The sequence below is a fragment of the Emys orbicularis genome, chromosome 8, assembly GCF_028017835.1.
Source record: "Emys orbicularis isolate rEmyOrb1 chromosome 8, rEmyOrb1.hap1, whole genome shotgun sequence".
Lineage (NCBI taxonomy): Eukaryota > Metazoa > Chordata > Testudines > Emydidae > Emys > Emys orbicularis.
The window spans coordinates 90,611,833-90,672,062 of record NC_088690.1 but is presented as its reverse complement, the minus strand read 5'-3'; the positions used below and the strand labels follow the sequence as shown (position 1 = coordinate 90,672,062).

General features: G+C 43.2%; 1 protein-coding gene across 4 annotated transcripts; it reads right to left on the bottom strand.

The window, feature by feature from the left end:
- Positions 1–15,410: 15,410 nt before the first annotated feature.
- Positions 15,411–37,984, bottom strand: PWWP2A (PWWP domain containing 2A). 4 transcript variants are annotated; one of them, XM_065409033.1, is made up of 3 exons: positions 37,565–37,969; positions 37,293–37,465; positions 15,411–18,237 (listed from the first exon to the last, which is right to left on the bottom strand). In XM_065409033.1, the coding sequence occupies exons 1-3, from the start codon at positions 37,967–37,969 to the stop codon at positions 16,557–16,559; spliced, it is 2,259 nt and encodes a 752-aa protein (XP_065265105.1). In that variant the 3' UTR covers positions 15,411–16,556. The 4 variants fall into 4 exon arrangements, with proteins under 4 accessions (XP_065265105.1, XP_065265104.1, XP_065265107.1 ...); XM_065409032.1 differs by having other exon boundaries at positions 37,293–37,984; XM_065409035.1 differs by lacking the exons at positions 37,293–37,465; positions 37,565–37,969 and adding an exon at positions 36,799–37,125.
- Positions 37,985–60,230: the final 22,246 nt, after the last annotated feature.

Below are 60,230 nucleotides of genomic sequence, written 5' to 3'. Positions count from 1 at the left end.
ATGTTCTGTCTGCAAGAAAATCAAGTGCACATGCCCTTCAGAGATGAATGAACTGAGCAAGCAGAGCTTCTACAAAGAAAAGGATGCTAATCTTATACTTCCGCATAGGGAGCAAGTGCTGATTTTTGCAAAGTATATTTTGCAACTGAAATCAAATGACATTTACCGTTGGTGCAGGTCACTGTGCATGGAGTATGAAGAAAAATTTACATTTGCTTTCCACAAATGTTAAAATAGACTTTCTAATCTCAAAAATATGACAGGTTGCCTAACACACAGTATGGTCTTGCTCTTCCATGCCGGCAGGCCCAGGGCAGCACAAAAGCCTATAGCAGCAGCCTAAGATTAGATAAGCATTGTATTAACTAGCATCACTGCACCCAGGAAATCTCTCTGATGGAAACCTCCATAACGTCAGTATTACAGAAACAAATTCTTGTCAGAAATTCAACAATACTACAAAAATGTAAGATTACAGTTTTTCCCAACATGTTTAAATGCCTTTGCTCAAAAACCCAGCAGCACAAACACATATAGAAGAGGGACCTTGTGTCTTCAAATCAGTCAGTAGATGAACAGCCAATAATCCATATTCCAAATTCAGCCCTGATTTACTCTTCAGTAATACTAGGGTTACCATATTTCAGCAAGCAAAAAAGAGGATGGGAGGAGCCCCGCCCTAGCCCCGCCCCTGCCCTGCCCTAGCCCCGCCCCTCCCACTTCCCGCCCCCCTCAGAACCCCCAACCCTCCCCCCCGCTCCTTGTCCCCTGACTGCCCCCTCCTGGGACCCCTGACCCTAACTGCCCCCCAGGACTCCACCCCCTACCTAAGCCTCCCTGCCTCTTGTCCCCTGACTGCCCCCTCCTGAGACCCTCCCCCCACCCTAACTGGCCCCCTAGGACCCTACCCCCTACCTGTACCCTGACTGCTCCAACCCTTATCTACACCCCCACCCCCAGACAGACCCCTGGGACTCCCACGCCCCATCCAACCACTCCCCACCCCCTGACAGCCCCCCCCCAGAACTCCCGACCCATCTAAACCCCTCTGCTCCCTGTCCCATTGACTGCTCCAATCCCTCTCCCCACTCCTGCCCCGACAGCCCCCCCCCCAGAACTCCCACCCCCCCCCTCTCGCTCCTTGTCCCCTGACTGCCCCCTCCTGGGACCCCTGCTCCTAACTGCCCTCCAGAACCCCACCCCCTACCTAAGCCTCCCTGTTCCTTATCCCCTAACTGCTCCCTCCTAAGACCCCCCCCAACTGCCCCCCAGGACCCTACCCCCTACCTGTACCCTGACTGCCCAAAACCTTATCCACACCCTCCCCCAGAAAGCCCCCCCCGAACTCCCGACCCCCCCCATCTCTTGACTGCCCCATCCAAAACCTCCCTGCCCCTTCTCCGACCCCCTGGGCCCCTTGTTGTTGGCCTTCGCCTAATGTCTCTGTGAACTTGCTCAGGAATGGCCTGAGCCGTTCGTCCCGGCACGCTGGGCAGCAGTGGAGGAGGAGCGGGGGAGGAGCTCCAGACTGCCGGAGGCGATCTGCGAATGCAGGGAGGGAGGGAGGGAGTGATCTCTGCTGCAGGGGGGAGGAGGGGCTCTCTCTGGCTGTCGGAACCCCATGTAAGTGGCACCAGCCGGCCGGCTGCCCTGTTAGCCGCGCGCGCTCTGCATGGGGGGGAGAAGTCCGGACATTTACAAATTCCCCCCGGACGCTATTTTTAGCTCAAAAATCCAGTCATGTCCGAGGGAATCCGGACGAATAGTAACCGTAGTAATACTGCCACCATCAGTCAACTAACTTCAGGGCTTTCCACAGGAGTAAATGAGGGAAGAATTTGGCCCAATGATTCTAAGCTGTACACTAACCTTACTGTTTGTTTAAAGTAAGCAATGGGCAGATGGCATTTACAAACCATGTGGTTTTCTACTGGCCTTTAATAGTGTTTGTAGCAGTTCCAATTTAAGTTTAAGGCCATATGTTTCCTTTAAATGATGCTTAACACAGCATTTTGGACCCTAAAGGAGCACACAGTTTTGCCTTTTATCTTTTTACACCTGACCTCATAATAGCTAGTCTAGCCTCATGTCCTTTAAGATAGTTCACAAGCTGCTGTAGTACCAGCAGACCACAAAAATTCCTTAGATTATTTTTAGAACAACCCAAAACATGTCTGGATTAATAGACCTAACAAAATGGGATAGTAGTGGATCAAACTCCTCCAAGTCCATAAACCATAACCTTTTTCTTGTGAAGTAAAAGCAACATACAAAATAAGCTCTATTTATTATAAGTCAGAAACACTCAACACTGTCCTATAAAAAACCTTGCAGAAAAATGCATACAAATATGCATATGTCCATATCAAACATAAATACTGTACCAAGTAGCAAATACTAATTTAGACCTCAATTCAGGAAAGCACTTAAGCATCTGCTTAATTTTCAGCATGTGCTTTAAATTCCATTGACTTCAATGGGATTAAGGAACATGCTTAAAGTTAAGTGCTATCCTGAATATGGATGGTCTCCTAGATTGGGGAATTGGGAAGAAAAAAAAATGTCAATCTTTAAAATGACAATCAAACATGTTCTTTGAGCAGTGGATCCTAAACTGTGGTCCATGGACCACTTTCTAGTGACCTGCAGAGATCTAGCTGGTCACATGGTTTTAATTCTCCTCCTTGTTTCCAGCTTCTAAATCACATTAAATGCAACTTAAACAACATTAAATACTTTCCTAATTTTACTTGTCCAGGTAAGCCATTGCTGTAGTAGCCACCAGTATGTTATGTAACTGCCAGTGGCAGGAAGAGGTGGTCCACATGATCACAAATGGAAGGGCAGGTGTCCAAAAGACTGTCTCTATTAAGATGTTGTCGACACTATGAAAAAGTGACCTTAAGATCCTCATTTTAAAAGATACAGTACTCATTTTGTTATAAAACATTTTTATCTTTACCCAGAGCTCTGTTATTTCAATATGATCATATAATGCAAATCTCGGACGCCAATGTGAAAAGGAAATTTTCTTGAATAAATTGGAGCTAATACACATCAACCTTATCACCAAGTATGTGTCAGTGGAAACAGCTGAAATGTACCGTCTGTACATGAGGTACAGGTGCGCCAAGTTCAAATGGAAGTAGGAAATTGAGTGAGTGATGAATTCATCAGCTCTAACCTAACTTGTTTTGGGGGATGATTAATTGATGACATAATGCCCCCTTCACTTTAGGCAGGGCTTAAAACAGACAGACCTGCCAATTCACTGTTAACTTCAATGCCCCCAATCTGAATCCACAGTGGTCTGTCAGATACTGTAAGGGAGCAGCAGGACTCGTCACTGTCTGATGTAATATGCTGCCATTTGTTGAGACCTATGGTAGAAAAGACCAAGTTAACAAAAATAGAGCATTCATTCACGACTTTAAAAAAAAAAAAAAAAAATCACAATTTAGTTGCCTGTCTTCCTGAATTCCTTCCGGGTAGATTTCTTTAGCTTTACAGAAACGACATGAAAAAGTACTGACAACCAAATGGAAAATAAGGAGGCATCAACTACCTTTTAAGAACTTAAACTAGACTGGACTTGCAGGGCTCAAGTCTCTCTCAGAAATAACATTTAGCAAACAGAACTAGATTCTAGTAAACATCGTTTATATATTATACACATAGAAGGACTTTGCATTAGATCCAATGTGACAAAATAATTATCTAGAATAACTGAAAGTCACAGGGCTTGATTCACTGTGGACCTGCACCTTGTGCTGTCATTTACGCCTGTCAAGGGAGCCTAAAGCACTACCTTTTCATCGGGTAGTGTTTTACACCCACTTTGCACTGGTGTAAATCTCAACATAAGGAGCAGGGAAGAAGTTAATCAGGCCCATGTATTTTGTTTTTTCACTATATTCAAAAGCAGAGTGTGGCAATTAAACAGCTGACTTGCCACTGTGGCAGAGTGACTGTTAACCTACATCCATGGTTAACCATCACTATGCTCACTGTCCTAGATTTCTCTTGCTTCCTAAGAAAGGACATCACAAAAATACCTGCTCCTCTCCCTTGCAAGAAGGTCCACAGAAAGGACATCAATCTGTTTTTCAGATCTTGAAAATCCTATCTTAAAGAGGTAGGAAGCTGAGATTGTGTCTTACCTAGGGCTCTACATACGTGTAAAAACACTTCACAGTGCTGCACGTTGTAGTTGTACAAACCACTAAAACTTGTATTCTTAATTGTGGTAATTTGCTTAAAAACAACAACAGATGGTAAATAAACTATCAGTTTCTGTATTTTGCTTCTCATTCTTTATGAAGAGCAATCACATTAAAAAAACCCTCCATGATCTTTATTTTTTAAGAGAGCATGTGGTCCTTCAAACAATTCTTCAGTTGAAGTAAAAAATGTTCTGCCTAGGATATCCATGTCTGTTGACGTGAGTACGGTATGACAGAATATTATGATCACACATGGTGAAAAAGCAAATGGGGCAGTTGCTCTCTTAGGAAACAAGGGTCCTGATTTCAGGCAAAGATACTTAGTAAAAAGACAAGTAAAGGAAAATCCAGAAAAACATATTTACAAGAAATAATGCTTCTGAATACAGTAAAACCTTACTAATCCACCCACCCAAAAACTGATGGTCTTACCTCACTCCCACTAATGATTTAATAGTAGGTGTTTTAGTGAGCTCCCATATTACTAATACTACAGTAATATGAAGTACTATAATAAATAATTAAAACTAAACTACAACTGGCAAAATGAATGAATAAGATACATTTTGTTTTCTTGAGTTTGTTCATTTGCTAATATGTAGAGTTCAAGAATTTGCAATGGGTCTCCCAGTGGTTAATGAAAATATTTTTAAGTTTTCTATAAAGTGATTACTGGTCCAGCCAACACTGGTCCAGTGTTTTATTAATCTTGATGAGAAATTTCACTTAGGATGCCTTATCACCAGCCAACTCCCTGCACAATAAAGCTATTATTAATTATTATTAAACATGTAAATTGCCGTAATGCCTAAAGGCCACAACCAGGTTGGGTGCTAGTGTGTCAGATGCTGTACAAACAAAAAGATTCACCGAGTCCATCCTAACAAACCAGTTATATCAAAATAAGTTCTTATCATTGCAGAGTTTCTCTTCTTGCTGCCTCAAACTCTTATTCAAAAACATCAGATGAGCACAACAGCTATATTAGCTCTACTGCCACCAGCATTACTGAAAAAATAGTGTAGAACAAGCATCTAGGAAATCATTTGTGATTCATTTCCTAAATCTGTTAGTAAAAGGTTCCTTATGCTCCAGCAAACAGGTTCAATGAGAGCTACTGGTAATGAGAAAACAATGGCATTAAAAAAAAAAAAAAAAAAAAAAACAACTTTCACTTCTTGAGGCCTTGTCTACACATAAAAGTTATACTGATTTAACTAAACTGATTTAGAAACCAGTGTAGTTAAGTCAGGGCAACCACCCTGTAAGGTACCCTTAAATTGGTTTGAGAGTGCCTTACACTGATTTATTATAGGTCAATACGGAATCAATGTGTTAAATTGATATAAGGACTTAAACCAACTGCAGAGCATCCAGACACAGGGGCTGCCCCAATTTAACTTGGCTGGTTTCTAAATCAATTTACTTACATCAGTACAACTTTTGTTTGTAGACAAGGCCTGACATAGCAAGAGTAGAGAATCACAGTCTCTTTAAAATGTACTAACTACAAAATGAAACCACATATGTGCTGTCACACATTTCCTACTCTCCTTCCAGGCCCCGCAAAACAGATACCATGGAGGAACATTTCTTATGCTGAGGAATCCCTTGTCGTGAGTTACGCAAAATGCTGACTACTGATGTAAAGGACAAAAGGTACAAAGAATGGTTGAAAACTGGAGTTGCTGAAAAGAATGAAGTGTGATTGGATCTTCAGAGGCCAATGCTTCTACATTTCTAAGCTGCCTATGTCGGTACAATGTCTGTGTCCTTAAATGCCATCACCCCTGTGAATGCAGCTGTTTCTGTTATTTCATTCAGTGGTTTCACTGCATTGTATAATCAGTGATTTGAAAATCTCTGATAGCAAAGACATTTTGACAGCAGCACTTGACTGCTATTAGCAGACCTACAGTGGTCTAGGCAGTACGGTGGGACTATTTATGTGTAGGGCGCTACCAAATTCATGGTCCATTTTGGTCAATTTCAGTCATAGAAATTTACAATTTTTAAAATCCATGATTTCAGATATTTACATCTGAAATTTCAGGGTGTTGGAACTGTAGGGGTCCTGACCCAACTCTGAAGGCAGCAGTGCAGAAGTAAGGGTGGCATGGTATGGTATTGCCACCCTTACTTCTGTGCTGCTGCTGGAGGGGTGCTGCATTCAGAGCTGGGCGCCTGGCCAGCAGCTGCCGCTCTCCGGCCTCCCAGTTCTGAAGGCAGTGCAGAAGTAAGGGTAGCAATACTGCAACCCCACTACCATAACCTTGTGACACCCCCTCATGACCCTCTTTTGGGTCAGGACCCCCAATTTGAGAAATACTGGTCTCCCCTGTGAAATCTGTATAGTAGAAAGTAAAAGTACACAAAAGACCAAAGACCAGATTTCACGGCCGTGAATTTGGGAGGGCCCTATTTATGTGGACTGCTGGAAACTATGGATAAAAGTAGTGTAATAATCTTTGACCTTGTCCACATTAGAAAAATTAGTATAATTATCAAAGCAACTGCAAGCTATTGTTGCAGGACTAGTATAGACAGGGCTTAGGCACTTTTACCACTGTATCATGTAAACGTGCTCTACCTGACCCATGCCGATACCTGTAGCTTAGCACTAGTGTAGCTGCATCACTGCTGACTATCACTGTAATACAGGTTCTAATTTTTTTTAAATGTATGCTCTCTAGAGGTGTCCTTGAATCCAAGAGGTGGCACACTACTTATTCTGAAGCAGACAATGGCAGTCAGCAAGGGGAAGAGACAGAAAGAGAAAAAGCAGCTCAGAATGATAAGGCAAGTTAAAACCTAAATATCCCTCCTAGTGTGCCTGAAAAAGGGAGGGAGGATCTGAAAAGAGGAAGGAGCCCTGGTTCTCAACTGGAAGCCCAAAAATTTAAAACAGCACTTACAATTACCCAATTGTCTGTTTCTGCATAGAGAACTAACAGTAAAGTTTTGCTACACATAAAGCCACACCCCAGGAGAAGCACTACACTCTGTATTACTGCTACTAGTTTATAAACACCCATCTTTTAACCAGTTTTTGGAATGAGGTTAACTTTATTCTCCAATTAATGAACTACAAAAAAGTAAGTCTGGCTGTTGCGTCCCTTTCCCCAAGCCTATTTTAGAAAATGTAGTACTTTTAACTAAATTACAGCCGACCCACCAACAGATTCATATTTTCCTTACTTTACATCAGTTGTCACTCACTCAAGCATACACACTGAGAAGAATTTCCAAAAAATAGCAAAACCAGCTCTGTGATATATTCTGAAACCTCAACTGACAGCTAAAAATAAAAGCCTGGATTTTCCATGGAGTCTAAGGGTATGTCTACACCCAGCCGCTAGTTCGGCGGCTGGGAATCGAAGTTCTGGGTTCGACTTATCGCGTCTTGTCTGGACGTGATAAGTCGAACCAGGAAGTGATCGCCGTCGACTGCGGTACTCCAGCTAGACGAGAGGAGTACCGCGGCGTCGACGGGGGAACCGCGGCGTCGACGGGGGAGCCTGCCTGCCGCGTGTGGACCGAGGTAAGTTCGAACTAAGGTACTTCGAACTTCAGCTACGTTATTCACGTAGCTGAAGTTGCGTACCTTAGTTCGAATTGGGGGGTAAGTGTAGACCAAGCCTCAGAGAGTTAGATGCCCAACTCCCATTGAATTTTAATGGGATTAGGCACCTAATTCCTTTAAACTTCTTGGAAAATCCCAGCAAAATATCATGTTAACATGATATTCCAGCCTAAAAGCAAGCATTGGCCCAAAGCCATTTTTATTTTCATTCTTAAAGGCAGCCTGCAAAGGAAGTAAATGTGTTTGCGCCCTTTCTTCTCCTTTTTTGGTGTATAAAGAGGACATGAAAACTTATTTGTTTTTGAGAAGAGGCATTTTTCACATTAAGTTTTGTCTCCCTTGTTTTCTAGAGACTCCCTGGAAAACTACAGGATTGAAGTGGCAGCTCCCTCAGCCCTTGGTTGCAAGCTTTCCTCCCCACTGTCTTCCAGGCAATGGAGTTAAATGAGTGTTATCAGCACCACCACCAATCTGAGGAAAAATCTCTTCCCCTTAACATCTCTTTTGATTTTAGAATTCCACAGTCTACTAAGAAATCCTCAATATGCCTTATCATTTCTAATGAAAAAATAAGAGAAAATAACTTTTCCCATGGGAGAGAAACAAGGTAGGAATCTCCTTAATTCATAAAAAGGGTGCAATTAATATTTTCTTCTCTTTGCCAATCACCTTTAAATTAAGATTTCATGGATGTCCCTGATAGATCACATGGTTTCAACCCGTCAGTAAAAGGCAACTGGTCCATTTCTAATTCCAGCAGCTATAATGAAACTTGCTGTACACATTTACCTTCCTGTGAAAAGTAATTCTCTGAGAAGGTATAAGGCTCTTCCATTATATTCCAACCAATCAAATCTAAATCTCTAAAAAGGTATTAAACCCAGGATCCTGTCCAGAAAGACCACTAAGACAGAGCATTTTAACTATGTTACTAGTTTTTTTAATCATTCATTGATTAAAATAAATGAGTACATAAGGTTAGTTTTAGTGCTGGATGTTTTAGAAAAACAGGTCCTAACATACACCTTGTTAATATCAATACTGAAATGATGGGTTTTGGTCTCAAAAAGACCAAAGAGCATTAAATAACATGCAATTCTTTATGAAGTGCTTATTCACATAGATGCCAGTATAATCTGAAAATATATTTTTTATTGATCCTTAAAAAGTATTTCTTCGGTTCTTGATAGAACCACAAAGCAGCAAAAGTAGGGGTGGCCAAACTTCCCGACCCTCTGAGCCGCATACGATAATCTTCAGAAGTTCAAGAGCCTGGCATGCCTGCTGGGGCTTCTGTCCTGTGCGGAGGGAGGTCTCAGGGTTTCAGCCCCATGGGAGGCGCCTGCTGGGGCTTCGGGCTTCATCCCCACTCCTGCTGAAGCCCCGAGCCCAGTCAGATGCGTCCTGAGCCCCAGCAGGCTTGTCCAACATGCCGCAGGGCAGAAGCCCTTAGCTTCGCCCCCCCGTCCCCAGTCTGGTAGACAGGGAATGGAGGGGAGGGGGATGTGTGGGGCTCCACAAGCTGCACTTTAACTGTAAAAGAGCCACATGTGGCTCGGGAACTGCAGTTTGGCCAAACCTGAGCAAAGACATCATTACACCTTAGACTCAAGCTAGCACTTCTTAGACACCTACAATTTGCCTCATCTTCAGAGGAACTATCAGAACTTGTTTCACAGTATCTACAATTTTGAAATGCTGGCAGGGCATAATCAAATACCAACAATAAATATTAATATCTTCTCCAAAGCCCAGCAAAAAGTCTAGGCATAGTTAGGGTCAGAAAAGCAATAACTTCTAATTCAATAGAGATTTGTGCTGTATCACAGTAAGTCAGTCAGTCTTCCCTATTTTATACACCTGTTATCACTGCAAAGCAAATACTGGTGGGAGAGTAAGCTGGATTTAGTTCATGTATCACCATCATTAAACTGAGTTCCAGTTGCAGAATCTATTACTGATGATAATGCAGGAGCAGGACCTGAATCTGCTCCCTAAGGACTAGATCATGGAGTTACCTACAAGCTCTAGGCTACCCCAGGAGCACATTAGGCACCATATTTTGATTCAGAGTCACCATTTGATCCCTGCTTCCCCTTTGGTCCAAACTATACCTTGTACCGCTTACTTACCCTCTGCACCAGCTTCTTTGGATTGGGGGTTGAAGGAGAAAAATAAGACAGCATCCAGACTCCCCATCCTGTGAAGGTGGAGAAACAACCCTGAAGCACCAGCTCTCCCCCACCACACACAGACCAATGATGTGGGGAGCCTACACAGATGGATAAGGAGGTGTCTTAGGCCATGTCTACATGTACAGCGCTGCAGCTGTACCGATACTGCTGCGCTGCTGCAGTGCATCTGGTGAAGACACTCTACGCCGACAGGAGCTCTCCTGTTGGCATAAAAAAAATAATAAAAAAAAAAAAGCACTGCCGCGAGCAGCATGTTGGTGGGAGAAGCAGCTCTCCTGCTGACAGCGATGTGCACAATAGCACTTATGTCGGTGTAACAAACTATTCCCCCACAAGCAACTCATGCCACTCCTTACACCATTATTTTTGACCCTGTGTGCCATTCAGCTTTGCTCTCCTTCTAGTCCCACAACACCCAGTTCTTATGGCTACCTTTACAACACCTAGGTGAAGATAAAGTAAAGAGGGACAAGATATCTCATCTCAACCTTTCATCATTGTAAGTGTTGTGTGTAACTTTACTCACCTCCATGTTTACTAACTGATTTATTGCACAAAATAGCTAACTCCTACCCCTGTAACAATAGACTGCTAATACGCCTGTTACTTCGTGTTTAGTCATTTATATGACAATGTGTATCTGCTGTTCCTATTTATATAGTTGCCTGTGTAACCTCAGGTATATTTTATGCCCCTTCTTGTAATTATCCATTTGAATAAATTATAAATTGTAAATGAAAGGAGACAGGAGCTGAATTAACTTATTGTGCTTCATTGCTTGTTCTTGTTTATTAGCTTGTTTCCTAATCTCCTCAGGAAATAGACCAATTTTATTTCCTAACACTGCTTCACAAAACACCCATCAGGATGATGAGTAATGATTCAAGAGGACATGAGGATACACCTTCCTACTGCTACTCTGGTCCAATTAAGTGCTCCTATTGTACATCCAAAAGCAAAAGTTGAAGCACAGCATGCAAGTCATGTGGCATTTCAAAATTTAAGAAAGTGCGGTAGCTTGCCTTGCACCTTAAGCTGGCACTGAACGTTACAAGTCTCATGTCAATTTTCCATTGGTATGATCCATTAAGGCGAGAGTCTGGCTACCCTGAGAACAAGACACTTTTTTTTTTTTTTTAAATGTGGTTTTATCATACCCTGAAAAATCTTGACGTTCTTAGACCTAATACAGTTTAGCCAAATAAAAATCCTTTCAATGCTGAAATTGAATGAAGAAACTGTTTTACTAGTCAAATATTAGAAGCTAAGTAGCATGAATGTTGTCTTTTAAATAATATCTGTATTAAAAGTTATAGCTCATAGAGATTTAATGAAATAGAGTTCTTAAACATGTTTTTAATTTCCTGTAGAACTTTGCTCAATAGAAGATGCAAACAACATTCACATTCAATTTCATATGTGGATGAATGACTGTATTTATACTCCAAACCTCTGAGACAATGATACTTACAGGGATTTATTGGGATTATATTCTCTCCCCTTCACATCAGATGCTTCTAATTTAGCTTTAGAGGCCTTCAAAGCAAAGTTATGTTTTGTATCCACATTCATGGCTGACAGCCACCTATTTTCTCACTTGAAATAATTTGGGTAGATAACAGATGTACTGAAAAAGAACTGCAGAACTGCAAACCCCATAATCCACTGGCTGTGATGTATTTTCTTAGGCTGGCAGCAAGTTAGGCAAATCACCACTACCCTTTACTGCAGCGTAACACTTTCCTTCATAATACATAGGCTGCTGACAGATGATCAAATAGTACATTTTCACTTCGGCACTGGTTAGGCCTCAGCTGGAGTACTGTGTCCAGTTTTGGTCACCAAAGTATAGAAAGGATGTGGAGATACTGAAAAGGATCCAGAGGCAAGCAACAAAGATGATCAAAGGGATGGAATGCAAGCAAAGGCTGAAGGAACCGGGTATGTTTAGTTTGGAAAAGAGGAGATTGAGGGGGGCATGATAGCAGTCTTCAAATACTTGAAAGGCTGCCTAAAAAAAAAGGATGGAGAAAAGTTGTTCTCGCTTACCACAGACAGCAGGACAAGAGGCAATGGGTTCAAACTACAACACAGACTTAGATTAAATCTCAGGAAAAACTTCCTAACTGTAAGAACAGTAGGACAAAGAAAAAGACTGCCTAGGGAGGTTGTGGAAGCTCCTTCACTGGAGATTTTGAAAATGAAGCTAGATAGTCGTTTGTCTTGGATGGTTTAAACACAATAAATCCTGCATGTTGGCAGGGGGTTAGACTAGACGACCCTTGCGGTCCCTTTTAACTATTATTCTATGATTCCAGCAGTACCATGTGCACTAACAATTACATAGCTTAGTTACACAAGATGCATCATCCAAGCACTGTAAAAACAAATGCACCTACTATCAGGTATTTATGAGTCATTAAAATGATCTAAAATTGATTTAAGAGCTATCAGATTGTGAATATACTGAAAACCACAGGTAAAAGCACAGCCTGTGCTCACAGTGGAAACATCCATTGGGATCCGGTGAGCACATTAAACAATTTCTGGCAAGTACAGAGCAGGTTGCATTGGATTAACTTCAAATTTTCCATCACTTAATAGTCCCCAAGGACAGGGTAATAAGGTATGAGGTACAGTTGCAGCTGTTTACAGTTAAAAAGTTTTAACAATCCTTAACATTTGCTCCACCACTAACTCAACTAATTCTTTGGACGGAGAGTACACCACAGATACTTTTCCATGATTTAAAAGGAAGACAGTGGTGAAAGTAAGTTCACCTAAGCAAGCATTTTAGGCAATTCATATGAAGTGTTGTGGTGCAAAGAACTGACGGGTTTTAGGTTACAAGACTAAGTATTAGACTAGAGAACTGTTTTTGTTCTTAATAGTACAAATCTTGCACATGTAATATCTGTATTACAAAAAGTCATTCACTACAAAGACAGAACGTGTGTGTGTATATGTCATGATGACCACTCATTACATAAGACATGCACACAGAGTTTCTTGTGAACTTATATTTGAAATAGATTTGTTTCTTTCCCAACTCACTGAACAGTCTCTGAACACTATATACACTAGTACTATGCTACTCTTATATGGTACAGTAACTCCTCACTTGAAGTCATCCTGGTTAAAGTTGTTTAGTTATTAAGTTGCTGTTCTATTAGAGAACATGCTCGTTTAAAGTTGCGCAATGTTCTAACACCCTCCACCACCACCCCCAGCGCCTACCAGCAGGCCCTCTCCCTCTCCGCGCCTCCCGCAATCAGCTGTTTCGTGGCATGCAGGGAGCGAGGGGGGAGGAGCGAGGATGTGGCATGCTCGGGGGCAGAACTGGGTGGGACGAGGCAGGGCAGGGCCTTGGGGGAAGGAGTGGGGTGAGGACAGGCCTGGGGTAGAGCCAGGGGGTCAAGCACCCCCCAGCAGTTTGAAAAGTCAGCGCCTGTGGCCCCAGAAGCCTATGGCTGTCTCCAGCTGTGCAGGGATCTAGAGGCCAAGTGCCTCTGCGTTGTGTGTCCCGAGTGTACCATGTAACCTGGCAGATTGGTTCCCTTAGGAGACGACTGGTCTCCCCAGCACCCCGGGGCGGGGGGGAATGCATTCAATGACTAACTTGAGCAGGCATTTGTGTGATCTGCTGCTCAGAGGCTAGCAGACACATCCCCATTGGGTGCTGGGGAAGGATTCAGCAGTGTCACTTCCGATGTGCTGCCGCTTGCCTGCTCTGCCTGGCTCCCATGTTGAGCCCAAACCCACAGAGTTTGCACAGGGAGGACTCAGCAGGCCTGGGGGGTGGGGCGGGGGGGTGTTGTTGGCCCACACCCTCACCAGAGCTCTGAGGCCAGAGGATATTCACTTATCTAGTCACAGCTGTGAGTCAAACCGCATATAATGTCTTTTGTCTCGCAAAATTTTTCCTGGAACCTAATCTCTCCCCCCGCCCCCCCTTTACATTAATTCTTATGGGGAAATTGGATTCGTTTAACATCGATGTGCTTAAAGTCGCATTTTTCAGGAAAAACTACAACGTTAAGTGAGGAGTTACTGTATTACAGAAGATACTATCCAAAAGTTCTAAATATTTTAAAAAGTTGCAGCAAGTTAAATATCCAAGTATTTTACCTCAGATTTTTGGCTCAGAACATCAGATGGCTTTTATGATGTGGGATCAGCTCATTTTGAGCTGCCTGACAAACTAGATATCTGCTCTATACATATAGAGATGTCTAAAAAAAACCACAGAGTGAATTTGTCTTCTGAAAACAGCCTGCTTTAAATCACAAAGTAAGGCTTATTTACTGAAATACTGTAATTGTTTCTGTTTGCAGGAAAGAATATATAAATACAAGAGTGAAACAGGATTTCACATTATGAAAATTTTCATTGTGTGTTTATTACATTCAAAAAGCATTGACTGACCTTGGAATTTGTTTGTTAGGGAAAAAAACTAGTATAGTTGGAAAGTTAATTAGCATCTACCACACAGATTGCAGAGAGATCCTCAGGAAATCTGAGCAAAATCAATTTGGACCAACATGTATTTGTGTAGGTTTTTTTTTTTTTTTTTTTTAAACACACTAGATATTCAGTAGTTACATGAACTTGATATCAGAGTAACTGAACAAGGTTGGAAGACACTCAGTGTTTTGGAAACCAACTGACTTGTCAGTTGCAAGGCGGCATATTAATCTTCTAAAACTGCATCACAATAAAGATTCTTTAATGGGTTCAATCACTAAATCCTGACACTGTGTATTTTAGTTTTACAACTACATTCAATTTAAGTTTAAATTTGTATTCCTCATCTGTGCTTTGCCAATATGAACAAAATGGAAAAACTTGGGATGGGAATTGTTCTGGAATGAAGGCAGCCAAATTCTTCACAAGATCGTACAAAGCTGGAACAGGAAAAAAGATAGTAACTCAAATGGTCAGGTATAGACCAAAACTAGGAAGGAAAAATGTAAATCAACTGCATGAAAATGCCAACACTGAGCAACAGACATGCAAGAGTAGCTAACAATAGTGGAGATTGGGCTTAATTAGCTTTTGACAGATGGAAAAAATGGTGATTGAAAACATTTCCCTACTGTATAAGTCATATTTTCTGTCTTTATTCAAATCTATGGAACAGAACTGAATTTATGGAGAAATAATTTGACAAACTTTACCTAAGACAAGAGCTCTCTACAAGAGCCAGTTTTTGGGGAAATAGATGAATGCTTAGTCTCAAAATTAGAACCCTAAGTATATACCAATAGTACTTTACAGCAAATGATCTTTTAAAAGTGCTGAATGAGAAAGAATTTACATTTTAAAGGGGGTGTCTCCTCTAAATATCATGTACACAGAAAACACCCTAAAAAATTTTCAAAGCTTTTTGAGAAACACACACAAGTAATTCAGATTTAGTCCATTTTATTTACAGTTTTTGTACATTTCAGAGCATTACACAATTACATATTCTCATTTTCTGACCTGCAAACAGATACCTTAAAACGGAAATATTAAAAAAAATATGAAGTTAGATACATCCAAAATGCAACAATTACACATCTGACAATTCACAAAGTGTAATTTACCAGGACGTATCCTAAGAATTTAGGAACAACCAGTCAGAAGAAAATCTGACTAGTTTCAGCAATCAATTATTTACACATTCAAACAAAACCTCTCTTGCTCTAAACTCCCAGACAAGTGGCCTGGAAGATTTTTCAGTGGAAGAAAGACAGGAAGTTATGATTCACACCTATGCAGCATTAACAGCCCTTGATTCCAAAATACTGAGTAACATTTCAGCTTTGCCTTTGGGCAAGAGGCATCCCCTCAGCTTGTCAGACCCTGAAGTGTGGTACTTGTGCCCCTGTGTGCATAGAAAGGCTGAGTGTTTGGGGAAAAAGTGGTCACCAAGACCCCATTTAATCTGGCCTTTAAACTCTGTTTAAAGGGGTTAGTTAAATTGGTTTCTAACATAATTTAAACTGGCCATGTGGATGAAACCAAGCATGTTTTTAAACATGGTTTGAACTCACTTTGGCCCCATTCACACCGACCAGCTATATGTACAGAAGCTACTTAATGCAGAAGTGTTGAAACAAGGTTTAAAGGCCAACGTAAACAGGGCTTAAGTTTTTACACTTCCCCTGGTGGGCCACCCAGGTCACAGCTATTAATTACTTCCATCCCTTGTTTACCCTTTGCCATATAGTGACTAGATACATACCGGCTAGAAACTACTAAAAATTCCCTGCAAATAAACTGCCCTTCAGCTGAGGCTATGGCTCCTATGCATGGGAGGAGTTTTTAATTTAAAAAAAGATTTTCATTTGAAAAATACTGACGTTCTCACTTTAGATTAATTTTGATTGCATGTTCAATTTGTTTAGTTTAACTTTTAAGAAACAGCTACAAATCAGAACAATTTTAGTATAAAAAGAGCAGCCAACTGAGTGCAACGTTTTGAATTGGCCAAGTCCTTCATGGTAGCTCTCTAACTAGGCTATAAATTTTGTGGAGCCTCCAAATTCTTGCCTACCTTACTTTCCACGTTCACGTTTCAAACTGTGTCAGCAGGGCCCGAACTTCGGGAGTCAGCTGCTTAGCAGCCTTAGCTGCCTCTGTGATGGCCTTGCGGTAAAGGCCCTTTCTCTTCTTATTAAAGCGCGACTGAAAGTTTTCTAAAAAGGGGGACAGTTGTGAAAGAGCAAGAAAAGATGTTGTTGGGGACCCAAACCACGAAATGCGGGCCTCCTGTCGAACTAAAAGGCCATTATCTTTCCGGCTCACAGTTATAGTAAGAATACGGGCTGGCCACCAAGGGAAGCCATAAATCTTGGCCCAAACAATGTCCCCTACACATATGGTCCTGCCATCTGGTGTGACACATTTAGAGACGTTTTTGGAAAAGACTTTCATTTTCAAGGAATTACTGAGCTTTTTCTCTTCCTTTGAAGAGGAGGAGGAGGAGGAAGGTGCATGCATGCTGCCTGGAGGAAAATCAAAGCTTTCAGTAGAACTACACTCAGAGTTGGTGGATTTCAAATCATCTGTGCTATCACTACTACACACTGATGCACTGGAAGAGTCAGATTTCTTTTGATTAAGGGTCATGTAAACTGTTATATTGCTTTTGCTGCCTCTCTTGCCCAATGTCTGGTGTTCATCCTGATCAACAGTTACATGCACTTCACTTGTGTCCTGAACCTCACTGCTGGCCTCTTCAGGGCCTTCTGAGGGGCTCTGATTTTCTGAAGGGGCCTCACCTGCTGAGCGGGTGGAGGAGCAGCGAGACTGGGGCTTAGTTGCCATCTTGCCACTCTGTATTTTCTCAAGTCCTGTCTTGAGAGAGGAGTCATTTTCTTCATTCCGGTACCTTTGTGGTTTTAAACGCAATCGGGGTGGGAGGGAACCTGAGCTGGTGTTCTGAAGACGTCGTGTAAAATGGACCTTTGAATGTGCATTTTTGGAAGTGGAAGTTACACTCTGTTTCTTTTGTGCCTTCTCTTTGGCCATTTTCAAAACTTCCCGAGCTTTTGCATGATCCATGTTTTTGCTCTGGAGAACTTTTTTAGTATTTAACTGAGCTTTCGAAGTGTTTGCTTGAGCAGAAACTTTAACTACTTTGCTTCTGCTGTGGGCAATATTTGAAACTTTGACCACAGCATTTCTTTTCTGGCTTTCATTTTGGCTTTTTCCATCTACTTTATGGTCAGTTTTAAGTTTTTTATTCACAGTAGTTACACTCTCATTTCTTCGCTTTTTATGATCCTCATATTTTAAGCAGTCACTTGCATTACCACTTTTTTTAATTTCTTTTTTTTCTGCAACAACACTGTTTTTACATTTGTCACATAAGACCTGCCTGGGTCGTAATTTGATAGCATTCATAATAGAAGTGGGTTCCTCCCTGTACATTTTCCGCTTGGGTCGCTTAATTTTTCGGGGCGGAGGCTGAGGTATTGATTGGTTATACGTGTCCCTGATAAACAAAGGAGGAGGATATGGCGCTCCCTCATGGAAGAGGGGAGGTGGTTTAGAAGTCCATAGGCTTTTAGCGAGGCTAGGTTCTGATGGCTGAATGGGAGAAGAGTCATCAGGGACTGCACCACTGGCTTCACACTTCACCTGTGTCTCATCTTGGAATGGTTTACTTTGGAGCTGCATGGCTTCAGGTTTATCCTTGTATTCCCTTTTAGGAAATATGGTCACAGGGATTCCATGGGGTCCAAACCTTAAAGGGAAAAAAAAAAGATAATTTTAAGTGTCCTCATTTTTTACTACACTGAAACAGATATTTTTAAGAGGTCCCTGCTAAGGAATTGCTATTTTTAAGACATTTTAGCTATTTATCCAGAGTCTAAGAATGTAGTTTTATTTTTCCTCAAAACAAGACACTGGACCTATACGTTTAACAATATATAGTTAGTATAAGTCACTGAACACAGGCTCCAGACTCATGAACAAGTCTTAAACAGTAGTACCAATTTCTGCAGTAGCTACAGTTTAAGTGGTTGCTACAAGTGGCCCTAAACACACATTACTGTAGTCTAGTCTCAAGATCTCACTAATGGAAACAGGATCTACTTTGTAGTTCTGCAGAAAATGAATGCTGAGAGATAACTAATTCCAAAAGAGAGTGGATTTATTACCTCCCAAGAAAGTCAGCACAAATTAAATTGCATGCTAATCCAATCGAGGCACAGAATTCCTAGAAGTCTTTTGAGCAATACAAAAATATTTAGAACATTTTTTGAGAGTTATCAAAGCAGATTCAGTATGTTTTAAAAGTATTCAATATATACATGCTAGTACCTGTTATAATGGATAAAATAAAATGTAAGTGATAGCAAACTTCGTTCTTCATACACAAGTAGTTTTCCTTAAGAACAGTACGTGATCATTTGATGCATTACGTACAGTCTGAGACAGTATGCCAAGTGACTTTGGGTCTATTCTGGCAAAGATATCCTTGTTACTTCAATACACTTGGTACAAATATGCTCTCCCTTCTCTTCCCCCACCTCACAGCATGTCTTATGCCATTCTATTTCTCCCAGCTAGCCCTACCCAAGTTTTAAGACTTATACTGCAGCTACAACTGTTTTCGTGGAGTATGTGCAGCAGACTCAAATATTTAATTCTAATCCAATGGAAAAGAAATCCCTGAAATAGCAGTAGGCATTGGCTCAATTTTGACTGGGCACCTGTCTTCACTGCCTTATTAGCTTAAGGTATAACTCGAGTTTTGCCCCTAACTTGATTCAGATTCACACACACGATCTCTAGCTCAAGTTAAGTGGTATTTTAAACTCAAGGTAGCTAGACCAGGGGTCTCAAACTCAAATGACCGCGAGGGCCACATGAGGACTAGTACATTGGCCCGAGGGCCGCATTACTGACACCTCCCCCCTCGGCCCCACCCCCACTCCACCCCTTCCATGAGGCCCCGCCCCTACCCCGCTTCTTCCCACCCCTTCCATGCCCCCATTCCAACCCCTTCCCCGAAATCCCCACCCCAACTCCGCCCCCTCCCTGCCCCCAGGGGGTGCAGGAGGGGAGTGGGGTGTGGCGGGGGCTCAGGGCAGGGAATTGGGGTGTGGGGTGCAAGAGGGATGCGGGGTGCAGCAGGGGGCTCAGGGTGCAAGGTGCAGCAGGAGGCTCAGGGTGCGGGGTATGGTAGGGGGCTCAGGGCGGTGGGTTGGGGTGCAGGAGGGGCGCGGGGTGCGGCAGGGGGCTCAGGGCAGGGGGTTCGGCTGCAGGAGGGGTTCAGGGGGCGGGCTCTGGCCTGGCGTGCACCAGAGGCAGGGCAGGCTCCCTGCCTGCCTGCCCTGCCCCCGCACCGCTCTGGGAAGCGGTTGGAACCTGGGGGAGGAGGAGAACAGGGGTCTGTGTGTTGCTGTTACTTCAGGCACCACCCCCAGCAGCTCCCATTGGCCGGGAATAGGGAACCACGGCCAATGGGAGCTGCTGGGGGCGCTGCCCGAAGCAAGAGCAACACACAGACCCCTGAGCTAGACCATTAGGGATATGGTTTGAAGCTTAAGTGCTACTGAGGTTCACATGAGCTAATAATGCAGTGGGGATCAACAGATAGTTACAACTCACTAGTTGCTAACCAACCACTCTGAGTACATTAACTTGAGCTAACCACTGCTGTTCAGACAAGCCCATAGATAAGAGGCTGTCATGCAGCATGCATTAGTGTTGGCTGTACCATTCTTTCTTTTCAACATGAACTAAGTGCATAATTGCAGTATATGAAGTTAGGTACTTATATACTAGTGTCACTTACCAATACAGCTTAACTAAATGCAAGTATGCTGCTCTATTATGAAACAGGGCGTTGTATGTGCTAGAAGATTCTTTACACTGTCAACAAGTCTTTACTGATTTACTTTAATGCATACTGATTAAATGTGGTAAAAAAAAGTTAGAGGTTATAAACAAAGCAATCTTCAGAAAAGCTGAAATGAATATGCTGCATCCAAACTGACATGGGCCATTATTCCTCCCAGTTGTAGACCATATATAATTTTGCAGAGGAAGAGCAACCTCAATGGAGTTTGGTTTCCACAAAAGTGCTGAAAGGAAACATCCGAAAACTTACAGAAAACTAACATATTGACATAGTCATGACTGTTACCTACACACCAGCTACTGTTCTGTTCATCTGACCTTTGAGCTATAAGGGAAGAGAACAAGAATAGTATGTGTTAACAGTTTAAGCACTACAGTGCACCTCTACACATGCTAGTGTGTATTGTTCTTCCCTTCCCCACAAAATAAACTAGCTTCCCTTTGAAATTCAGTTCAGGAGGCTCTACCTACTTAATATCTAAAGTTTACACTCCTCCATTAATTCAGAAGAACACTGTTCATTTTAACTATTTCTCTGATGTATTACTGAAAGCTTCAGACATTGTATTATGTATACACTCAGAAAAGAACAAATACCTCTACAGTTATTTGGAGAAAGTACACCTGGCATAAATCCACTGGGGACTCATTTTTGAAAATCTGAGATTGTAACTGCCTTAAAGGTCCACCAAATGGACCATTATGTTTATCAGGTCAAAGAATACTTACATTACACAAGTAGCACTCTGGTCTTGTTGAGGCTCAGAGGTAATTTATTCACAGGAAAGTTAAATTTTAGGAAAGTATTTACAGTATCAGCTAACTATTAAATTCACAATACTTAAAATGCAATGTTTTTGACTGCATTACATAGTCACTGTTATCAAGAAACTTTAAATTTCTTCCATACTGATAAGGAAGATCTGTATCCACTTTTTGATCAGTTAGATTAAGGTATCAGAACTTGGAAAATGCATACAATAGACATCCCAAGAAGTAAACCTACCAGACAAGATATGGCAGTACATTAGCTGCCATGCACTAAGGCCCTACAATTTAAAAGGACAAGAGAGCTGTACTCTTGATAATGGTAACTAAAAACCCTAGATACGCTTTCCATTTAATTATTTTTCTTAAAGATAATGGGTTTTTCCCCTACATTTTCCAATGTTTTCTCTTTTTACACCTCTTTCCCTACATTATTGTAAAGGACTGGGGCCTGTCTTATAGCCCTCTCTTCCAGCTGGACCCAGGCTTGCTCTGGCTGAGCCAGCACTCTCCCTGTGAACCTTCCCTGGACTCTAGGAGAAGGTCATTTCCAACAGGGTCAGTTCTTGCAGTTTCTTTTATTTTATTTCAAGTTTCCTCAACAAAACAAGATCAAAACTTCTAAGTCTGTCCCCCAAGCCTGTAAGGTCCTCAGCCCAGAAGTTCCTGACTTTTACCTCAGAGCCTTTGTGATAACAGGGTTTTCCAGTCTCCCTTCTGTCCATTTTGTTTCTGGGCGCAGTTCCTCCCAACAGTAGCTCCAGCCTCTACTGGCTGCCCCCCCCCTTTTTTTAAGGACCAGCCCATTAAGTTTCAGGTCTTCTCCCAAGTGTGGCAGCTGGGGTTAATCAGTCAGCCAGCTACTGGCCTCTCACACCAGCAGAATACCATCCTTTTACTATAGTCACAATTATGCTCTTTACCACCTCTCCTATATTTTGTCTCTTCTGTTTCTACCCCTCCCCCCCCCACAAAAATTACCTGCCTATTCTTAAAAGCCTACTTTTCTATCTTATCTATTCAATTCTTCCCTCTCTCAGTTACATCCACTCATTCCACATCTACCCACCCCTTCATACATGGGTTTCTGATAAGTGTCAGCCCCAAAGAGCTACCAGACCAGACTGAGATGGGGGGCTACATTGTCAAGCGGCAATATCCAGACAGGAAAGTACCACAATGTAGCCATTTTACACTCCACCTTTCCCTTCTCCCCACCCCCCAGATCCTGGGTCCAGTTCTATATTTTTCCTAGTCTCTAGTTTAGAGAGACTTCTGTCTACTGCCTCAGTGAGCCAATAACCCAGCCATTTTTCCTAAAGAGGACAACAGTAGTTTGATTAGATGATATTGGGTTATTATTAAGATGTTCTTTCCCCAAACAAAAACAATAAAGGACAGCAAATTCATTTAGGAACTAACTATATTCTGTTGTGTTGCAGGGTTTCACTCCCCATCTGCCATTAAACATATTTTTAAAAAACTCCACTTCCCACCCAGTTCTACTTACCTCCAATTCCAAGCAGACAGTTTGGAAACCTCCCCAATAGCTAGTTTTGAGGGTGGGTTTCTCTGCTCTTAGGTTTTTTGTTTTTGTTTGTTTATTTGTTTCAGGGAAGTATTGCAGAACCATGGTAAATAACAGTGAGAACTGGCTTTTAAGTCCCATCACATTAACAGAGGTCAGTCAAGTTTATATAAAGATGTGAATTCCATATACAGCTCAAACTTAGACAATTTGTAACAAATAAGAAGCTCACCTAATGATTTCAATCACACTTGTACGACCTTGTTGAAAGAGGGACAAAATCAGAAGCCACAATCTAAGGTCAGCTTTACGCTCAGTAACCTCTCTTATTTTGGTCATCAAGTGCTTACTGGAAAGTGTTCTATTTGCTATGGTATAAATCTAGCAACCAGAAACAATTTTAAAATCACTTTACATAGTATAAGATTTTCAAAACAGGGATGGTGCTTTTTTTTTTTTTTTTTTTTTTTTGTTTGTTTTAAGACTACATAACACCTAGTCCACTGTGGATGCTGCAAAAACAAGTAGTAATGATGCTCAACCGTTCCTACTTAACAAATCCTATTGTCTTCCCTCTCAAAGTTCTGTGAAACTTAGGGGCTAGTGAAGCACAGGACCCATGGGACAGTTCTTGGAAGCATTTAAATTAAGATACATACCAATTTAAGAGTACATTGTATTAACTCACTGTGAAGTTGGGTTCTTCATTATAAAATGCAGTGCTTATAATGGATGTACCAGGAACTGTCATTGCATAGTTTGCTGTAACTTTCTACTGTCAGAACTGGTTTACAGTACAGTAACTCCTCACTTAAAGTCGTCCCGGTTAACGTTGTTTCGTTGCTGATCAATTAGGGAACATGCTCTTTTAAAGTTGTGCAATGCTCCCTTATAATGTTGTTTGGCAGCCGCCTGCTTTGTCCACTGCTTGCAGGAAGAGCAGCCCGTTGGAGCTAGCTGGTGGGGGCTTGGAACCAGGGTGGACCGGCAGCGCCCCTATCAGCTCTCTGCTCCCTTAAGTTCCCTGTGTGGCAGCCGCTCAGCAGACGATCAATTGCTGGCAGTTCAGCTGTCCCTCCCCCACTGCCATGTGCTGCTCCCTGCCCTCTGCCTTGGAGATGCTCCCGGGAGCCTCCTGCTTACTGTGCAGGGGAGGTGGAGAGCGGGGCTAATGTCAGGGTGTACCCCTCCCCCATGGTCCTGCACCCCACTTATCCTATCTCCATGGGGGGAGAGGAGGGAGACAGGATAGGGCTCAGGATGGAGGGAACTTCCTGGGAGCAGCTGCTGTCTCAACTTGCTGATCTACTTAACAAGGCAGTATACTTAGAGTGGGGTCAGCGTACTTAAAGGGGCAATGCACATCTCTCTCTCTCACACACACACAGGGTGTGTCTCTCTGTCTCTGTCTGCCATGCTGTCTCCCCCTCCCTACATTTGTGCTGCCTTGTAGAGTGTGAGGCTACACTAACAACAATGGGCTAACCCTTGAGGACTCAGCCAAAAGCTAGTTCATCATTTAGCAGTAAGGCATTCCCTGGGAAATATCCCACCCTCTGACTTCTCAACCAAGCTTCACAATCATCATCGCTGTGTACAGTATTAAATTGTTTGTTTAAAACTTACACACACACACACACACACACACACAAAAGTCTTTTCCAGGGAAAAAAATTTCACCAGACAACCTAACCCCCCCTCCCATTTACATTAAATCTTATGGGGAAATTGGATTCACTTAACATTGTTTCACTTAAAGTTGCATTTTTCAGGAACATAACTACAACGTTAAGCGAGGAGTTACTGTATTTTAACATTAATCAAGACTTCCCCCAATGTTTTCAAACATGGGATAAGACAATACCACTGTAGAGTCCACACTTCTAGTACAAAGAGTTCACTGGAGCCTAAATTTGGCCCTGTATGACTTGAAAGATGAAGCTCCTAAATCAGGTTCGGTACAGCCAGTTTTCCCCAACAGCTAGATGGGTGCTGGCTTCTTACTTGGACACTGCCCCACAGCAATGGGCTACCTTCCATCTCTTGTATCTCTCTGTCATTAATAGGTTTAATTTGTTGGTTATTATTAGGCATCTAGTAAAGTTCCTGAGTCTATGTCTGGATGCATGGGTGGGGAGAGCGTGTGGGTGGGAGAAAGGAAGAGATTGACAGGGTAAGTTAGAAAAGAGAATTGAAGTGGAAAGGTTTGGGAAGGAGAGAACTAGAAGAAGAGAGTAGGGGTGATAGAGAAAGGAAGGAAGGAAGGAAGGAAGGAAGGAAAACACTGAAGACGACAAACAGTATTTCTTTCCTATTGCATGAGGGGGGAAAAAAAGAGGGGGCAGAAAAAAACAGAAAGGGAGCAGATCTAACAAAGCCAAAGGAAACAGTAAGGGTGATTACTCAAGTAACTTGCCAAATATTATTCAGTTTTCACTAATTTATCAGATGAAATACCACAATGTACTGAATAAAAAATAAAAATCAAGCCCCATCTCTATTTCTGTAGTCACTCACTATTTACAAAACCTCAAAAAGGTGTTCTGCTAAGTGTTTTTGTTCCACTCTCAGTTTCTTTGTATTATATAGACTAGATGTTTCAAATGAACAACAGAGCAAATGGTTTTAAATTTTGATAGAATTTCTACATGTTTACAAGTTCTAAAAGAAAGTGTTTTGGTTAACTGGTATTAGCAAAGGTGAAGAAGGACCACAAGAAAAATGCCACTATAAAAATTCAAAGATGAAAAGCGCATCACCACTCTTCAGATTAATCTTGACATCATGAGTCACCTTTACTGGCCTATGTTCTGAACTGAAGTACATCCTGTAAGTCTAAAAGGTTTGTAATGAATGCCATCTTTTAAAACAACCAAAACCAATTATGCAACATAAGTTAGGCCTGTTTAACCATTCAGTTTGAAATAAATGCAAAGTGGCAAACACTGCAAGTGATATCTTCAATTTGTCCTCATATCCAAATACAATGGTAAAGCTAAGCAAGAGCATTCCATGCACAAAGAACCGGTCTCAGGTACAATATTACTTTTTATTAAACAGAATGACATCCCTTGAAGTTACCACCACAGTTTCTATGATCTGCTAAATACAAAAATAAAATTTATTCTTGATGCATGACTCCAGTCATGAGTGATTTATATTGTTCATAGGACAATGTAATCTATAGCTTTTCATTCATTTTGATGTAATTACACAACCTACAACTACACCCTAAGTCCTCATCTGCAAAGCAGGAAAGATCTTGTGCTAGAGCCTCTTCTGTAACTAAGGGCACGTCTTCACTACCCGCTGAATCGGCGGGTAGCAATCGATCTATTGGGGATCGACTTATCGCGTCTAGTGAAGACGCGATAAAATCGATCCCCGATGGCTCTTCCGTCGACTCCGGAAATCCACCGCGGCAAGAGGCAGAAGCGGAGTCGACGGCGGCGCGGCAGCAGTCGACTCGCCGCCGTCCTCACAGCCAGGTAAGTCGACCTAAAATACGCCACTTCAGCTACACTATTCACGTAGCTGAAGTGGCGTATCTTAGGTCGACCCCCCCCCGTAGTGTAGACCTAGCCTGAGCTGTGCTTGGCACAGGACTGGAGGAGGGCAGGGCAAAAGGTAGTTTAAGAGTACTTAACCCAGGTACTAGCCCAGGTCTGGCATAATTCAGAGCAGACCTGTAGCTGCTCTAATTTACAAATGGCTGCATATGAGCCTCCAAGATGTGTTCCAGGCCTTTGTCAAAAAAAACCCACCCATATCAGGAAGGGGTTGATGTAGAAAATGCTATGCCAGTTTTTGCCACCAACCAAGGAATTCCCCTCAGAGGGCTAGTTAACCTGGCTTTCCTGAGGCTTTGTGACACAGTAGGAATCAGGACCTGTCCCCTTGTTTCAGAAATATATAGCTGAGGGAAGACTTTACTATTCCTATTAACATTTTATAGTAATGCACTGCCACATTTAAGTAATGAGCTTGACATATCAGTCAGAGGTCATTTCAGCCTCTGAGATAACAAACTGGGTGCATGAGCATTAATGCTGTTAGGGATTTTATGTGCTTAGGATATGAGGGAATGGCTAGAAGAAGTGTTAAAAACAGAATAAATGAAGAAAGATTTAGCAATCCCAGAGAAGAGTGAAGAATGATTCAAACATGAAGTAGCAGAAGTAGGGCACAGCCAGACTACCTGTACCAAAATAAGGAAACTTTCTGGAGCATGATCAGCCTTACTTTTAAAACAAAGACCATTTCTGATACTACCAAATTTACCACATCACTAAATTTTTGAAGTCATCACTGGTCAAGTACTTCATAAGGTTTTTGTGCAAGTCCTGTGAGCTACGAGAATTAATGAATATTCAGAGCTAATTATGTGGTCCTCTGTAATTATGTATAGACTAGTTAAGTGACATCAGTAAAACCAAAAGCTGCAGAAGCTTCTCTCATAAATGTTGATAAACTGATATAACTAGAAAAAAGCAAAATCTACATAAATTTAAGTTCTCTGAAGGGTAGCGAGGAGAAAATAATTATGTATACTTTCAGAATTCTGTTCTCAAGTGGCGTGAGCTACCACAAGAACGTGAAATATTTGAGTCTTTGCCTGTATGTGAATTAAGTCAAGACTAAAGCAAGAAATGTGAGTACACGTTATAAACGTTCTTCTACGCTTATGAGCCTATTTAGGAATTATCTGTAGTGTTCTTTAGTCTAAACATATGCACACAAGCATTTAAACAATGCATGATGGCATGGAGGTTTACTTTAATGGGTAGGACTTAAGTGAACCCTTCCTGCACTTGCAAACTACATGGGGGAGGAGGGGAGTGAAAGAGGAAAAAAGCTTTTCTAGCAAACTAACAAAACCTCCTGCAGAGAAAAGCCAACTAGGATAGTTTTAAATCTAACAATTGAACGTGAGCCATGTTTCTTCAGTCTCTTGAAAAGACTTAGGATTTCATGGTGTCTGGGCATAACTCTTATGAGAATGCATGATCACTAATCTAAATCAGCACAGGAAGTTGATATTTCAGGAAAGAATCAGATTTGATTTAATACATCATTTACAAGGAGTCCACTGACCTCTGATGTGTTATCACTGACAGTCAGCCTACAATAGTCTGATTATAAATTAAAATATTCTCTCAATTTTTTTTTTTTTTTGTTATTCATACCCAGTATAGTATTCCTTATGTGTATTCTGCAGAAGCCAAGACAGGAATCATTTGGTTTAAGGTTCAAACATTTTGTAGTATGTTGGCTACATTTATTAAAATATTTAGCACCACTTAATTCTGAGCATCTTTGTTTCATGCATCATCTACCTAATTGAAATATTTTACTCAGAATTTGAAGGAATTAGTTTAATAATAAAGCTCCAATCTGACTGTTTATGCACATGAGTATTCAATAGCTATATTGGTTATATATTATGTAAGCTACTTAACACCAAGCACAGTATCCTGAACATGGGTATCCAGAACATACCCCTAATATTTCACTATTATTCTGCTTAGTGTAGAATTTAAGAGTCTACCTAAATATATACTAAGTATCCACCGGGACACCAGTAGGTAGCCACAGAAGCTGAATTATTGTCTCAATAGTTTATTTCCCTCCAGAGTAATATGGCACCAGAGTTCACAGTTCAGAAAATGCAGTATTTCATTTAGTCAAAGTTCCAGAACAACGGCTTGCATCTCCAATTTGAGTTACTTCCATTTCTGTAGAAACAGCACATAGTAAGTGGCCAATGCCTTTTACCACCCCAAACGTTGCTTATTAGGATCTGCCAGTAGTAATAATTATGCATGTCCCACGCAGCCAGTGTTGGACTGATGGACTCTACATATAAACAGAATACTTATGGGATAATATATTTCACTTACATGTAAATGACAGTCACAAGTCTTTATTTGGTATAACTTCTGAGCACGTAAACATCTTCCAACTGAAGTCAAAGATTTCTACAGTTAAATATTGAGTTGAGTGTTTTAATGAAGTTACATCAGGAATTAACAGTTACACCTATCAGAGAAACTAGATCAATATCAAATAGGGCTTTTTGAAGGCCCAGATTGAGCTTCACGTAGCACACTGAGTTTGAGAAAACACTGTACTGCTTGCAGCTGCATGCTTCTAGCTCCCCTTACGTACAGAGGAATCCGTTTTTTTCACTGCATCTTTCCCACCCACAGAGGACCCTGTGGGTCTGCGGCTGCAAACAGCGAGGTGCAAACACACTGATCACCAATAGAAAATATTGATGTAGAAGTTGTATTACTTAGAGTGCAACCCTGAAGCTAGAAACCCCTCTTTGAAATAGGGGGAACCACACGGGCAGCACTCCCCACTATAGCTTCATGAAACCACATTCAGTATAGACACCCAGGGCCATCTCCTGAGAAGTCTGAAGGATCTGTGTATGGGGCAGGTCCAAACCCCTGATTTTTCCATAAAGGTAGGAATGTAGCCCCTCCCCTCTCCTCCTGGAAGAATTGGAAGGAAGCTCCATGTAAAGTTTTCTGCAGCTTCATCTCCACATCAGCATGTCTAGATAACCAGGTTACACTGAGGTAAAAAATACATGCCAATTTTGAAATGGGTTTTTATTTTTAAACTTTAACCTGGATACTAAGTACAGCTTTTTTCTTTTGTCATGACAGTGCTAGGGACTCTGGGTTGATCTAAACAATTTTCATACCTATAAACTCAAGTTCTTTTTAAATTGGTTTTGTTAAAACTGTGCAATCCCTTTTTAGTAGACATTCTTTAATTAATTTCAAAGTTCAACAAGCACGTTGCACTGATTACAGTCATTCAATCAATAAAGAATCACTGATGTATATGCTCAGCCTTCATTTCACCTCAGTGTAGTTTGTCTGGGAATTTCCTTTTTAATTAAAATATCTAACACTAAACCAGAAAGTCAAAAAGTACTATCATGCAATATTTCAAACAATCTAAAGATTAATGTCAACTGAAGTCTTTTTCAATTTTAACTTTTAGCACCATATTTAGTTGTGCTCCAAAGTGACATAAAGCAGTCAGAACATACCAGGTTGTACACCCAAGTTTCCCCTCCACCCTCCTGTCCCCACATTCCCTCAAGTGAAGGGAAGCCAAGTTGCCCTCAGAAAACATGGTGGCATCCTATGCTGTCAGAAGGCGGAGAACACTACTGTAAGAAGCAGATAGATGCACTGGCCATATATTCTAAGATCAGTCCAACTGAGAACAACAGAAGATGGCAGACATTTTAAAATAGGGCATTTCTTTGTGGAGTTCTCTGTAGTCTGCACTGGAAACTTTTGCCAGCACAGGAGTGTCAGTTAGTGGTGTGATTTCTTTGTAAACCAGCTGAAGCCCTAGTGCAGATGTAGTTATAAAGTTTATTTTGCTTTATTTAGTATAGCTATCCCAGCAAAATTTAAGTGTAGATGGGATCTTATTCAGCCTCTCTTTTATGAAGAGGAAAAATGAACAATCTTAATATATTATTTCTTTCAAACATAGTCTATGTACAAGATTCCAGTGAAGTTTTTTACTCTAAGGGAAGCTTGAAGAGTCCGCATTTATTCCATTATTAAAATGAATTTGTCATCAGGAACAATAAAGAGGTCTGACAGGATACACAATATCTTAAGAGACTCATTTTAAAATTCATTTTAATTTGATTAATGGATTTACTTAAATTTCCAAAAATATTGCTCTATACTTGGAGGAAGTGCTAGGCTTTTGGGAAGAATATGCTGTAATTTTCATACATAAGAGAATCTATACTTTAACTGAAAAACTCAATCCAACTACAACTGACACCTCCATAATTCTTTTTAATTATCTGCATTACACTAGCACCTAAGAGCCCATAATTATGGACAAAGAAAAAGCAGACACTACAGAGATATTTGACATTTTGTGGCTGTTTCCTAAACAGCTTGTCCTACCTGGCTTTTTCACAAGTCCAAAGAACAACTGCGTTTCCCTACTTTTTAGTCACCAGAAAGAGATTGTGACTCCTAAGCTATGGCTACACTAGAAAGCTTACAGAGGCACATCTCCACCAATGCAGCTGTGCCACTGTAAGCTCTCTGCATAGCTGCTCTAAGCTGATGGCTCCCATCAGCTTAATTATTCCAGCCCCAGGAAGCAGCGGTAGCTATGTCGGCTCTCCCAGCAACAGCAACACCAGCGCTTAAGTCAGCATAAGTTATGTCGCTCAAGGGAATGGCTAATTCATGCCCGAGTGACATAATTTATATCGACTTAAACTTTAGTGTAGCCATAGCCTTAGTGACATGGTGCAGATTAGGCAAGGAAGGAAGGAGAAACAATATTAGAGTCAAAAGATAGGCAGAAGTTGGTCTCCCCCCCCAATTTTTGTGACTGAATATTAACTTTGTAAACTTCAGTAGTTCCATAAAACCTAAAGACAATATCAACCTGCACCGTGGTTCCTTCCCAAAACCAAAATGTAAGCAGTTCATGACAACCTGGGATTTGGACATTTTTTCAGTATTCTTGTATTTTTTAATAGAAGCTACATTGGTTTAAGGAAGCTGACTGGAGAAAATTCTTTACCCTTTCAGGGACAGTCAGGTAAAAAAATATCTAAAGACAGTTTACCTATATCATTACCACAACCTTAGATTCTCAGAACGGAAAGATTCAAGTTTAATCTTATTTTTCACTTTTGCTTGGTGTTAAAAGTGAAGACAGACTAATCAATTTCACTTTCCAAAGCTCATGCTTTAATCAACACCAAGCTGCCATGTTTGAGCTGTAAACACTGAGAAAATGTGTTTACATCGAACAATCTTTGGACCAACTGTGACAGTTCACATAACCTCACTGGGATCTACAAATTCTTTCTACATATGGAAGTAGAAGTTCTATGTGAGCAGAAGCAACATAAGCTTCTAACCACTTCAGAAGTATCATTGGGAGAGAGCACCATAACAAAGCAACAAATAATAATTTTACAAAAAGAGTTGAAGATTTATAAAGTTCAGTTAAGCCAACTGGATAAGTTAAAAGCAGAGTTGTCATGTAAAAATCATTTTAATTACCATTTTGTTCCAACCAAAACCCAATTTTCATATAACTTTGTCTGCCAATATGTCAGACTGCTAGAGATTAATGCTCTCTCCTCTGAAGTCTGGTATCTCATGCTTTCAAATGGCAGAAGACTTTGGTTTCTAGCTCTCATGGTTGTTCTTTCTAGAGCTGCTATGATGAAATTCAAAAAGGGGGAAAAAAAACCCTGCACGTCAGAATTGTGATTTTTAAGGTTCAGTACATCATGATATACCAGGGCTAGAAACAAAATCTTTCTGTTGTTAAACTAAGAATTCTGTGATTGTTCACAAGAAAATAGAACTTAAAAAAAAAACAGACACGGTGAAGTCTTAAGACTCAGCCCAATGTAGTTTTAAATCCTGGAATAGCATTCCAACAGGATGAAAAGCACTCTCACACCACCTCTTAAGATTTAGAAGTGCTATACTTCCTAATGTCTGCTTCCTCCAGGTGCAGAGTGAGCCTTGCAGCAATTCTGAGCCAGCAGGTGGCATTAATGTATCAGAAACCAATATAGCTGCATGCAGTGTCATAAAACCCTCAGAATACAGTGCATGCATAGAAACACATTAATTTAAAAGGAGATTGTGTCTAACAATTTTTGCAGATGGCAACGGATATTACTATAATTAAAATGTTAGAGAAAATATCTCTATCCAAGTTCACCATGTGCATGATCAACTTCTGTTTTGATAGTCAGCTGCACTTCCCATCTCATGCATTAAGATGATACCACCACTTATGCACTAGGAAGGAGCTCTCAAGCATTACCTTCCTGAGACGATGCAAGAGGAGCTTAAAGGTAATAGCAGCAGCACTACTAGAATTAAAATCAGCAGCAGGCAGGCGTGTGGGAGTGTAAGCAGGAGGAGAGTGGGCTCAGTGATGCTTGTTCTTGAATTTCCCAAAAGACATTTCAGAACTTCAGCTTAGGTACAAAAACTCCCTTTAATAAAAATATAAGAACTAGGTCCTGGGTATGAAGAATGTTTAATTGGAATTATCTAGGGCAGTGTTTCCCAAACTTGGGCCGCCGCTTGTGTAGGGAAAGCCCCTGGCAGGCGGGCCGGTTTGTTTACCTGCCGCATCCGCAGGTCCGGCCAATCGCGGCTCCCACTGGCCACGGTTTGCTGCTCCAGGCCAATGGGAGCTGCTGGAAGAAGCGCAGGCTGAGGGATGTACTGGCCGCCCTTCCTGCAGCCCCCATTGGCCTGGAGCAGTGAACCGCGGCCAGTGGGAGCCGCGATCGGCCAGACCTGCGGACGCGGCAGGTAAACAAACCGTCTCGGCCCGCCAGGGGCTTTCCCTAAACAAGCAGCGCCCCAAGTTTGGGAAACACTGATCTAGGGAATTGGACTGGGACCCAGAAGACCCAGGTTGAATTCCCAGATCAACATCTGACCTCCTATGTGACCATGGGGAAGCTGCTAAATTTCTTTGTGCCTCAGATCCCCATTTGTAAAAGTGGGTATAATACATCCTTATCTCACAGGGATATCGTGTGGATAAAATTCATTAGTGATTAGGGCACTTGCACTACAGTGATGAGGGCCATAAATACTTAAATAGGACATTATTTTTAAAGGGGGTACTCCAACAGAAAAAATGTTGATATTTGTCAATTAAAAATGTAATTGACAATGTTCCTTTATATATACACTGTTGACCTCATTTAAAACTCTGCTGGAATAAATACAAAGGCTAGCATTTCATTTCAGCAGCAGAAATAGAAGTAGTAGAGGTTCAGAGAAAAACAACAGAATCGGTTGAAGGCATTTTGGCTGTGCTTACATCCCACAATATAGGAGTGACAGCACTAAAATTCAGAGGGGCAATAAACTTGCCTGCATGAAATGCATATATTTTTTACACACAAGTTAACCTTCAAAGTCATTGCCATACAATAATGAGGCAAACAGCAGTCTCATTTCCATTTGCTAGAATACAAGTGCTATTAATCCTCATTCTTCAGAGCATAAGGTGATTTCCTCCACCCATAGTTCACTGTGGGTAGGGTGAGTTAGAACCTATAACCAAAGGTGTTGGTAACCATTTAAAAAACAAACAAACAAACAAAGAGTGGACTAGGTTAGATTTTTTTATCCTTACCAAAAATTTACTTGACTTGCATAGGAACCGATAAGTTTAAGATTTCTAGAAGAAGCAGATTTGGAGGCGGTGGCCATGTCTGCACTGGAGAAGTTTAGAAAAATTTCCACAAATTCAGATGAACTGGTGGGAGCAAAGTTCCAATGGCCATATTTTTTTCTATATTAGGATTCCCACCCTTTCAAGTGAACCCATGTTAGAACTTGTGGGGCTTTTGGTTTGGTTTTTCCCCAGTGTAATTATTCCTATAAAAAGCTGCAACATTCAGTAAACAGACACTCCCAAAAGAGAGTTACGGTTAGTCAAAACTTGTATACACCTCTACCTCGATATAACGCTGTCCTCAGGAGCCAAAAAAAATCTTACCGCATTATAGGTGAAACCACGTTATATTGAACTTGCTTTGATCCACCGGAGTGCGCAGCCCCCCCCCCGGAGCACTGCTTTACCGCGTTATATCCGAATTCGTGTTATATTGGGTCGCGTTATATCGAGGTAGCGGTGTACTATTGATGTTTTTAAACAAGACCTGCTACAGGAATTATACATCTCATAAAGACAAATGAAGAGACCATCATAGTTTTCTGATATTGACAGCACTATCCTAAGGCAGTAACAGGCCATCAAAGCATAAAAATCTAGATAAGCTAATGCAGCAAAACAAAAATAGCACAGAAGTTGAGTTTATCTTAAAAAAATGTGTTTAACACTTAAGTGCTGAAATATTCTATAGTTAAAACGTGCCTAGTACATTTCTAAAGTTAACTTACTACTTTATTCTTCTTTTGGGGATTTGAGTCCAGATCTCACTTGCCAGTTCACATACACTGGTATCACTAGCAAAACATTGCAGAGCCTGTATGTAAGGAAGTCCAATTCTCACCCTAGGCCCGCCCCCAAACTTTGATTTAAAAAAAGAGTCCAAACTGTATCTTCCACATCCACGTGAAGAGGGACCATCCATGAAGTCCAGGATGCACATGGACAGAGGGACAGACACAGAAGATGCATCATTCCCTCATCAGCCCATAAGAAAAGGTAATACAACCCTTAGCTGTACTACCTTTTCCACAAAGCCCTGTGATGAGGAATGCTTCCCCCTAACTTTAACAAATGGTTTGGGGCAATCTTGGAAGCATGGAGATATCCCATCTCCTAGAACTGGAAGGGACCTTGAAAGGTCATCGAGTCCAGCCCCCTGCCTTCACTAGCAGGACCAAGTACTGATTTTTCCCCAGATCCCCAAGTGGCCCCCTCAAGGATTGAACTCACAACCCTGGGTTTAGCAGGCCAATGCTCAAACCACTGAGCTATCCCCCCCCCCCAAAGCATGGATCCACTGAAGCCACACTACCAAGGAATCAAGGAGCCCCTCCTCATCTGTGTGGAGCCATAGTGCTTCTATGCAGATGGCCCTGTGCCTCAAAGGGATATTGGAAATCCACATGTTGGAGGACCCTCAGAGGTGAGACAATTTTTGTACCCAGAAACCACAGGCATTTATATCTGAGAGAATACACTGGGTCAAATGTAAGTGTTTAATAAGATGCAGGTAATTTTTGTTTGTTTGTTTTTTCAGGAGGGGAAAGAAATCAGGATTTTCCTTACTCATACATACAGGATCCAGAGTCATTTAATGGCAAGTGATTTGACACCCACATAGTGCAAGTGACTGAACAGAGTGAGAGCCAGCAACTCTGAGGGTCTGGATTTCAGATCTACAAAAGAATTGAATTAAAAAATAAGTTAACTAGATGGGTAACTGAATGTGCCCGTCACTGGTTTGGGGCTTTTCAGTATTTCATGCTAAAAATGTACACAATTAAAGATCAGCCTCAAATCAATTTAATAAAATATGAAAGTGCCTTTAGACTTTTCAAACTATAGATGGTTAAATTCTGAGTTGTGGAATTAGCTTCCATGATTTTTAAGATGTTTCTAACATCTTAAATCATCTTCATTGAACTTAGAAAAGGCCATACACCTCTCTAAATATCTGCCCCAAAAAACAAGCTGACCCCAAAGCAAAAATGCTCAAAGCCATTGGCCCCATTTCTAAAGGAAGCACTAAGAGCAGAGAGACTACAAAGGTAAATAATTCCTTAAAATTCATACAGGTTCTCTATGTCACAACCACTATCTTGGATTAGTGGAGTTTAAGAACATTTGCAAATTCCGTTTTGCAAGATTTATGGTTTTTCTTTTTGCACTTCACTTAGAACAGGCAATGAAAATAGCCTAGTCAATGTCACTTTGTTCTGTACTTGCTTAATGCTGAAGTATTAGACTACAAACACTGAAGAAAGGGGAGGGAGGGGAAGAGATATTTATATCCTTAAATACTTTCCTTAGAATTTTCTGGGCAATTTTTACTCCCATCAAGTTGTGCAAGTTTCCCCAAAATGTTGGGCTTGAACTAACAAAACTGTCTCTTCAGGCCCAGATTTACTAGGTGGATATTGGTTACTTGAAGAGAAAGCCCCTCCCCATACACAAGGAGAATTATACTAGTAAACCCTTCAGGGCGTCAAGAACCTTCAATTTGAAGATTGCTGTAATCCAAAAGGTGTCAGTGGGCTTTTAAAGGATAATATGATGTGACTTGGTCAATGCAAGCTGTAAGTTAGAGATGAGCACCCAAAACAGAACTCTGGATCTGAAGACCCCTATGATTTGGGGAGGCTCAGGCCAATGCTCTGCGTTCAAGCTCATGACTGTTACCAGGACGGTGGGATTAGGAAGGCCCAAGATGAATCCTAACTGAGTTAGAGGGAAATGACCATGTGCTCTTCCTGCCTCTCTCATATTTTCTAATTCCCACAAGGCAACAACTCTTATTATTTAAAACAGCAGCACAAAACGGGGGGTGGGAGGTTTGTTGGTCAGTGACCAGCTTTTATCCTATTTTTATTACTTAAAAGGAAAGGGCCTCTCCCTTACCTTTAACCCAGTAGTAGGCCAGAGGACCAGAGAGCGTGCGTGGCAGCGGCAGAGGCTACATCGCATCAGAACTGGCGATCGGAGAAGGTGCTGTTAGGCATTGTCTCAATGCAACGAGGCTGCGGGGGCATCGTTCCTACCCATCATGGCACGGCCTGGGGCTTAGCCTGCGATAAGGGCCGGGTTCTTTAGATAGGGAGTAATTAACACGGGGCAGTTCCTCCTCCCTCACACAACGGGATAGAGCTAAAGGGGTAAATCGGCTCCAAGCACCCCGCCTCCATCACCAGGAAGGATGGAGGGCCAAGGACTACTTCTGTACAGAGCCCGAGTCCCCTACACTCCATCTCTCAAGGGGGAGGGAAGGAGGCGGCTGACGGAAAGCTGCGGAGCCCGGGCCCGCTCTCACCCTTTGCGGAAGTCCCTGAGGGCCTCGGGGTCAGGCCCGGGGATCTCCCCCGGCCGGGAGGAGCTGTTCTCCAGCGGCATCTCACCTTTTGGAGAGGTCCATGAGGACCCCGGAGAAGAGCTTCTCCCCCAGCCGAAACGACACCACCAGCGCGTCCTCGATGATGTGGTCCAGGGTGACCCGCACCTCCGAGCCAGGCAGCAGCGGAGCCTCCGCCTCCCCCCCGGCCGGGGCCACCGGGGAGCCGGCAGCCGGGGGCTCTGGCTTTACAGCGGCAGCATCAGCAGCATCCGGCTCCTCCTCCTCCGGCCGGCACGGCTCCTCCCCGGGCTCCGGCTCCACGGGGCCCCCAGCAGCCGGCGGGCAGGGCTGCGGCTCCTCCTCGGGAAGTTCAGGGTGCCCAGCAGGCTGCGGCGCCTCCTCGGGCTCCGGGCTGGGCGCTTCTCTAGGCTCGGACTGGGGCAAACCCAGCTCCGGTTCCTCCGGCTCCGTCCTCTCAGGTTCCGGCTCCTGGGTCCTAGCCGGGCTCCGGGCAAGCTCTACGGGCGGCGGCGGCTCCTCGGCCTCCCCCGGAGCGGGCTTTCCCCCGTCGGCCTCGTCCCCATCAGGCACGGCCGACTCCACGGCCTCGCTGACAGCGGGGAGGGGGTCTGCGCCGGCCTCGCTGCCCGGGATGGGCTCCATCTCGGGCTCAGCTTCGCCGGCTCCCCCGTCGCCCGGCACCGCTGCAGTCGCCGCCGCCTCCGCAGCCATGGCCGCCATTTTCTCTGCTCCTTCGCCGCCGCCTCCCTCCAGCAGCGGGATCGATAACCGCGGCCTTCTCCGCCCGCCTGGGAGGCAGAGCCCGCCCATTGCGCTCATCATTGACATCTCATTGGAGGCTACGGCACGATTCTAAGCTCCTATTGGAGATTGGGAAAGTCCATCAAGCCGAATAGAAACTTCTCATTGGCCATTAGAGACTTCATTCATTCAGGGGTCGGGAAGAGGAAGAAGGGGCTGAGTTTAATACCTCTAAAGATCAAAGGGGCCTACTCAGGAGGCAGTTGTGCCTTCCTATTGGCGCAGAGAAGACTCTCCTCCCCCTTCAGCCCTCTGAGAGGCTGTTAATTGGTGCAGAGTTACATCCATCAAACTGAGATGGGACGCTTTAGGCCTGGGGTTCAGTGTAACCTCAGGGAGGTTCCTGTTTGAGTGGGAGGGGGGGCAAGGGCACAGAGGTGGGAGGTTAACTCACTTGCAATGAGAGGGTAGTATCCTCATATTCAAGACTAGGAGCTTATTGGGACAGAGACTGTGTCTTCCTGTCCATACAGCACCTAGCACCTTGGTGTCCTGATTCTGACTCAGGTGTTGCTTCAGCACAAATAATATGATCTCACCATCTCTAGTTTCAAGACACCCACGTTGGGGGAGTGAGCAGGACCCATTGCAAAAGGGACCAAAGATGGAGAGAAATGGGAAAAGAGAAGGAAAAAATATTGAAAGTCAATAAAGGGTGGCCAAATCAGAAAGAAAATTGTCTGGAAGAAAGAGGATTTTAAGGGGAAGAGGGGAGTGAACTATACCATTTTCTAAAAGGGATAAAAATAGACACTAAACGAGATTGAAGAAAAGACTCAGGGTATCAAAGGAGAAGTGGAGAATAGGGAGAGAAGGGAGAAAAAAGCAAATGACACTTGTATATTTTACAGTTTGGCTCATATGGTACTTTGAATCAACACTAGCCTTTTCTTCCCAAAACTATGAAAATTTTCCCAGTTTTGGTCATTCCTCCCCAGATTCAAACCCCTTGGGATGCTATAAATCGGCCACCATTATATATTTTGGAAAGTTGACATGGATGTGGAAGGATGAAGTAGAGGAGATAGATGGACAGCCAAAGGGCAGAAGGAGAAGATCTGTGAAAGAAAGACAGAAAACAAGGGGAAGAGCTAGACCAGAGATGCTTAGCATGAATGTAATTTGTAGGCCTTAATCCCCACCAATGCAATTATAGGGGATAAACTATTGGCAGAGAGTGAAATTTGTGGACGAGTAATGACCTGAATCTCTAATGTTTTGAGGTTTTTTTTTAAATACATAGTTATCCTTTCTGAAGGATTCTAAAGAGGTTTATAGCATCACTGAAATGTAGCCACCTCTCTGTTGGAAGGCAGTAATTAGGCAGGCAACTAACATAAAGCAATGACGGTGAGGAAGTAGTGAAATTTTGGCAAAGGATACCGGAGCAAATCCCTCTGCAGTTTCAAAGCCTAGTTGTGTACACTGCCTTTAATCTTTCCACACTGGGAAAATTGAATGTCATGCAGTTATAGCAGTACAGTAATGCAAGTAATAATAATAATCTTTCTTATAAAACCTTATAAACCGGGGTAGGCAACCTATGGCATGCGTTCCGAAGGCGGCATGCGAGCTGATTTTCAGTGGCACTCACGCTGCCCAGGCCCTGGCCACTGGTCCAGGGGGGCTCTGCATTTTAATTTAATTTTAAATGAAGCTTCTTAAATATTTTAAAAACCTTATTTACTTTACATACAACAATAGTTACATATTATAGACTTATAGAAAGAGACCTTCTAAAAACGTTAAAATGTATTACTGGCACGCAAAACCTTAAATTAGAATGAATAAATGAAGACTCAGCACACCACTTCTGAAAGGTTGCCGACCCCCGTTATAAACCAAGAGCTGGGTTTGAAGCCTCCCATCACAGCAGAAGGGGCTGGAGAGATCTGTATGTAAACAGAACCTGATCCTGCAAATGCCAAACATAATGCATACTAGTACTACCACATACATAGTCCCATTGTAGTCCCAAGGACCAGGGGCCTGATTCACCAACCCAGTGCTATCCATCATGTGTAGTGACTTGCACAAATGCAAGGAAGGCATAAAACACCATTCTGATTTGATAATGCTTTATGCTCACTTTGCACTGGTGTAACTGACTGTACAAGCTGCAGGGCAACAGTGAATTAGGTCCTAATGCTTGCAGCATCAGCCTCATATAGTTTGTAAAGGGCTTATGTGTACATACATTTCTAGAGACAGAAAATGCCTTAGAAATGTAGCTCCTGAGTTAAATGAAATTTTAAAATATAAAATAGTTGAATAGCTCAGTATTATACAATCTACCATGTTCTTAGGTAATCTACTGTTTGAAGGGATGTGTGGTTGGAATAGAATATGTGTTTGTGGGGAGGTTAGTACTACAGAGTAGCATATTGAATTGCAGTGTTTATTCTCCATCATCCCTGGATCTTTGTCAGTCTCTGTCAGGGAGAAACAGCAGATGGACTCATAGCTGTATGATTTGTGGCTAAAAACAAAACCAAGTCGATTTGGGGGTTTTCCAGAACTACCCAACATTAATATTAATGCCTAAGCTGTCTCTAAACATTTTGTTGGGTCATATTTTTAAAGGCCTGCATACTGTTTCCTGAGGCCATCATGCTTTGAAAGAGAGGCAACCATCTAGGAGCTCCCAGGGCTGAATATGTCTGTTCCCAGTATTCTACAAAATAATGAGATTTGTCTTGCTGCTGAGTTACTAACACCTTAACTTCAAAACCTGCACCTGTGCAATGATTTCAATTTCATGTCAGAGGTAAGATCTCAGTTTTGCATTTCAAAATTGTTCTGTATACTCTGGTATGTGTACTGGGGACAAAATAATACTGGCCCCCAAAGGTTTTCAAAGGCTATGAATGATTCAGAAATATTTTTCATTTCAGAGGGATGCAGGAGGGGACAGTAAGGAGAATTAGGTCTCTGCTCTTCCTTCCTATTTTATTGCAAGTCTCCAGAATTGTGACAACAGATGAGAGACTCCTAGAAAACTGAGAATCCCTTCCCCAAAATCAGGAACTTACTATCTTACTCAATTAAGCAACAGTAGCAGGGCAAGCTATTACTCCCCAGTGAAAGCAGCACAAAAATAAGTTCCAGAAGCCTGTGATAGGAATTGTGAGAGATACCTAGGGAGGAGAGCAATGGCAAAGCTGTAGAACAGCACTTGTGCAGATGTGGCCAAAACTGTCATGGGTTTTATCTCAAAACAGCATGGTTAGTGTGGATACACTGTACCATTAGTGCTTAGAACAGAGATATCCCATCAGTTCAGTTAGCCACAGTTCATTTCTATAGGGTAGCCAGGGCCTAGTAGAGCAGAATGGCAGTAATTTCTAGCCTACAAAAAGTCACCAATCAATACAAAGGGGCTACTCAGTCATTGAGCTAATGGGACATTGAGATCCAGTAGCTCAGCCCAGCAGGCTCTTTGTTATGTTAAATTCAGACTTTCAAAGGATGGGAGTAACATGGAAGAATTCCTCTTCCAAAACTGCAGTGTTGTTTTCTGAAATCACCCTGCTTTGCCAGAAGTGTTGCTTATATCATACAGCAAACATTAAAATGCTAACATTGTCATCATTTATACCTAATAGAGTCTCCAGCAGTCCTGAGAATGAATGTAAAAGGATTTTTTACAGTTTCATTTACATTTCAAAAGCCCAGTGTTTGTGAAAAGATGTAAACAAGTGTATGCCACTCTGATCTAATGGCAGATGCAGAAATATGGTAGCATAGGCTATCCCTGTCTTCAAAAGTAGGTTATGCCAAAGGCTAGGTGGTTAGGAGAAGAAACTTACTTATTATGCAAAAACTTGCTTGTTTTACTGTTTTTGTCCCCTCAGGTGCTCCCTTGACCATTATCTCCCTGTTTCATACTGCTCTTGCATCCTGTCATAAACCTAGCCTGTAAACTCTCTCAGGCTGGGATTGTTTTTTTTTGTTCCCTGTGCCTAGCACAGTGGGGCCCTGTTCTGTTCTTGGAGACCCTAGGCATTACTATAATGCAAGTAATAATGAGTGGCGAAAATGGAAGGAAGAGATTGATGAATCTGAGGGAGGGGAACTGGTTAGTTTTTGTGGGGAGAGGACAGAACTAGTGAATTTGGGAATCCCATTGCTGCAGATCCATCCTCTATATGTCTTACACATTGCTGAGAGTCACAGTCCTGCGTAACAGGAGACATATTTGTGGCCCTGCACACTCAGGAGCGGTGCCAGGGTTTTTGCCGCCCTAGGCGGCAGCGCTCCTCTTCTGAGCATTCGGCGGCGGGGGTCCTTCCGCTCCGCGTCTTCGGGGCACTTTGGCGGCGGGTCCCGGAGTGAGTGAAGGACCCGCCGCCGAATTTCTGCCGAAGACCCGGAGCGGAAGGACCCCCCGCCACCGAATTTCCGCCAAGGGCGGCAAAATGCCGCCCCCCAAATCCTGCCTCCCTAGGCGACCGCCTAGGGTCACCTAGTGGAAGCACCGGCCCTGTGCACACTTGCATTACAGTGGCCACCACAGTGGATTTTCCAATTCCAAAATGACTTCCCGCTGACCACTAGCAATTTGGCCTTCCACAGTGCAATCACCATTTGTTCTCACTGCAATGGAAGGCTAGGGCGAGGCTTGCCACACAGATCCAGGAATGTGGTCATGTGCATCCAAAAGTTCTGCAGCCACTGCTTGTCATTTCAAGCCTGCATTACAATGCAATCCCACCAGTTAGTGCTCGTATCTCAGGCCCAGAAGCGACATTCCACCATCTGCAGGTGCTCTGTGAACGCAACCAGCAACCTTAAATTGGTTCGTGCTATGTCCCACAGCAATCAGTCCTCAAAGAAATTGTCATAGTCCCCGCTGATTTGTTTCTTCTTATGACTCTTCAAATTTACTGGAGGATCGTGCTTGCAATGCTTATGACAATAATGTAGAGCTGTGCAGGCTTCATGTGTCTGTTATAGATGGTAGACAGTGAGGAGGGCTGGGAGTTCATGGGATTTTTTAAAAAGGCATTAAAATTATGGAATATAGATGACATTGTGGGATGGAGACAGTTGCACTATGGGAAGTAGACCCTTTGCTCCCAGTCATCCCTGCGTAACTTGTTTCTGCCCCACCATGCATTGTCAAAACTTCTCAAAAGACAGTGAGCTGGATGCTAGCACATTGTACACTGGGACACCTACCCATGGGCACTGCACCATGCATCGATATAAGCACTCCTGGAGAGTATGTGCAGCACTGACACAAGGAGCCAAGAATGCATGCACACACACAAGTGATATACTAATTGGGGCGGCTTTATACCAACGTAACTTGCGTCAACCATAGTTTGCAGTGTAGCCCTGAGTGAGCGAACATCAGTGTATTGTGACTGTGAGAAACAGATATCTGTCTGTGTGTGAGAGAGAGAGTTGGTTGTGTGTATATGCCTAGGAATGTGAGAGTGAATGAGTTAACGGGGCATGAATGTTTGCATGTGCATGAGTGTGAGTTTGTTTTCAGATGTACATGCACAGTAGCAACACTGGCAGAGAAGCTTGTCATGACAATAAAGTATTACTGAATTGAACTGTGTGTGAAAAAGAAAGGCGAAGGGTGTGTGTGAGAGAGAGAGGGAAAGAGAGAGAGTGGCTGTCTGGGCGTTGTGTATGTATGTACGAACACTTAGGGCTTATCTAGACTAAGGAAATTTGTAGTGGTGTAATTACATAATTACACTGAGGTAAACCACTCGTAGACACACTGCACTGGGGTAAAACACGGTGTGAACTGGTGCAACTTACCCCAGTAATATACCAGGGTAAATTGCACTGACGCAGCACATGTCAGTCCCAGTGTCACTGGGAAAAACACATCAATGCAAATAAGACCAATATAGACAGGCCTGAGGTATGTGTATGGTTTTATAGGGGGTATTTATGACGTGGGGAGGGGCAAATGGAGGTGCTATGTGCTCGTGTCATGGCAAGGGTAGGTTAATAGATATTTTTTCTAGGGCCTTATCTAGACTAAAGCTGCATCTACACTGGGGTTTTTGCTGGCATAGCTACATCAGATGGGGGGGTGCTTTTTTCACATCCTTGACTGACACAGCTATGCTGACAAAACTTAGTAGTATAGGCCTGGGCTACACTAGAAAAGTTTTGCTGGCATAGCTATACTGGTATAGCTGTACTGGCAAACCCTCCCAGTTTAGGATGTAAAGGTGTGATGTTGGAACATGATAGCTACCTCTCTATGTCTGCACTGCACACATTACAGTGGTGCGGCTGTGCCGCAGCAGCCATGCGGTATATTCGTCGACAGGAGTGGCTCCCACCAACGAAGTGCTGTCCACACTGGCGCTTTTCGTCGTCAAAACTTTTATCATTCAGAGGTGTGTTTTTTTTCACACCCCTGAGTGATAAAAGTTTTAATGACAAAAGTGCAGTGTAGACAAAGCCTATGGCTCCCACAGCATATGTTAGCTAACCCATTCTAACCTGGGGTGGTACCTTTTTTGATAAGTTTGCAAGGCTTCCCTATTTACAAAAGGCACCTTTTAACCAATACAAAATCCGATCAGATGCTGAATGAATTACAAATGGATAGGTAAATTGCAAATAGCATACATGGATAAAACTAAAGCAGAAACAGAAAATGAAGATCGGGTTTTAGTTGCATGCAGCAGAGCTACACTGCTTCAGGAACAATCTAGATGAGAAGGTTTGAATGAGAAGCAGTGCTCTGCAAAACAGTTGTTAGCTTTAATTTAAAATAATTGGTTTTAAACATTGTCATGATTTATTACAGAAAATTGGCTGGGGTGAAAAAATAATCAGTCATTTTCCCTTGTGATCAGCAAATGATATTCCTGGTTATAAGAATGCAGAGCTCATTTTTGTTAGGCCTGGTCTACACTATGACTTTAATTCGGATTTAGCAGCGTTAAATCAAATTAACCCTGCACCGGTCCACACAACGAAGCCATTTATTTCGAAATAAAGGGCTCTTAAAATCAATTTCTGTACTCCATCCCGACGAGCGGAGTAGCGCCAAAATCGATATTGTCATTTCGAATTAGGGTTAGTGTGGCCGCAATTCGATGGTATTGGCCTCCGGGAGCTGTCCCACAGTGCACCATTGTGACCGCTCTGAACAGCAATCTGAACTCGGATGCACTGGCCAGGTAGACAGGAAAAGCCCCGCGAACATTTGAATTTCATTTCCTGTTTGCCCAGCGTGGAGAGCACTGGTGACCACAGATAGCTCAGCTCATCAGCACAGGTAACCATGCAGGCCGATAATCGAAAAAGAGCACCAGCATGGACCGTACGGGAGGTACTGGATCTGATCGCTATATGGGGAGAGGATTCAGTACTAGCAGAACTTCGTTCGAAAAGACGAAATGCCAAAACTTTTGAAAAAATCTCCAAGGGCATGATGGAGAGAGGCCACAATAGGGACTCAGATCAGTGCCGCGTGAAAGTCAAGGAGCTCAGACAAGCCTATCAAAAAACAAAGGAGGCAAACGGTCGCTCCGGGTCAGAGCCGCGGACATGCCGCTTCTACGCCGAGCTGCATGCAGTTCTAGGGGGGGCCGCCACCACTACCCCACCTCTGACCGTGGATTCCCAGGCGGGGATAATCTCATCAGCTACACCTGAGGATTCTGCGGACGGGGAAGAGGAGGAGGAGGACGAGCTTGCGGAGAGCACCCAGCACTCCGTTCTCCCCAACAGCCAGGATCTTTTTCTCAGCCTGACTGAAGTACCCTCCCAACCCTCCCAAGCCAGTATCCAAGACCATGACCCCATGGAAGGGACCTCAGGTGAGTTTACCTTTTAAAATATAAAACTTGTTTTAAAAGCAAGCGTTTTTTAATGATTACTTTGCCCTGAGGACTTGGGATGCATTCGCGGCCAGTACAGCTACTGGAAAAGTCTGTTAACGTGTCTGGGGATGGAGCGGAAATCCTCCAGGGACATCTCCATGAAGCTCTCCTGGAGGTACTCCAAAAGCCTTGCCACAAGGTTTCTGGGCAGTGCAGCCTTATTCCGTCCTCCATGGTAGGACACTTGACCACGCCATGCTTGCAGCAAGTAATCTGGTATCATTGCATGACAAAGCCTGGCAGCGTATGGTCCTGGTGTTTGCTGGCATTCAAGCAACATCCGTTCTTTATCTCGCTGTGTAATCCTCAGGAGAGTGATATCGCTCATGGTAACCTGGTTGAAATATGGGAATTTAATTAAGGGGACAGAGTGGCCGTTCCTACTGGGCTGTTTGCCTGTGGCTGAAAAGAAATCCTTCCCTGCAGTTAGCCAAGTGCGGGGGTGGGAATTGGCCCTGAGCTTTTCGCGTTTGGCTAGCAGGGATCTTCCCTGTTACCAGCCACGCGGTGGGGGGAGGGGTACAGCGATCATCCCAGATAATTCATGGCGGGAGGGGGGACGCGGGGGGGTTAGTTTGGTTTCTGCAGGGATCTTCCCTGATACCAGCCACGCGGTGGGGGGAGGGATAAAGCGATCATCCCAGAGAATTGGATGGAGGGGGGGTTAGTTTGTTTTCTGCTGCTGAAGGTTAACAGGAAAACCGCAGCAGTCAACTGGCTTTGCTTGGTATGTGGGAAAGGAGGGCGCAGAAGCCGAAAGACAATGGCTTACCATGGCTGCCTGCAAGCTGAATTCTGTTGCCCGGACCTGCGTCTGTGATCTCTAACACCAAAGCCACAGGCACTCAATATTAAGATGGAAAATGCGACCTTGTAGTGAAATCACATGTGCTATGTAATGTGAATAATGTTGTTCACCATGAAAGAGTATAAGCATTGTTCTGTAAAATGTATCATTTTAAAAACTTCTCTCCTTTTTTTCAACCCTCCCTCCAGCAGCTGCAAATTTTTCAAGCCTCCCTCCTCCATCCCGAAGGCTATCTCAGATAAGGCGGCGGAGAAAGAGGACGCGAGACGAGATGTTCACGGAAATAATGGAATGCACCCGCAGTGAAAGAGCTCATTTGAATGAGTGGAAGGACACGGTATCTAAATTTAGGAAAGATGCCAGTGAACGTGAGGTCATGAGGGACGCTCGAGATGAGAAGTGGCAGGCTGCAACGCTGGGGCTGCTGCGTGATCAAACGGACATGCTCCGGCGTCTGGTGGAGCTTCAGGAACGGCAGCAGGATAACAGACTGCCGCTGCAGCCGCTGTATAACCTCCCTCCCCTCTCACCATGTTCCATATCCTCCTCACCCAGATGTGTAAGAACGTGGGGGGGGGAGGCTCCGTGCACCCTCCCACTCCACCCCATTGGACAGCCCAACCAAAAGGCTGTCATTATATTGAATTTTTTCAGTGGCCTTTTACTTCCCTCCTATCCTCCTCCCAAACCTCACCCAGATTACCTTGTCGGTTCTCTCCCTATGTTTATAATCAATTAATAAAGAATACATGATTTTTAAACGATAGTGACTTTATTTCCTTTGAAAGCAAGCTGGGGGAAGGGGGAGGGTGGGTTCCTTACAGAGAATGAGTCAATAAAGGGGGCGGGTTTTCATGAAGGAGAAACAAACAGAAATTTCACACTGTAGCCTCGCCAGTCATGAAACTGGTTTTCAAAGCTTCTCTGATGCACAGCACTTCCTAGTGTGCTCTTCTAATCGCCCTGGTGTCTGGCTGCACGTAATCAGCAGCCAAGCGATTTGCCTCAGCCTCCCACCCCGCCATAAAGGTCTCCCCCTTACTTTCACAGAGATTGTGGAGCACACAGCAAGCAGAAATAACAATGGGGATATTGGTTTGGCTGAGGTCTGAGCGAGTCAGTAACGATCGCCAGCGACCTTTTAAACGGCCAAATGCATATTCTACCACCATTCTGCACTTGCTCAGCATGTAGTTGAACAGCTCCTGACTCCTGTCCAGGCTGCCTGTGTATGGCTTCATGAGCCATGGCATTAAGGGGTAGGCTGGGTCCCCAAGAATAACTATTGGCATTTCAACATCCCCAACGGTTATTTTCTGGTCCGGGAAGTAAGTCCCTTGCTGCAGCCGTTTAAACAGAGTGGTGTTCCTGAAGACGCGAGCGTCATGAACCCTTCCCGGCCAGCCCACGTTGATGTTGGTGAAACGTCCCTTGTGATCCACATGTGCTTGCAGCACCATTGAAAAGTACCCCTTGCGGTTTATGTACTGGGTACCCTGGTGCTCCGGTGCCAAGATAGGGATATGGGTTCCATCTATCGCCCCACCACAGTTAGGGAATCCCATTGCAGCAAAGCCATCCACTATGACCTGCACATTTCCCAGAGTCACTACCTTTCGTAGCAGCAGCTCAGTGATTGCTTTGGCTACTTGCATCACAGCAGCCCCCACAGTAGATTTGCCCACTCCAAATTGATTCCCGACTGACCGGTAGCTGTCTGGCATTGCAAGCTTCCACAGGGCTATCGCCACTCGCTTCTCAACTGTGAGGGCTGCTCTCATCTTGGTATTCTGGCGCTTCAGGGCAGGGGAAAGCAATTCACAAAGTTCCAAGAAAGTGCCCTTACGCATGCGAAAGTTTCGCAGCCACTGGGAATCGTCCCACACCTGCAACACTATGCAGTCCCACCAGTCTGTGCTTGTTTCCCGGGCCCAGAATCGGCGTTCCACGGCTATAACCTGCCCCATTAACAGCATGATCTCCAAAGCACCGGGTCCCGCAGTTTGATAGAATTCCATGTCCATATCCTCATCACTCTCGCCGCCGCGCTGCCGTAGCTTACTCCTCGCCGCCTGGTTTTGCAGGTTCTGGTTCAGCATAAACTGCACGATAACGCGCAAGCTGTTTACAATGTTCATGACTGCTGTCTTGAGCTGAGCGGGCTCCATGCTTGCCGTGGTATGGCGTCTGCACTGTTCACCCAGGAAAAAGGCACAAAACGGTTGTCTGCCGTTGCTTCCCTGGAGAGGGGGGAGGATATACTCAGAACCACCTGCGACAATGTTTTTGGCCTCATCAGGCATTGGGATCTCAACCCAGAATTCCAATGGGCGGAGGAGACTGCGGGAACTATGGGATAGCTATGGGATAGCTACCCACAGTGCATGCTCCAGAAATCGACGCTAGCCCCGGTACATGGACGCACACCACCGAATTAATGTGCTTAGTGTGGCCGCATATATTCGACTTTATACAATCTGTTTCCAAAATTCGAATTATATACATTCGGATTAATCCCGTAGTGTAGACATACCCTTAGATTTGTGAGTGATTCTTAAATTCTACACACATGCCCCAGAAGTCTCTGCTTGAATTTGAAAAGTTAATTATATGCTAAATTTCTTGTGAACATGTGAGAAGTTAAGGATTGGGGCTTCATCTAATGTCCATACAGGGAATTGATTTAAATCCATTATTCCCTCCATCCAAAGCTGTAACTGTAGATCAGATTGATATAAAAATGTACAAATGTCAGTGAGCACCTGGGGCCAAATTCTGCGATTAAATCTATTTTGGCATGTCCCTTGCTTATTTATAAGTTAAAGAGCCCAGGATTGGAATCTGCTTCTTGTATGATCTTGCAATCCGTGTGATTTCATCTGTCTTCTAAAATGCATGCATCTTGAGATAGCCATGCTACCCACATTAATGGAAATGAATCTCTGCATAGCAGTGCATTTAAACAAACAAAATCCAGGTTACTAAAATGCTGATTTTTTTTCATATTCTGTAGTCACAGTCTTCTAATTTTGGATGCATAAGTTACAACTGACTTTTTATTTACAAAATCTTTATTCTTTTAATATCTTAATACAGAGGAAACTAAATCCAAGATGCACAAATGTAACTTGGGTCTAAAGCAGTGGTGGGCAACCTGCGGCCCGTCAGGGTAAGCCACTGGCGGGCTGCCAGACCGTTTGTTTACATTTGCATGGCCGCCCGCAGCTCCCAGTGGCTGTGGTTCACCGTTTCTGGCCAATGGGAGCTGCGGGAAGATTATTACCTGTTTTCAAGAGAGCCCACCATGTGGTACATGCTGTATAAACATAAAAGGCATAGTCCCTGCCCCAAAGATCCTTTAATCAAATATCCCAAATACGTAAATGTCAAGTTACCTTCTTTGTGATATAACTTCATATTCTGTAGTCCCCAGATACATTAGTCCATTTTGTTGGGGAGGAAGCAGTAAAAAACCTCTACTCAAATATGTCACCAAAACACTTGAACAAACAGAACAAAGGTTTATGGATAAAATTTTCTAATGTGCCTAAGTGATATAGAAGCCTAGATTTGATTTTCAAGTGACTTAGGCACATAGAGCATAATCTGTTTAAGCACTTTTGAAAATCCCACTAAGGGCCTATCTGCATCCTTAGGCAGTTTTAGTTAAGTTGATTTTGTGTTCTAAAACAATGTGCTATTTCTGTTGCATATTCCAAGCTTTGAATAGTACAGAATTGTAGCTTTTGTGTTTTCATTTTGGAAGGCTCCTGACCTCCACCAGCTCTATCCTGTGGGATCATCTCACTGAGTTTAAGATTTGGGGAAATTACAATTTTGTTTCCTTCATATGTTATGTTCCGTCTTTCCTTCCTCCCTCTCCCATCTCCCTGCGACTGCTTCTAAAATCTCACTCTGTTTCTGTAATCTGAAATTGGAGCAATGATAGTATGGCCTACTTTGTTCATTGTAGATTATTCTTTGGCCAGAATCCTATAGTGTTTAGCATATATAAGGTCACATTGCACTTGCAGATCTAATATTGAGGGAATCATTTGCTCCAAGATAACGAAGGGATCTGGATTTTCCTTTAGGAATGCCAGGGTTTTGCCTATTTTGGGCTTGGATTTGGTTTTCTGTAATTTCTATCTGTGCTGTCTTTTATAAATGCTGATTTTAATTATTTCACTGACTGTTTCCTTATGTTCCTTTCCACCATATCCAGCTGCTGCTAGATCTTGGACACAAGTCCATTCACAATCATTTATTTCTGTCACTCTGGTCTTAAATTTGACTTTCCGGAGGACATTTTTGTATGAAATCCATCTGTTTTGGCAGAGTAATTCTGAAAGTTCTTGGATGAAGCTTTCTAGGTTGAGCAAGGAAGGGAAGAGCAAAATGGCTCCTGTAATGAGCATTCCAGTGCTAGAGTTTTAAATCTGAAGAAACCCTTTGGATCTACTTGTCCTTGGCTTCAGGCATGACTTCTTATTCTGGGACCCAGCTGTGACTGTGACCCACAAAGTTGCTGCAAAGCATCCATCCTTAATCTAATAAAGGTTATATCAGGCTTTTTTCCCTTGTGTTTACTTGGGAACTAACCAGGAACATTTCTTTCTTTATGGTTGCTAGACTCCAGTTCACTCCCTCCTCCCCAATTGACTTCTTATGGCAGGGGCGGGCAAACTTTTTGGCCTGAGGGCCACATCGGGTTTCGGAAATTGTATGGAAGGCCGGTTAGGGGAGAGGGTCGTGACCCAGCCCCCACCTCCTATCTGCCCCCTTCCCCCGGGACTCCTGCCCCATCCAACCCCACCTGTTCCCTGATGGCCCTCCCCATAACCCCTGCCTCATCCACACAGCCCCGCTCCCTGTCCCCTGACCACCCCCAGAACCCCGCCGCCCCATCCAACCCCTCCTCTCATTCCTGATGGGCCCCCCCCCGGGACCCCTGCCCCATCCAACCACCCCTTCTCCCTGTCCCCTGACTGCCCCCAGAACCCCTGCCCCTGACTGCCCCCTGCCGCCCCATCCAACCCCCCCTCCTTCCTGACTGCCCCCCCCCGGGACCCCTGCCCCCATTCAACCCTCTAGCCCCCCCCCGACCGACCCGCCCCCTGTCCACACCACCACCCCCTGACCACCACCCCGAACTCCCCTGCCCTCTATCCAACCCCCCCTGCTCCATGCCCCCTTACTGCGCTGCCTGGAGCACCTGTGGCTGGCGGCGCTACAGCCGTGCCGCCGGCTGGAGCCGGGCCATGCCGCCACCACCGCGCAGCACAGAGCACCGGGTCAGGCCAGGCTCTGCAGCTGCGCTGCCCCAGGAGCTCACAGCCCCACCGCCCAGAGCATTGCGCCGGTGGCGGAGCGAATGAGCTGAGGCTGTGGGGGGACAGCAGGGGAGGAGTCGGGGGCTAGCCTTCCGGGGCAGGAGCTCAGGGGCCGGGCAGGATGGGCCCGCGGGCTGGATGTGGCCCGCAGGTCGTAGTTTGCCCACCTCGTCTTATGGTATTACGTCTTTGAGACTGTACTGATGATTAGTTACTTAAGAGCTGTCTGGCTACATGTGTTTCTAAAGTCTCTGAGCCTTTACCCCTGTAATTTTAAATTGGGGATAAAACTGTGTCTTGTATTCAGGTAGAAACTTGTCATTTCCTGTTTCCATTTCTTTGTTTTAAAATTTATGGTACAGCATCTGGCTAGCAGCAGTTACTGCTTGGGCTGTGATCTTGCCAAGTTAAGCAGGATTGGGCCTTATCCATATTTGAATGGAAGATCTCAAAGGGGAAGAGCCAGGATGCTGCATTGGATGATTTAGTGACAGTCTTCCCTCAGAGTCAGTATTACATGAATGCCCTGGCATTGTATTAGGGCTAGTCTACACGAGGAAATTGATTGGAATAGTTATTGCAGATTATAGCTATTTCAATCAATTTCCCCACATAAACAAGCCCTTAATAAGCACTGTGCTGTTGGAGGTGATGTAAAACAAAGGCATTTAAAGATCTTGTGGCATCTTTCACAAGAGTAGGCACGTTTAACACTGATGATCTTTTGGGGTAATTGTATTCTGTCTACCTACATTTTCCCTGTAGTTCAACTAAATACTGTAGTCCAGATACTGAACTTCAGCTGAGCTGTGCTCAGCAGCACAGCTCAGGAGTGGGACAAAGATGGATTTTAGTCTGCTTGCCAGATTAGTCCTGGGGGCAGCTACACTGGCTGTCCATGGTTCTAAGGAGCCATTCTGGCAACTGGGAATCACTAGGGCTTGAGGACCACCTGACTAAGCTCCTTTTTAACCTAGCTCCCCTCCCCCCCGCATCAGGAGCTGAGAGGGGGTTGGCATCGGAACCACTACAGTACTTCTGCGCCACCCAGAGATTCCCCTACACACGTGGCAGGATCTGCCAGTTTTAATATTGCTTTACGCTGCCGGAGCACTGTAAAACAGCCTACTAGGATCAGAGGATCTAGCCCTGTATTCTTCCTCTGCTAAACTGTTGTGTGGTGTTACTCTGCACTGTTGAATAACTTCTGTGTTTCATTCAAGACACAGCTGCATTTCATATATTGGGTAATTTGTATAAAACACTGGTATTCTTTGGGATGAAAGGTGCTATGCTATAGCTGTGGTGCTAATGACAGCAACAGTTAAGGTTGCCTAAAGATGTACTCTCTAAGCTCCAGTTTTGAGTTTCTCATCACTTTGTGAAACTTCCATCTGTTGGACAGAAGGTCTCCAGGCCTGGTGTCTGCCGGAAGAGAAAGTAAAGAGAACAAGAAAGATGTATTGGTAAGTGCTCAAAAGTCAGGCCATATGCAGCCTGAAGCCTGCCCCCAGTAGGTATGCAAAATAAATATACAGCTTTAGTCACATTCTATATTTCAAGTAATACAACATATCAGGCAATTCTTTCTGCAGCCTTCTGTATCCTGTAAAAAGCTTGCCTCGTTCACTGTGAATACGGCAAAGGCTCAGTATTCACTGCATATCTTGTATGTAAAACATTTTCATAATCTCTTTTGTTTGACATATATACTGTACTAGAAAATGCTATGTGTATCTTAAGGCTGTAGAAAGATGTGTGATATTATAGTACTTGAAAAATAGTATGTGATCAGGCATTTAAAGACTATCAAAATGAACACATGCAGAGGGAAAGAGTTCTAATTGCACATGCAACCTTAACTTTGGCACTGTCTGAGTGCTTAATCTTGTGGCTTTAATGTTCTCTTATTAACTTGCCTTTTAATTAATGGAGTAAATATAATAATTACAACTTGGAATACATTATCTTGCTCCATTAATTTTGTATTTTTTCTTAATTACCTTAATTGTTTAAGAACACAATATGTGAGAGAACACCTTGTTTGTAGAGAATAATGCAATAAATAGCTGTCAGGTATATTATATGACTAGAGTATATTTATTTTGGGTTCCAAAGACACTATTAGAATCCAAGAAACAGTAATATTTATGCCTGATCTTGCATTTTCTTGGAGGAGATATATTGCCTCCAAAGAATTACTGAGGATGTGTGGATATACCAAATCTTTGATTCCTTGTAGTTCTTGAAAAGTGCTTTTTACATTTCTCTTTAAAAACATACTAAGGCTGATTTTCAGGTGTGCTAAGCAACCACAACCCCAGTTGAAGTAAATGGGAGCTGCAAGTGCTCACGCAGCACCTCTGTAAATCAGGCCCATTACGTGCTGGCCTTCAACTGTTATTTGGCAGGAGAAATAGCACTGAATGTCTTGCTAACTAAAAACACCATTATCCAAATGATAATCACTGTTTGGCTGAAACACTAGACTCCCAAAAGCTAGCATTAAACCTTGTTACGTGACCGAGAATCCTGCATAAGGTAATATTAATCTTATTTACAACATCTGACATTTATTGTAACTATTGTTTAGAGAGCTTGGTCAAATAATTTGGTTTATGATCAGCTGTTCCCAACATAAATTACTCATCAGATAATGCTATTCACAGTTACTATAAGAGTAGATGCTGATGCAGGTAAATAAATGAATAGGGAGCTCACTGTGTGAATTGTCACCCTCATCTACGTTTGTAATGGTGGGTTTACCAAAAAGCAGACAATCATTCAGTAAGCTCTTGTGCCAGGTACAGACCTTTAGGAAAATTCACAAGTATGCAAGTAGTTCCTCAGAAGGGCAATATAGGTCCTTTTGGGTTTTGTACTTTTAAATTATAATACTTTGTACTGGTGTCTGTCATGTGCTGGAGGGGGGGTTCTGGTGGCTCATGCAAGCACCTTGAAAAATATTCTGGATCACCAAATTGAAAAGAAGGTTGGATGATTTCCTTGTGTTAGAGGTGCCTATCCCTTCTCTGGACTTTGCTAACACATCTCAGTGGGCTTGTAAAACTACTCCTGGAAAGCATTTTTTTTTTTTTTTTAAACTTTGGAACAGACCAGGCTTCACCAAATGGCAGGTACTATTAAAACACTTACCAGGGAGGGATAGACTCATGCCACCTCTACGACTTCTTCATCCCCACACCTACATCAAATTGTTGTGCAAACTGGACACAACAATATACTATCTAAATATTTCAGGAGCTATGCATAAACGTTCCCATCAAAGTGCCGCCTACTGTTTGTTTGGCAAGTGGCATTGCCTCCTTCCTCGGCTCAAGTTAAAAGAAAGCATTTTTGTTTATGAGATAACAAATGAATAGATCCCTATTCCCTCAGATTTCCTTTCTGTAAGCGCATGCATCCTTGGTGCACAGCCTCTAGGGGACAGTTTTGTGGGAGCTCTTTGTTAAAACATTGGGATCACAACATGAAAATATGAATCACTTTTCAAGCAATATTAAAACAAACATATATGAGTGAAACCTCACCACATTCCTGTGGGATAATACTCATTTAACAGTGTCTTTATTTGGAGTTCTGGGTGCTCAGAACTTTTGAAGATCAAGCTTCAAGTTGGTCACTGAAAATCTTTGGCATCCAAAATTCTGGCCACTTTGAAAATTTGAGGCTCGTGACTTGCCCAAAGTCATACAGCAAATTGTTGACAGAGTTGTAAACAACATCCAGTACTTCTGAGTCCCAGGGCCAGCTCCTCAGTGGGTGTCAATCAGAGTAGCTATATGAAAGTTAATTGAACTATGTGGATTTACATCAGGGGAGCAGCTGAGCCCCAGTTCCTTTCTCAGACCACTATGTTTAATTCCCTTATTTCTGTATCTATACCCATACCGTATTAATAGCTATTATTGATCCAGTCTAGCATTTTGTTCTGTCTTGTTCCTTTTGTCATAAATATTTCTTAGTCATCTGTGAATTATACTCAAGATGGGCATAAAACAAGCTCATCTTATTTCTAAATAAAGCAATTTGACCAAGGTCTCTCAAGTATATTTAGTTCTGTTGCATAATTCTTGAGGTCATTTATTCACACTGTCCTTTTTAAATAATTCTTTTTAATTTTTAGTGGAGTTAGTAATTATCTATCTCTCTATAAATATTGCATTGAGCTGGCATTTAAATTGCTCATTACAATCACTGAATCTTAAAGTGCTTTGCAAAGCAATAATTTATATACTCCGCATTAGCTAAATGCCTTTTCCACACCAACTTTATAAGAGGAGAAGAGAGAGAAAGGGGAGAAAGGAGGCATTGTTTAAATTAATACCTTGCTCTGGGTCTCCTAGCATGCCCTGTATTTACCCTGCAAGTGAAAAGTGTTCACATTGGCAGTCAATTAATGGAGCTAAGGTTGATGCAGAAGTACTCTTGAGCTGGAATCAGAAGAATGTCAATGAGAGAAAATTTTACATAGCTACATACTTCCCAGCAATGGAACAGATCAATTTATTGGTCTTTCTAATCTAGACAAGGACAAAGACTGTAAATTCCATGGGGCAGAAGCTCCTTATCTGGGTCCTGTACAGGGCCAATATATTGTTGGCACTTAAGTAATAATATGAGTAATTTTAAAAATATTTGGGGGGAGTAGCATATGGCTTGAGGGACTGGTAACTGAACAAAGACTTTAATCTCTAGGTCACAGGTTAGAATTCAGCCTAGTACTGTAGTGACCAAAAACTGTTAACAGTTACTGGTTTATGGGAAATGAGTCAATGTTTTCAATCCATTCCCTAATGAATAGATGTCCACATCACCAAAACCTCACTCTTGAGTGGGCCACTGACCCACTTGTTGGTAGTTTCAGCAAGTAAGTCAAAGATTACCTGGACATGATACAAGTAGGTACATCCCCTGACAGGGAGGGGGCCTATTAGCACTGTCAAGGAAACTTGCATTGCTAATTTCTGTGATTTCCTTCTTTTGTGGTTCCAGAGGATTTCACTCTAGGGCACAGAATCTGGGACAGTTCACCAGAACTAAATTCACAAAAGATAAAACTTGAGTGACGTGTGTGCACTTCAGGACGATGTTACTGCCCAGCTGTGAGCGGATGTATCACGTACACCGTGCTCATTGCCGTGCTCTCTGAGCCTTCGTGCAGCAACGTCATTGCTGACACTGTTACTTCCGAAAAGTGATTGTTCTGGGAATTCTGTTGCTGAATCAACCAAGCTGCTGCAGCATCCTTTTCAGAAGTAACCTGCTGGAAGTAGTGCTTCTAAAGTGAAAAGGACAAGCAATGCCGAAGGCAGGAGTGGCATTTGTAGTAAAAGAGCCTCTTTTGGTCTCTGAATGTTTCCCTGTTTTGACTGACCTGTTCGCCCTATACCAAGTGGCATATTAATTGTTTAATATCGTGGATCTACATTCTGTGCTTTAATGAAATGAGAGGACAAGAACCACTGACGTTGCACTACTGTCTTTTATTTATTAAAATGCTTTGTGTGTAGGTCAACTTTCAGTACATACAGTTTTGTGTGTGTGTGAGAATGAATTTTAGTGCTCTTGGACAGAACTGTATCAGACTTAAGTTCTTTATTTTGCATAGATACAGTATGGCGCAAATAGATGGCAACAGTGCAAGCTTCCCCAGCAGTGCATTGTACTTCAAACCAGAGCTGGAGGGACTGCCCTGCAAATGAATTTGAAACTCATTTCACATAGGCTGCCAAGCACCCATCAGATGGGGGGCTTCATTCAAACCATTTATTATTATTTTTAACCTGCCTTTAAATGTAGATTGCAAGCTCTTGGGCAGGGATGGTCTCTCATTCATTATACATCTGTACAGAACGGAGAACAATGGGGACCCAAGCTTGGTTGCGGCCTGTAGGTGCTATAAAAATGTGTTGAAAAAAGGTTCTGCAGCTTTCATTGTAAGTTTGTTTGTTCCATTTACTGAAGTCTTGGTTTATCATTTCTTAGAGAAGCCCTCTCAGCAAATTACACGCTCCCTGTGTCCTGCAAGCAGCAGAGCAGCTATGTATTTCGGTCTCCAGTTGGGGAAGCACAACACTGTAACCAGGGCCGGCTCCAGGGTTTTGGCCGCCCCAAGCGATCTCCGGCGGCAATTCGGCGGGAGGTCCTTTGCTCCCAGCGGGAGTGAGGGACCGTCCACCGAATTGCCGCCGAATACCTGGACGTGCCGCCCCTCTCCAGAGCGGCCGCCCCAAGCACCTGCTTGCCAGGCTGGTGCCTGGAGCCGGCCCTGACTGTAACTAGAGGTTGTAGTCTACATCTGCAGTCTCACTTTTCTAATACTGAGATCAACAGAGCCTGAACATTTGGCTGTGAGCAGGTCTACACTACCACTTATGTCGATATAACTTACGTTGCTCAGGAGTGTGAAAAAGCCACCGCCTGAGCTACGCAAGTTACACCGACCTAAGCACCGGTGTGGACAGTGCCATGTCGGCGCAGTGGGAGACACTGTCCCACCGACATTACTTTACCTCCGCATGAGGCAGTAGCTATTTACGCCAATGGGAGAGCTCTCTCCCGTCAGCATAGAGTGTCTTCACTAGATGTGCTACAGCTTCTAGCATAGACTAGCCCTGTGTCTTCACTGCAAAAGAAGGTGTATGTTTTACACTGAGATAACTAATCTGAGATAGCTATCAGTGTAAAATCCCAGTGGAGCCAAGACACTATAGTTAACTTGATGTAGCTAGTGGATGTTAATCCCAGGTGGGGCATGTATAGTGTTGACCATGACTAACTACATCAGGGGGAAAAAATCCTCTTTGCAATGAATACATAGCCATAGCGGCCACATTTAAGATGGTTAAAAATATCAAATGTAATAAAATCACAAGTAACCAAATGAAAACATTGTACTTAGCTAACTGGAACTTGTCGTCTGAGCACAGGACTGTGACCTAGGAACCCAGCTCTGACATTGGCTTTCTCTGTGATCTTTGTCACGTCATTTAATTGCTGTCTCCGTTTCCCTATTAATGAAACAAGGACACACAGTAATGCGTCCTCTCCAATAGAAGTGTTATGAGGATTAATTATAGTTAATGTTTGCAAAGCAGCTTGAAAATGAAAAGCATTAAGCATTATCATTAGCAAAGATCCAGTAACTGGGTAATTGGTCTTTTAGGTGCATCTAGTTCTATAAATTGCAAATTAATTTCTCTCTAAGTTTCTCTTTAAACGTTCAACTTGCTTGCTAATTTCAATATGTACAAGATTTGCCAAAGTAAATGAAATTCTCTCTGGCTATTTTAGCCATATCAGCCAGACTTTGTAGCCCTACAGTTTAGATGTTAGACAGGGTCAAATCAGAGAAGCAGGCACCTCAGCAAGCTTTCAAAAAATATTATGGCAAAATTCATGTTATTTGCCTTTGCCAGCAGATTTTTAAAAGCATTTTTACAATGAGTCAGTTCTAGGTTCATTTTGACTCTGATATTCACACAAATTAGAATGAATAACATTGTCTATGGCATTTACTTACTGCCCAGGTTGGCATTTTTCAATTGGTATGTTTTGTATCTGGATCTTCTTCTGGTTCACAACCCAAAAATCATTTTTAGTTTTTTGTAAGTCATGCAAACAGACAGAGTTGTGGATGATCTAAGGCCTTGTCTACACTGGTTAGTTTCTGCGCAGTAAAGCAGCTTTCTGTGCTCTAACTCTCGAGGTGAGCACACTGCCAAGCCACTTAGTGCGCAGAAACTGTGCAGTTGCAGCGCTGTAAAAAGCCCACCTCGACAAGAGGTGTAGAGCTTTCTGCGCCGGGGATACAGCGCTGCGGTGCCAGTGTAGAGACCCTGGTTGATTACAGCGCTGCAATTGGCCTCCGGGAGGTGTCCCACAATGCCTGTTCTTGCCTATCTGGTCATCGGTTTGAACTCTACTGCCCAGCCGCAGGGGACCAACCATCATCCCCATCCTGTAAATTCCTTTGGAATTTTGAAAGCCCCCTTCCTGTTTGCTCGGTGACACGTGCAGTGGTCTCAGCACATCTTTCCAGGTGGCCATGCCTGCTCCACACACCCTGGTGATCCCCCGCTTGGAGCAATGCTGAGCTGCTGGACCTCATCAGCATTTGGGAAGAGGAGGCTGTCCAGTCCCAG

Bases quoted from the DNA above. Each gene is read 5' to 3' on its own strand.
- PWWP2A (XM_065409032.1), bottom strand. From the start codon at position 37,969: ATGGCGGCCATGGCTGCGGAGGCGGCGGCGACTGCAGCGGTGCCGGGC. The intron at 18,238-37,292 runs GTGAGATGCCGC...TTTCCCTTTAAG, and splicing joins CTCATGGACCTCTCCAAAAG to GTTTGGACCCCATGGAATCC.